At 40.4% G+C, this 70,325-nt stretch overlaps 5 protein-coding genes and 1 long non-coding RNA gene across 16 annotated transcripts in view; 4 read left to right on the top strand and 2 right to left on the bottom strand.

The window, feature by feature from the left end:
- LOC124861741 overlaps positions 1–7,120 on the bottom strand; it is a 67,251-nt gene extending 60,131 nt beyond the window's left edge. For 3 of the 4 annotated variants that reach the window (XR_007036731.1, XR_007036730.1, XR_007036733.1), the window contains exon 1: positions 6,988–7,120. This is a non-coding gene — a long non-coding RNA (uncharacterized LOC124861741). Of the gene's footprint in view, positions 1–6,957 lie in introns of all 4 variants that reach the window. The other variant, XR_007036732.1, reaches the window with a different exon arrangement.
- LOC124861739 (collagen alpha-1(XVIII) chain-like) overlaps positions 1–17,133 on the top strand; it is a 70,173-nt gene extending 53,040 nt beyond the window's left edge. For 3 of the 4 annotated variants that reach the window (XM_047355673.1, XM_047355670.1, XM_047355671.1), the window contains 20 exons: positions 358–444; positions 776–802; positions 889–948; positions 3,223–3,300; positions 3,463–3,498; positions 3,581–3,634; positions 3,751–3,822; positions 3,898–3,945; positions 4,032–4,062; positions 4,178–4,228; positions 4,314–4,348; positions 4,438–4,554; positions 6,991–7,138; positions 10,042–10,106; positions 11,631–11,759; positions 11,858–11,890; positions 11,965–12,231; positions 13,279–13,476; positions 13,558–13,667; positions 13,750–17,133. In XM_047355673.1, the coding sequence (XP_047211629.1) occupies positions 358–444; positions 776–802; positions 889–948; positions 3,223–3,300; positions 3,463–3,498; positions 3,581–3,634; positions 3,751–3,822; positions 3,898–3,945; positions 4,032–4,062; positions 4,178–4,228; positions 4,314–4,348; positions 4,438–4,554; positions 6,991–7,138; positions 10,042–10,106; positions 11,631–11,759; positions 11,858–11,890; positions 11,965–12,231; positions 13,279–13,476; positions 13,558–13,667; positions 13,750–13,966 (1,863 nt within the window). In that variant the 3' untranslated portion in view covers positions 13,967–17,133. The remainder of the gene's footprint in view (positions 1–357; positions 445–775; positions 803–888; positions 949–3,222; positions 3,301–3,462; positions 3,499–3,580; positions 3,635–3,750; positions 3,823–3,897; positions 3,946–4,031; positions 4,063–4,177; positions 4,229–4,313; positions 4,349–4,437; positions 4,555–6,990; positions 7,139–10,041; positions 10,107–11,630; positions 11,760–11,857; positions 11,891–11,964; positions 12,232–13,278; positions 13,477–13,557; positions 13,668–13,749) is intronic. The other variant, XM_047355672.1, reaches the window with a different exon arrangement.
- Positions 17,134–19,636: 2,503 nt separating this feature from the next.
- Positions 19,637–22,668, bottom strand: LOC124861267 (PI-PLC X domain-containing protein 1-like). Its single transcript, XM_047354840.1, has 7 exons — positions 22,428–22,668; positions 22,208–22,344; positions 21,907–22,032; positions 21,678–21,833; positions 21,477–21,589; positions 20,597–20,667; positions 19,637–20,368 (listed from the first exon to the last, which is right to left on the bottom strand). Exons 1-7 carry the CDS (start codon positions 22,531–22,533, stop codon positions 20,097–20,099), a joined length of 981 nt encoding a protein of 326 aa, XP_047210796.1. The 5' UTR covers positions 22,534–22,668; the 3' UTR covers positions 19,637–20,096.
- Positions 22,669–33,664: 10,996 nt separating this feature from the next.
- Positions 33,665–48,624, top strand: LOC124861690 (four and a half LIM domains protein 2-like). 2 transcript variants are annotated; one of them, XM_047355603.1, is made up of 6 exons: positions 33,665–33,807; positions 36,658–36,846; positions 38,850–39,024; positions 39,136–39,305; positions 46,465–46,651; positions 46,951–48,624. In XM_047355603.1, exons 2-6 carry the CDS (start codon positions 36,691–36,693, stop codon positions 47,100–47,102), a joined length of 840 nt encoding a protein of 279 aa, XP_047211559.1. In that variant the 5' UTR covers positions 33,665–33,807; positions 36,658–36,690; the 3' UTR covers positions 47,103–48,624. The 2 variants fall into 2 exon arrangements, with proteins under 2 accessions (XP_047211559.1, XP_047211560.1); XM_047355604.1 differs by having other exon boundaries at positions 33,763–33,807; positions 36,663–36,846.
- Positions 48,625–48,812: 188 nt separating this feature from the next.
- c24h7orf57 (chromosome 24 C7orf57 homolog) lies at positions 48,813–61,739 on the top strand. Its single transcript, XM_047355605.1, has 8 exons — positions 48,813–48,967; positions 50,422–50,485; positions 50,749–50,922; positions 54,234–54,321; positions 54,569–54,698; positions 57,248–57,312; positions 57,399–57,496; positions 59,952–61,739. Exons 2-8 carry the CDS (start codon positions 50,443–50,445, stop codon positions 60,008–60,010), a joined length of 657 nt encoding a protein of 218 aa, XP_047211561.1. The 5' UTR covers positions 48,813–48,967; positions 50,422–50,442; the 3' UTR covers positions 60,011–61,739.
- Positions 61,740–65,554: 3,815 nt separating this feature from the next.
- Positions 65,555–70,325, top strand: part of LOC124861726 (plakophilin-4-like) — a 51,570-nt gene continuing 46,799 nt past the window's right edge. For all 4 annotated transcript variants that reach the window (XR_007036728.1, XR_007036727.1, XM_047355654.1 and 1 more), the window contains exons 1-2: positions 65,555–65,980; positions 66,583–66,759. Coding sequence is in view for 2 of the 4 variants with exons in the window: in XM_047355654.1 (XP_047211610.1) it covers positions 66,634–66,759 (126 nt within the window). In the remaining 2 variants the exon portion in view is untranslated. The remainder of the gene's footprint in view (positions 65,981–66,582; positions 66,760–70,325) is intronic.

Raw genomic sequence — 70,325 nt, 5'->3', positions numbered from 1 at the left:
AAATATGCTAATTTTGTGAGATAGGAATTTTGGGTTTTCATGAGCTGTATGCCAAAATCATCCGTATTAAGACAATAAAAGACCTGAAATATTTCAGTTAGTGTGCAATGAATCTAAAATATATGAATGTTAAATTTTCATCATTACATTATAGAAAATAATGAACTATATCACAATATGCTAATTTTTTGAGAAGGACCTGTATAATGAGTTAATGATACTGTATAAAGTGAGTAGAGGTCAGCTGTTAATTGAACTGTTTTGGAATACAGTTGGTAAAAGAGTTGACCTAAGGGTCACCTAAAATTAATTATTTTTGCTGTTTTCTGACTAACTTTGTGTTTATTCCCAACTCAGGGTACTCCAGGTCGAGATGGTGGACCACCTGGACCACCTGGGCCTCCTGGATCACCAGGACAGATTGTATACCATCCATCAAGAGATGTGAGTCATAGCTCTAAATACTTATGTACACCTGAAAAAAACGTATTAACCCTTCAACACCAGCGAGTTGTCCTTTCCCTCACTGACCTAATCAAACCTTCTCACCTTCATCTCCACTGCACGGTTACTGCCTGCCTCACTGCTTGTCACTAACTGGCCTAACTTTGTTTTGCTGTAGTTTAACAAGGTTTATTAGAACAATTTGGGACAGGTGAGTTGCTACTTCCCCAGATCCCTTAACTAAACTAAAACTCACTGAGTTTTAACTTACTTCACCAAGCAGGAACAAGGTTATTCTTTGTTTAATGAGATGTTTCTCCTTCTTTTTTAGGGAGGATCAGGGCGAGCAGGATTCCCAGTATGCATCAATGCATTTACCAATCTCATTTTAATGAGACAAACATTTGATTTAAAGAGGTAATGCTGTTATGTATTTTGATCTAGGGACCTGAGGGACCAAAAGGAGACAAAGGGGATGCTGGTCCTCCAGGATATGCTCCTAAGGTAGGACAGTCCTAGTAGTGAGTTTTATGTAAAGACAAGTAATTTTTCAGAAATGCAACTCTGAAATAATTGTAAGGTGATCTGAAATCTGACATTCCTTTCCAGAGAAGGTTTTATTGTGTCTTAAAAGAGAAAGAGTAACTAGAATGGATGTTTATATCACCTCTACACTGGATGATGACCTTGCTACAATGCAAGAAACTTCATCAGGATGTGGAAGGCCTTTGAAGGGTCTCGGTGAGGTCTTATTTAGAGTGCAGTGGACTTCACAGTGAGTTTCCAGAAGTTTTCAAGTGTCCACAAATATTCTGCAGTGCAGTATTGAGGTTTATTATCATGGTGGCAGCCTATCGCAGTCCTGTGAGGAGTGTATCAATAACGTGTGCACTCCCTTTACACGGGAATAAGACCACTCTAAAGTCTAGAAAACCTTCATGGTTTATAACCAAAGAGCATCACAGTAAATTTGGAAAACCTAATTTCCCTGTGAAGCTAACCATGACACCACTTTGGTGTCAGTGCCGTCTTTATTTGGCACATATTACTTTGTGTTAAAGATCATCAGACTACATTACCCCCATGGTATCTCATGTGCAGTAGTTTTTTTTGTGTGCTTATATTACAATATGTGAAATCATCTCCTTAAGGGACATTTCTACTTCTACACCATCAGCTTCACCTTAATTGTAGAGGAAAAAAACATCATAGGAAACATCAATATCATCAGCTTAGTAGCACCAAAAAGCTGGAGATAGGCGTTTATGTACAAAGTGCTGCGTACCATTATTTGTGTTAAGCCCTCTGTGAGCATATTTTAGGTAGTGAGGTAAGAAGAAATCACACATAATCTAAAATCAGTGTGATTTTAAATGATCTGACTACACTCCTCCTTTTCCCCTTTTCCATTGCAAGAACTTTCAGCCAACACCTGGGACGTGCTTTTCCGACACAGTTTAACCCAAGTTATTCCAATTTCCCAGGTTCACACTTTCTCTGATAAATGGTCCTGGTCTGGGGGCTGGACTTTTAGATTAACCCAGGATTGTTGAAGGGCAGGGTTATGTGCTGAGCAACGATGATTGGTGGACCCTTTCTTGAAGCGTTCTGACCTGCTTGTTGTTTTCTACTTTATACGAGATTCATATTAAGGTATAATTTTCTGATTGGGAATGGACCAAAGGAAGAGAACATACGACAGAGAGACGATGAAGTCGAGGCTCTATTGAGTGTTTTTTACTGATGAAGACGTTCAGCGAGACGTTAAGTCAGCCCCATGGAATTATAGTGTGTACACAGATAAAGAACCTTATTACCGCCATCAGCTGGACTGGAGGGGTATTGCAGGTTTCTTAACTCCCCTAATACATCATTAGGCTAATTTAAATGAATTTTCTGTGGCCTTTCGGAGGAGTGGAAAGAAATTATCCAGGTAGAAAAACTCCCAGGTATTTAAATCCTGGGACTTTCGATGGAAATTGGGGCTCCTTTCTCAAAATACACAAAATCTTCATTGGTTTATGGATCCGAAACTTTGCAAGATAAAGAATCACATCGATAAGAAATGTTTTCGATAGTGCATACAGCCATTTTTAGCGCTTCTTCCCTCTTTTACTACATTTCCACTGGTCATCCAAAATACTGCCCCCTGTGTAATCTGAGATTACTGCAGCCACGTCAGAGCGGAGTATAAACGCCTGCAGCGCTTGTTCAGGTTCATGCGCCTCAGCTGAGACCTGTGCGACATCCCAATGTGCGACTATAACTGAGCCTTAACCAGTTGATTTACTGTTGTGGAAAGTGTTGATTGCTTAGCGACCAATGATCAGGCTCCATCACATGGAACATACATGTTCTCCCCATCTCCAGTAAATACTGCGCAACACTCAGCTGTCCGCAATTTACCTTTTTTGCGCTTTAGAGGAGAAAACAGGTACAAAGGATGTGACTGAGGTTCTTCCAAGAAAATCTAGCCACCTCCCTCCTCTAGTAATGTTAATAGGCAGATTAAACATGGAAAAAAGCTGCGGAAAATTAGGTAATAAAAGAATACCAGAATCATAATTGCCTATACCCATAAGAAGATTGATCAAATCTGACACGATCCAACCACTTCTAAATGGTTATGGAGAGTTTAGCATAGTCTTCATCCAGAAGGGGTCCTTGCTGTCAGATTGTTGCATTAAATTCAAATGTTTTTAGAAAAAATGATCAACAAAAATTGTTCCCTTGTGAGATCTTTTTTTTTTATCTGTTAATGTATGTTATATTATGCAGGGACAGAAAGGAGAGCCTGGTATCATCATGCGGCCTGATGGGAGACCTTTATATCTGGAAGGCCTGACAGGACAGCTGGTACTTTGTCCATATAATCATCAATGCCAAACCTCCTGTTCTTTAGGCTTTTTTATGTCTATAAAATGCCACGAACTGATCTATTGACTTGCGAATTAGCCATAAATACCTGGAAAAAAGAGTCAAAATGCATTAAAGTGACTGTGTGATTTTAATTCACAGGGTAAAAGGGGAATTCCTGGAGCAGAGGGACCTCCTGTATGTATTGATTTAATACTTTTTATCTGTTTGACAAGATACCAGAATTAAACTACTGCAACAAGTACAAATATTTCTTCAGGGTCCTCGGGGTCCCTTCGGACCAAAAGGAGAGATTGGCATGCCTGGAAGACCCGTATGTTTTTTCACTTTGTTTTAAAGAAAATTTTAACAAATCTTAAATGAAATAAGAAAAATACAAGGTAGGTAAAAAAAAAAAAAAAAGGCTGAAATGTGACTTTAATATTTTAGGGTCGACCGGGATTAAACGGGGTCAAAGGAGAGAAGGGAGACTCGGGCAGCGGGTCCGGATATGGTTACCCTGTAAGGTGCTTTGGAAAGCTTTGGTGTTGTCATCAGTGAGTCATCAGACATTAATTGTTGTTTGTTGCTTCTTAGGGCATCCCAGGTCCTCCGGGGCCTCCAGGACCTCCTGGACCTTCCGGAGTAAGTCGAGTCAAGACATCTGATTTACTTTCAGATCAAGGAACAATGGCTTAAATTTTCTCTGACTGTCTCTTCTTTTGTTTCAGGCGTATGAGGAGTACTCAAGGTCTCACGCAGGTGAGGTTCGACATTTTTCAGACTTTCTATTACACAGATCAGACTTTACCAAAGCATTTTCTTCATGAAGGAAATATGCTGCTGTTTATGTTGTTGTTACTCCTCTTTTGTGTAGTTAAAGGAGAGAAAGGTGATCCCGGCCCACCAGGAACACTTGAAATTCAAGGTAGCATTGCTTGATTGCTTGATGTGGAATAAAAGCCACAATGTTTACAGTGTGTAAACAAAGTGTTCATTAATCTTTTACTCAGGTCTGGGAAAAGGCTTTGACTTTTACACTTTAAAGGTAAAGTCACCCACTGAATGCATGTAATCCTAACTGCATTTAAGATTAAACCAGTTTCTTTTTTAATTAAAAATTGCTGTTTAATTCAGAATGAGTTGAAAGGTGAGATCGGCTTAAAAGGGGAGAAAGGAGAACCAGGAGGAGGATATTATGACCCCCGACATTCAGGAGGTGCAGTTGGCCCACCAGGAGCACCTGGACCTCGAGTAAGACGACCCCACAGTAACCACTAACTATCCTCATTAGAACAAAATATTGATTTTAACCTTAATATTAATAATGCATCTTTGTATCATTAGCAAACAACTCTTATTCCACCAGCTTTCAGTCATGTTTGAAATAAAACTAATTAAGATGAGGTACTGTGCCTTGAGGAACCTCATATGTAATCCTTCGTGTAGTGATACAGGATATATTTGCATTAACATCGGTACCAACTGACTTTAGTGATTTCTTTTTAACATATCGGACCCATAAGTAAAACTGGGCCAATATTTATAACCTGGAACCTTGGATTGTGGGCTGTTTAACTGTAGCAGAGAAGCAACGTGTGCATGTTTTTTTTCACTGTGTCGAAAGGGTTGGGAAATATAAATAAAAACGTAAATATCGGTTATTGGACATAACAACGTTATTATATTATATCCATATCAGCCCAAATTTTCATATCAATTTATCCCTACCTTAAAGAGTCACATTTTTAACCTCAGACGCTGATGAAATTTTTAGGAAGTCTAGAAATATTGCAGATGTTCTGGGTTTGGTGAAAATGTTTGTATTCACTTCACAGCGCCCTCTTCAGTTTCACATAGCTACATCTTTAGCTTACTTTAATGTGGAAGCATGACATTATGTGCAAACATTTATACTTCAAAAACATACAGAAAAATGTATTTTACAGCCATGGGGTGCAAAAAGTTAGAAGTCTACCATTTTGTGTTATTAGTGTAAACAAACTAGCATTTAACAAAAGAAAAACATGAACTCTAAATAAAAAACCCTTTATTGGATTTAAGAGCAACCATATACAGGTCCTTCTCAAAATATTAGCATATTGTGATAAAGTTCATTATTTTCTATAATGTAATGATGAAAATTTAACATTCATATATTTTAGATTCATTGCACACTAACTGAAATATTTCAGGTCTTTTATTGTCTTAATACGGATGATTGTGGCATACAGCTCATGAAAACCCAAAATTCCTATCTCACAAAATTAGCATATTTCCTCCGACCAATAAAAGAAAAGTGTTTTTAATATAAACAACGTCAACCTTCAAATAATCATGTACAGTTATGCACTCAATACTTGGTCGGGAATCCTTTTGCAGAAATGACTGCTTCAATGCAGCGTGGCATGGAGGCAATCAGCCTGTGGCACTGCTGAGGTCTTATGGAGGCCCAGGATGCTTCGATAGCGGCCTATAGCTCATCCAGAGTGTTGGGTCTTGAGTCTCTCAACGTTCTCTTCACAATATCCCACAGATTCTCTATGGGGTTCAGGTCAGGGGAGTTGGCAGGCCAATTGAGCACAGTGATACCATGGTCAGTGAACCATTTACCAGTGGTTTTGGCACTGTGAGCAGGTGCCAGGTCGTGCTGAAAAACGAAATCTTCATCTCCATAAAGTGCTCCAAAATCTCCTGATAGCTAGCTGCATTGACCCTGCCCTTGATAAAACACAGTGGACCAACACCAGCAGCTGACACGGCACCCCAGACCATCACTGACTGTGGGTACTTGACACTGGACTTCTGGCATTTTGGCATTTCCTTCTCCCCAGTCTTCCTCCAGACTCTGGCACCTTGATTTCCGAATGACATGCAGAATTTTCTTTCATCCGAAAAAAGTACTTTGGACCACTGAGCAACAGTCCAGTGCTGCTTCTCTGTAACCCAGGTCTGGGGAATGCGGCACCTGTAGCCCATTTCCTGCACACGCCTGTGCACGGTGGCTCTGGATGTTTCTACTCCAGACTCAGTCCACTGCTTCCGCAGGTCCCCCAAGGTCTGGAATCGGCCCTTCTCCACAATCTTCCTCAGGGTCCGGTCACCTCTTCTCGTTGTGCAGCGTTTTCTGCCACACTTTTTCCTTCCCACAGACTTCCCACTGAGGTGCCTTGATACAGCACTCTGGGAACAGCCTATTCGTTAAGAAATTTCTTTCTGTGTCTTACCCTCTTGCTTGAGGGTGTCAATAGTGGCCTTCTGGACAGCAGTCAGGTCGGCAGTCTTACCCATGATTGGGGTTTTGAGTGATGAACCAGGCTGGGAGTTTTAAAGGCCTCAGGAATCTTTTGCAGGTGTTTAGAGTTAACTCGTTGATTCAGATGATTAGGTTCATAGCTCGTTTAGAGACCCTTTTAATAATATGCTAATTTTGTGAGATAGGAATTTTGGGTTTTCATGAGCTGTATGCCAAAATCATCCATATTAAGACAATAAAAGACCTGAAATATTTCAGTTAGTGTGCAATGAATCTAAAATATATGAATGTTAAATTTTCATCATGACATTATGGAAAATAATGAACTTTATCACAATATGCTAATTTTTTGAGAAGGACCTGTATTTTTACTGTCTGGGTGAGCGGTCCCAGTCTCCTACTTTTACAATGATCAAAGTTCTCTCTCTGACCAGGGCCCAAAAGGAGAATCAATTGTTGGTCCACCGGGCCCTCAGGGACCTCCTGGAACACCAGGAAGAGGCTATGATGGTCAACCTGGACTGCCAGGGCCACCAGGACCTCCAGGGCCATCCTTGTCTGGACCCTATGGGGGAACACAGAGTAAGTCTCATTAAAAAACACTCCTAATATTAAAGATTATTCTCAATTATTATAATTTTTTTTAGCAGCTATAAATGTTTATTTATCGTGACAACAATAAACTGCACATGATAATGTTAACAAAGCCCAAAAAAGTAAAAGTAGGGCTGATATTGTTTCTTTTACTATTTATTCCACTGTTATTTGGTTAAAATTGCACTACTATTCAGTAGTGCAATGTCCTGAAAAAGGTCATTCAATAACTGGTCATTTGTTCTTTGTTGATATAATATTTCTGTTTGGCTTTTTTTTTTTTTATTGCAATAAACCTCACAAAATATCGTAATAAACTAAGTAAACATATCGCCCATCTTTTGTGCCCATAGTTATTTGTCTGGTGATTTAGCGTAACAGATGGAGAGTTTAGGACGAAGTGAGACAAATCTAATTAAAAACAGCAAAGGTGAAGGTAAACATAAGGTTACTTGTCTTACGCTAATAGCAATGCAAAAGAAGTCGATTTAAAATAACATTACACTAAGAAATTTACACTGAAACTCGTTTTTATTCACATTTTTACATCAGTTTGGTGTCAGAGATTAAAGCTGCAGCTAGGCGGGCTCTGGCTTCAAGCTAACTAACGATTAGCCATCAAATATCGCCAATTTTGCTGAACAGGTGTGACAATGTCCGTCAAACATTCAGAAACACGCCAAAGATTGATAAAAAACATCTACGTTGATACTGGCTTACCTGCTCAGCGGAAGGAAATACAAATATCTGGACAGCTGCGCTGTGAACAGGTTTACCTACTGTTATGGTGCGTTCACGCCAAACGCGATTTCTGCAAATTTTTCGCCTCATTTGTGTGCTTTTGCCCGCTTCATATTCCGCGTGAACTCCGCGTTGGCATTCGGCAACAAGCGGCAACGCTTCGTCGCGTCATCAAATAGGAGGAGCTTCCATCTGCTGCTTGCTGGTTTCAACTGAACATGGCGGACATGAATTTCACGGATAATCACGGTGTTTTACTTGTGGAGAGCCGAAAAACGCCGCCGACATCAATGTCCCTGGGTTCACCAGATTCTTCAGGGACGGGAATAGTTCGGAGAGTACCACCACTTATTCCAGGAGCTGCGTCTGGATGATGGTCGATTTCAGCGGTACTTCCGTCTATCCAGGACCCAGTTCGAAGATCTGCTGCCCCGCGTTGGGAGACGAATCGGCCTCCGGGACACCAACTACCAGCGACCGCAGTGAAGCCAGCCCGAAGCCGGACACCGGACACTCAAGCTCCGCGGAGCCAGCGGCATCCAGCACACGGCCGATCCAAGTCAGGCACCCAGATTTCGGCTAGCTGCTCTCTGTTGCTCCCTCTTCTGACACCCGGTGGTTCACTAGGGGCCGTCAATAAGTTTCCGAACCAAACAATCATGGAAAATCTGAGTGCCTGAATCAGATCAACCGTGAGCTAGATGCCGCTAACTCTGCGGAGCTTGAACATCCAACTTCAAACTAACTTCACCGCGGTTTACCGGTGCTGTATCCCCGCTGCTGAACGCCTGTCCATCTGTCTTCGGTGAGTAAATAAATCTCAGCTCAGTAAAAAAACAGCCGATTTTTAATGTCCACATCTCCTAAATATAAGATATTTGTGCCTAAACATAACCAGGCCAGGTCCTTTCTGTACTTGTCTCGGTAAAAGTAATTAGTTGAGTCATACAACTCTGGCTTGCCGCACACCGCCACTATGATCTGGTCCTCCATCATTGACAACTGCTTCTTCTCCGCTTTGGTCCTTCACCCTACGTCACAGCCACATCCAGTCCCTGATTGGTTGACGCAACGTGAATTTAGAAAATAGTTCAGATATTTCAACTCGTCCATCGCGCCGCTCCGCTCCCGCTTCGCGTGCCGCGCCCTTCGCACCGCACCGCGCCGCTCCGCTCCTGAACGCGCCTCTACATAGGGATAACATGTAAATTGGCCGCTCCTTTCGCAGAAATTGCGTTTGGTGTGAACGCACCTTTACGCTGTTTTGTCCGCCAGTTAATGATTGCTGAGGCCTAGCGCGCCCTCTACTGGCCTTATTCTGTAACAACCGAGAACTTCTTCTTCGTGTTCATTTGGCGGTTGGTAAACAATAAATTGATGCATTACCGCCACCAACTGGTATAAAGTGTGGACCAGAATGACGCTTAAGAATTAGAACATTTAATGTAAATGTTTGAGATAATTAAATATGGCCCGACAACTTTAACATCTTGAGTTATTTCTAAGCAAATCAATTACATTTAGTTTCAATTTGATTATATTTAGGTTTTGAATCAGATGCTTGCTTTTATTGTAGGAAAACAAAACATATTTAGTTTTTAGTCGTTACAAGTCTGCTGTACAAAGTTGGATGATGAGGCCTTTGGATTGACTTTTATGAGTTTGGATAGTTTTTATTTGTGTTTTTTTCACCAAAATCTTCAAAGAAACTAATCAATGTTAGTGAACTCTGACTAAACTATGAACGTGTTGGTATACTCTTTCTTTCCTGTTACACCTTTGCTGTCAGCGTTTTTGTACATCTCTAGTTTCATAATTGAAAACGCAACAGTAATAAAATGTTTGACTCGTATTTATTGGGAAGTTCTGTATTTGTACTCCAAAACATGAGACAGAAATCTGCATAGGAATCTGGAAAGTTAAATCTGGAAAAGTGGGGAATTTTAAAATGAAAAAAGGTGTCAGGACTTTGTGTTGTACAGTAAATCGCCTGCTGAGCAGCTTGCTTCTTTTTATTTTGTGGCCAAAGAAAAAAAAGAAAAACAAGAAGAAAAAGAAATAAGACAGAGAGAATATCAAAACAAAAGAAAAAAGCAACATTTGAATATTTTGTTGAAGGGCAATATGGCTGTTTCTGTTTTTTATTACAGCTATCAGTATTCCTGGACCCCCAGGACCTCCTGGAGCTCCAGGTGTTCCAGGACTCTCCTCAGGGGTGAGTTTTTGTACATGTACATTTTTCAGATTATTACATAAACTTTAATACCAAGTATTATGTGACATTAAAAATTATACATGACTAGGAAAGACAAAGATAACATCAAAAGTAAAAGCTACCTCAAATGATGTTTCATTTATAATAATGGATAAAGTTATCCAAACCAACCTGGCTATGTGTGAAAATGTCAAAGCATCATAATTAAGTCCACACTCTGATTGGGCCTCTCCAAAACCCTTATTTCCCATTCAAAGGTTTAGATGTTGGTGTGCTTTGGATCATTGTCATGCTGCACAACCCAAGTGTGCTTGAGCTTAGGTTCATGGATAGATGGACGGACATTCACCTTAAGGATTTTCTGTTAGAGATCAGAATTCATGGTTCCATCAATTACAGCAGGTTATCCAATGTTTAACTTTTGTCTTGACAGTCCACAGAATATTCTCACATAACTCTTAGGGATCATCAAGATGTTTTTTGTTAAATTTGTGACAGAGCTTTAAGATTTTTTCGGGGTCAGCAGTGATTTTAACCAGTGAATTTTCCTGTTGAGGAAATTTCTGCCCAGTTTCTCCTTCTTATTGTTGAATTATGAACTCTGACCTTAACTGAGGCCAGTGTGGCCTGCAAAGCTTTAGATGTTGTCCTGGGTTCTTTTGGATGAGTCATCAATGAGTTCTAGGAGTAATTTTTGAGAAGTCGGCCACTTCATAGAAACTGTTCCCTGCTGGAGCTGTAAACTGACTAATGTCAATAACTTTGTTTCTTAATTGCCCTCACTTTAGATTGCTCTGGATCTTTTTGCCTACTTCATGTTGTCAGACAGGTTTTATTTAACACAGACCCAGGTTGGTTCTGATAGCCTTTTTTCCCTTAATGAAGGAAAACGACTAAAGAAGGTAGTCATAAACTTTTTTTAAATAACTAACCAGAATTAACCAAACAAAGGTTTTAAAGGCCAAATGTTCTAACACATCAACGTTTTGTCAAATAACAGTTAATACTTCTATCAGTCAGTCAGTCAGTCATTTTCTACCGCTTATTCCATAGTGGGTTGCGGGGTTGTTTGTGTGTTGCCCTGCGATGGACTGGCGACTTGTCCAGGGTGTACCCCGCCTCTCTCCCATAGACTGCTGGAGATAGGCACCAGCTCCCCCGCAACCCACTTCTATCATTATAACAAATTTATTACGTTAATTTATTTTAAATCTGCCAAATGTTTCATAGGACAGTTGTTATTTTCTTTGTATGTTTATGCTGTTTTTGGTATCCGATTTACTTGTTAAAAATTGAATTTCATTTTTTACCTTTATTTTTACCAAAGTTTCAGTTGTTTTAGTAACATTGTTTAAATTTAACTTGTTTGCAACAGTTGGTGTAACAATTTAAGCAATGTTATGACAAGTTTTGATGGACCTGCAGCTGCTTTTGTTTCTCCTGTAGGATCAATTTATCATAGAGCATCCAACAAATCAATAAAATAGTATAAGAAGATGCTCAGTCATCTTTTTGCGTTTGTAGGTGACGGCGTTCAGATCTTATGAAATCATGGCGGCCGCAGCTAGAAGACAGCCTGAAGGGTCTCTGGTGTACGTGATCGACCAAACGGATCTCTATGTACGAGTCCGAGATGGAGTTCGACAAGTTCAGGTCATACTTGTTTCTGTGTAATGATCCAAAAATTACCACAAAGACATAGAAACTCTTCATGAATACTAATTTCTGTGTTTTAATGCTTTTGTTTTTAGCTTGGAAACTACATTCCTTTACCAATTGAATCTGTAAGTGTAGTTGCTTATTTTTTAAAAATACATAAGTCTTCCTATTCTAACCCATAAACATGCGTTATTTTCAGGGTGTGACAGTTGAGGAGTTGCCCCCCATCATCCAGGCCCCATCACAGCCTAAACCAGATTCTAATCCCCGATACCGTCCCGACACACAATACCAGACGGATCTTCTTTACCCACAGCCCTCAAATCCCAGATATCCGAGTTATACGGACCGCTTCAACCAGCCAGACGGTCGCTATTTAGACCCCCGCTACCCAGTCACCCGTCCTCGGAGACCCCCGCCTTCTGTTCCCCAGGTTCCCATCCACAGACACACCTCAGGACCAGCGGTAAGACAAGACATTCCTCACTCAGGAGAAATAAAATGTTTTTGTGGAAAAGGTTAATGAAATTGTGAAACATTAATCTGCATTTCCCCATAAACATTTATTGACACCACGTTAAAGACGACTAAAACCCTTTAAAGTAAATTGTTCTTTAATTACACAATTGCACACCTTAAATTCAACATTTATTTTGAGTAAACTTTGTCATTGGAGTAAAATCACTAGTAGCACAGTTATTGGCCTCACAAACAATTCTTATTCAGTGTGATTTAAGTAAGAAAGACGGGGTAAAATGTCTGACTCCAATAGGTCGGATTTTAAGGTGTGGAATTATTTGTTAAAAGTCAAGACCAGCAGCCATTAATTTATTACCTTCTTTGCAGAACAGCTCACGCTAAATCAGATTTCTCCCAGAGCGTCTAACCATCAGTTTTCAAGTCTTGCCACATATTCTTAGTTAGATATAGGTCTAGACTTTGACTGGGACATCCTAACATACTTGAATGTTTTGATCCCAACCTTACTGTTGCAGATCCAGAGTTTTTTTTTTTTTCCAGGACTGTCCTGTATTTAGCTCCATCCACCTTCCCATCCTATCTGACCAGCTTCCCTCTCCCTCCTGAAGAAAGGCATAATGCTGCCACCACCACTGTTTACCAAAAGGACGGTGTGTCCAGGGTACTGTTGAGTTTTGGGTTTTCACCCCAGAAGATTTTAAGCGCAATCCAAAAATTTTTGTTTTGGTCTCTTCTGAACAGAGCAAATTATTTTACATGTTTCCTGAGGCCCCTACAGCTTGTGGCAAACTGCAAACAAGACTTCATGTGATTTTCTTCAAGTATGGTTTTCTGCCTGCCACTCTTCCATAATGTTTGGATTTGTAGTGTGTACCACTAGAACCAAGACTCTCCCCTTCAGTGCTGTTTTCTAAAGAACCAAAAGCCAAAATCCTCAAAATTATTAGGACAAGGAAAAAACAGGACACAAATAGTCTCAACACCAGGTCAACCTATGTAAGTATTCATTGAGATCTTAAATTTGTTTCCACAGCTCCACATGATTGCGCTGAACAGCCCTCAGACGGGTGGTATGCGAGGCATCTCCGGCGCAGATTTCCTTTGCTTCAGCCAGGCCCAGACCATCGGGATGAAGGGAACTTTCCGAGCCTTCCTGTCCTCCAAACTGGAAGATCTCAATAGCATCGTTTACAGCTCTAACAGGGAAAACGTGCCAATAGTCAACCTGAAGGTGCTTAAACTAATCAGCTTTTATAAAACTAACATGGTCCTAATGATGTAAAAGCTAAAAGTGATGACTTTTTGTTTGCAGGATGAGGTTTTGTTTGACAGTTGGAACAACATTTTCGGCGATGGCAGAATTAAGGACAATGTTTCAATCTACTCCTTTGACGGCAAAGATGTTCTCAGAGACGACACATGGTGAGGCAACAGTTGACACAAATCTAAAGGACCAAATCTGAAAGTCAAGTGTCACCACAGCTACTTTGTTTCCCGTTTCCAGGCCAGAGAAGATGATATGGCACGGGTCAACTAGCAGGGGACAGCGGCACATCGACAATTACTGCGAGGCGTGGCGTGTCGGAGATCGGGCGGTGACGGGTATGGCGTCACCGCTGCAGAGCCAAAGCCTGTTGCAGCAGAGCTCCAGCAGCTGCTCCAGCTCCTACATCGTGCTGTGTGTTGAGAACAGCTACATCCACGACAGCAGGCGAAGATAATAGCACAAAAAGCTAGAATGCAGTCCAAACACACTTTCATTTGTCTTTACACCATTTGTCTTGCTTTGTATATATGTTTTTTATCAACAATTATCACTTTGCTTGTTTAGCCTGGATTTATGGTGCTAGAGAGAATCAGCCCACATGACAAGATAAAACTTTGGTGACCTACTAATTAGTAACTCAGCCTTTGGCAGCTGTAGTTGGTGTCTGCTTATATATTACCAGCAAGAAGCAGCTAAAAGATTTGCCTTCCTCCAGCTTGGATTTAAACAACTGAGACTGGCTTAACTGAAAGCTGTTAGTCAGTCAGACCACCAGTGAGATCCCCTGTCTAACGTTGGAGGCATATCATTGTTTTATCGCTTATGTTTAACTATATATATTATTTTGTTTCTGGGTTTAGCAACTGCTTTCCTACTCTCAGATTAAGGTGGACAATGAAATAATTTGACTTCATTGTGGTTAATTCATCCACAGACCATAGCTCTACCAAACCCATCCAATGTCTTCCACCTATCAATTTTTAGGTAAAATGGGTAGCTGAGATATCCCTCTTCCAAATAACTTTCTACCGCTTATTTTGGGGGACCTCAGGGCGTCCCGAGGCTAGAAGGAATGTATAGTTCCTGAAGTGGGTTCTGTGTCTGTCCTAAGGCGTCTTCTCAGTGACAAATGCCCCGAAAACCTCCAAAGGGAGGCGCATCCAAACCACCTCAATTGACTCCTTCACTGTGGAGGAGCAGCCGTTCTACTCCAAGCTTCTCCCTGGATGTCTGATCTACTCACCCTATCTCTTAAGGCTGAGCTTAGCCACCCTCAGAGGAAGCTTTTTCAGTCGCTTGTATCCGGGATCTCATGATCATAAGTGAGGGTCAGAATGTACACAGAGTCCTTTGCTTTTTGGCTTAGCTCTTTCTTCACCGTGACAAACCTGATCCATCTATCCATCTTCCTGCTACCATCACTCATGAATAAGATACTAGGATACTTAAACTCCTCCACTTAAGATACAGACTGACGCCAACCCAGGGGGAGCAATCTAACTTTTTCCTGGTTTAGAAACATGGCTTTACAGTTAAAGAAGGTGATTGCCATCCCGGCTGCCTCACACTGGAATGCATGCTGAAGAATCCCATAGTCTACAGACCAAAACCAAAGATTAGTCCCTGAGGTTCCCAAAACAGCCACCCTTCTCTCCACAACTAGGCCTTGAGATCCAGTCCATTAAAACCACATACAGGATCAGTGACAAGGACTAGCCATGGAAGAGACCACCTTGCACTGGAAAGTAGCTCAATTTGGTGCCAAGAATGCGAACACAGCTCTTGCCCCCAGTCTTCAAGAACTGAATCACCCCTTTAAAGCATCTTTGGGCCCCCCACAAAATACCTTGGAGTACAAGGCTGTAAGCCTTCTCCACATCCACAAAATCAATTTGGACTGGACAGCTAAACTCCCATAAAGGTACATATCCGATTCACTGTTCCACATCCAGGATTAAAGCCACAGTGCTCTTCCTAAATCCAAGGTTTAACAGTTCATCCAGAGCTGTGGTTCCGGAGCCTTCTGAAGTGGCAGTGGTGTTGTTTTGGTCCTCCATGCGTCTGAGAGAGTGTGTCAACTATAACAGCAACACAATGCCCAGAGCCTCCAGTATTTTGGGACAAATGTTGTCCACTACTGGCATCCTGAAATCAGGGAGTTTTTTAACTACCATGGCGACCTCTGTCATAATGATGGACTCGCCTTCTCCCGAGTCATTAAGTTCTGCCTCCTTTGTAGAAAACGTCGCTTCAGAAAATCCTCAAAGTACTTCTTCCACCCCTCAAAAAATTCCTCTGTCCAGGTCTGGAGCTGACTTAGAAAGGGAATATTTCTGCAAGAATTCAGAAAAGATTCTCAACTAAAAAACCTGTTGGAGGGATGTACCAGTGGAACCAGTCTCAACAATAAGTTTTCTGTCTTTGTTACAGTTCAAAGACCTAAAAGTTGTTGGGATAAGTTACTTTTACAGTGTCCTCCACACTAATTGTCACCCAATATGATGATGTGCAAAGACAATCAAGATGCCAGGCACTTGTAACATGGTACCCAGGGTCTTTGGAAGAGAAACAGCCCCAAAGCATCACAGACTCTTCACCATACTTAGCATCCTCAAGGACCCACCTAAACTTGGGTTCTTGTTCAGTTTTGTTATCGTAGTTTGGTTGTTTACATTTTCTGCCTTATGAGGACTCTGCTTCACCTGGAAGCTAAAGGGCAAAACATAGTTGCGTGTACTTGACTCCGCGTACATTGGCACGGACGACTGCCAAAGATATCTGTGCAAAGCTCGATTTTTATGACCGCGTACACGGTGACACATGACCGCCGGCTGGTTGGCGGGAAAAAGCCTCCACATTGAACTGTTTTATATGTGAAACTGCTCCTAGCAGCCGGTCGCGAGTATATGCAGCGTCACGGCCACTATTTGGCTCCCACTGATAGGTCTATTTCTCTTCTTTGTCCCTAGTCTGGTTTAATGACCTTTAACATCACCTTCTTTTCTTTTTGTTTTTCCAAAGCTATACAGCAAATTAGTTCTGCCTTCCCGTCCGATGATGCCATGGCAGAAAGTGTTGGAAATGTCGGCATTTGTCACCAGAAATACAGGAAATTGGTACTCTACTATGAAGCTGTGGACAGTGAGTCCGCTCAGCTCACAGTATGCCAGACTATGTTCTGCCCTTACGTTCACTTGTCTATTCCATGTTGTAGAGTGGCTAAGAAAAATTGGGTGCTGGCAGCTCTCAAATTAAATATTTTTTCTGTATTTTACCTGGAACTGATGAAGCTACTGGGATAAAACTACATATGAGGCTTTTAACACATTTTTAAGAGTGATCCCAAATAATGTAGAGGGTGCTTTTTGTACAGTATTTCAAACTGACTGGGCAAATGAAAGATATGAGGTGAAATGAAAAGGATTTGTCTCTGTGAAATGTATGTTTTTCACTTCTTTACATTGACTGCGGCCCACAGGACGAGTATTATCCATTTATCACTTTGCTAAAAGCAGATATTTTATGGGAAGAAACTTGTGCCATCAGAAACTGAATTTGAATTGCTCAGATTGAATCTGTATTTGTGTAATTTGAAATTAAATGCATTGGTTTGAAAATGAATTTCACTAAACTGAATATAATGCTTTAAAACTTAATGTGTTTGCTTTGAAAATTGCTTTGCTTTGTATTGAAAATTCTGTTTGATTACATTCACTTTCAGGTCTGAAATTCAATTTCAGTTTCAAAATTCAGTTTTTTATGTCCCACATCCGGGTTCTTGAAGCCACAGATTAATCAAACACAGATTTACTGATTCACGGAAGTCATTCACTATTGCTGAGTCCAAATGAAGGTATGCATTCTTTTGAAAGACGCATTTGTAGACCGATAATGTCCTGGATGAGGCGACAAATGCTGACCAATCTCCAAGGTTCCAACAAATGCGTCCTTCTTTTCCCCAGATTTGAAGGATGGGTTCGGTGTGTCCTCCATGGCCCACCCTATCCCATGATTCATTGCGGGTGGAAGTAGATTGTTCAAACGGAAGTAGCAAAGAGGAGAGGTAAAAGTTGTGAATAAAATTATATTGCGTATTCTGTAAAACAACTGAACTTTTACAATGTTTTTAGACGAGAATGTAGTTGTGTAAACCTAAAATATCTGGTCAGTTTATTAAGATATCGCTTAATTACACAAATGCGCCGACGTGTTTGTCCGCTGCCCCAGCAGCCGCTCGCCTTGCCAGTTGTCAGCTGACCGGGTGGTTGAGGTGAGCTAAACCCAGAGAGAACAGCTGACTCCCGGCACGTTTTCATAATCCTGCTGGGTTTTCCCCAATGGGTGGACGTTAAACAGATATAATTCAGTCAGATGAAATCTAATATTAATGTTTGGTTTATTTATAATAATAATAATAGTAAAAATTATTATGCTCTGCAAATAAACTGATTTAAACTTTGTTCCTAAAGTTAAAATGTTGGTGTTTAAGTTGTTGAAAGCTTTACAAATAAATTAAAGAAATGGTAATTGTCATCAATGTATTTTATCTAGTGTTAGATTTTTATATCTATGAACACAAAAATATTTTCAACATTTTAAATGGCTGAATAATAAACAAGATAATAAAACATTTTAAAACAAAACAGCATTATAAGCCATCAGCTATATGTAAAAGGTTAAATAAAAAGTTATTTACAGTAGAGACAGCGTTACTAACCTTCAGACTCCATTTGTTCGGCTTCACAGCTCTGCCTTCACGCTAACACGGTTGCTAGGCAATAGACGTTACACTGAGGTGAGGGCAAAAGAAACGTAGACCGACGTAACACCGGCGGCACACTATGCTAATCTGGCATGTTTAGCTAATAGCTACAGGTAGCATAAGTGTTGCTGTTTGACCATCATTTGTTTACATGACGCTTCTTATAGATGCTCATTTGACTTGGTGATTGACATCCGCTAAGCTCATGTATGCTGCTCCAGCTCAACATGCCGTAAAGGAAGTTTAACCTGAGGTGAAACGTAAATCGATGAATCTGTGTTTGATTAATCTGTGGCTATCCTCAAGGACCTGGATGTGTGACTCAAAAAACTGAATTTTGGAACTGAAATTGAATTACAGACCTGAAAGTGAAAGTAATCAAACTGAATTTTTGATACAACGAAATACATTTTAAAAGCAAATGAATTCAGTTTCAAACCATAAAATTCAGTTAAGTGAAATTCCTTTTCAAACCAATGCATTTAATTCCCAATTACACAAATACATATTCAGTCAGAGTAATTCAAATTCAGTTTCTGGTGGCACAAGTTTCCCATAATACTTTCAAAATGTATTTTTTAGCAATAACAAAGGGATATATATTTTTTTAATAAGCTGCTTTTTTTTTTTACTCTGTAACACGTGATGTGAGTGCTTTCACCTACAAGAATGTGATAAAGTTTGAGAGCAAGTAAATGAAACTTCTGAACAGATACATAAGGATGCAGCCACTAACCTTCGGTTATCATAACTTCAACTGGAGATTGTTTTCTGTGTCATCCTGGAATGAGACATCTGGTTGAATAAAATGTGTGGAAAACCTAATGGTGCATGTCTTTAATTTGGGAGGTGTAACTCCTTCTAAAAAAAAAAGTATCTGTATCTGGAGTGTTGTAAGGTTTATAGTTTCCTCATGCTGTCGCAACTTCTTCAGTCATCAGCCACCTGCCTCAATTGTTCATCTGTGGGAACATTTTTACCCATGGACACAGTTTAAAACATAAGATAACCCATTTTAGTTTATATAAAATAGGTTTCTAGTCTTTAGATTCTCAGGAAAGCAAATAATTCAAATATTTTGTTTTTCCTACATGTCAGCAGACTGGTATTTGGAACAACAAAGACACGATTTAGTAGATATTTAGCATGCCATCTTGTCTTCTAGATTCAGTTATAATAATGTAGATAAATAATCTTATTCTCAGGTGTGTCTACTGACATTATGGTGGACGATAGGACTAATAAGATAATGATGAGAAGATGGTGACAGATATGAAAAACAATCAAAGCCATTTATCTTTTTTGTAGAACCTATCTGTATTTTAGCAAAACAAAATAAAAAAGACCCCCCCAAACAAATGCTTAAAGCCTAAACAATTTTATTGAGTTCATTCTGTAAATCTGTAAAAGTGTTTGTATAAAAACATTTGATTTAACAGAATAAAACTACGATTTAAAAAGCACACACACATATTACACATATAAATATATATCCAAACCATATTTGTTGCTTCCAAATGTGTGGCAGTTATGATGGCTGAAAAATAATTACTGTGAAACAGGAAAACATTAAGATAAAATATTAGTTAATAAGCATGAAATAATATATGCAGTGTGCAGCAATAATCTGATGTAACACATGTGGAATGAAATAAAGGAATGGTAACAGTGGGTTGGTTTACCAGACAAAAACCTTGCAGAGGTAATAGTGGTTATCAAAGCCATTTGTGATTTGGATTGGAAACAATAGTGGTAACATGTTCAAAATGTTTTTTTCTTTTAAACTGAGCACTAACGTTCCAAACTAACCCAGTACAACCAGTTAAAGTGGTTCATCCTGGTGGTTACTGGAAACTGCTGCTTTCAGCAGTTTGAAGTTCAGGCCAATCACGATCCAACAGAACCGACTGAGGCCTACAAAATCGCAGCACACAATGTTGACTCCGCCCCCTTCTGGGCCTGGACGCTGCTCTGCTGTCCAGTGGAGCAGCAGCGAAAGCGCCCTCGTTGTCATCTTCCTCAGATTTTGAAAGGGATGGAGGAGGATGTAGAAAGCATCTTCGGTCAGGTTCAGACCGCTGACGTAAAAACCATCTGGAAAACCAAAACACTTTAACTTCCCATGGTAACAGCAAACTTAACAAAGTTAAGTGTTTAACTTTGTTAAACACTGAAATCATACTAAAGCTGTCTACTGCAGGTAAGATACTGACTACCGATAAACACCTCATGCTACTCTGCATACAGTAAAACTACCAGAAATACTCCTTTAAAAGGCTGAAGTGTAACTCAACCCTTTTTCCAGGGTTGAAGCTGAAGTACCTGGTCTTCCATGATGTTTCTGCTCCTCCAGATAAGCAATCACTTTCTTTGGGTCAGGGCTGTTAGCGTACCTGCAAACAGAGCGCCCCCATTAGGCCAGACAGTTACAATGTTTAAACAGTGCACATCTAGCCTCAGTTTGAACAATACTACCAGTTAAATACCTCACACCTCGGGCGACCGAAAAGGCACAGAGACGAACAATAACTGAGATTTCTTTTGTATTTCTACATTTAAAATACATGATTTTCTTTTTTCTTTACATTTGTTTTTAGAATTTTACACATCAGAACATAAACTGTATCATTTTTAACAGGTTATACATTTATTTAAATCTAACTTCAAGTCTTTAAAAATACAACACAAATTCCAAACCATCATATTAAAATACCCAACTTGCTGCATCAGCAATAGCCTTTATGAGCATCTGATTATATTATTAAATAGGGAAGCAGGTTCAGAAAAATACACAAAAAGACATATTTGCAAATTTTAGGAAGGATAGTTTCAGGTGTGGCTTAACAAAATGCCTCAGGGGAAATAAATTCAACAATGACCTTCACAGGTCAGAAATATAGTCAGAAATATACAAAGACACATAATTATCCCTTTAGCATAAAATAGCAAGTTGCCACAAGGCCAGGATGGAAAGACAACAGCAATAACATTGGAGATGAACTGTTGCCTGTCAGTCTGGACAGGGTTATGAGATAATTTACAAACTATCTTCTTCATCTTTGCTTAATAAATAAAGACAATGTGTTTTTGAGGTTAGATTTCAATCAGTTCTAAGTTAAAAGCCTACCATAAAAAAAACGATTTGCTGTGGTTTTACCATCAGTGAAACAAATACGGAGTGACTGCTGAGATGTGAATTCACCAGTATGGTATCATAGGCCACAGCTCAGGGTGCTGCCACTCCATCTGCTGGTTATCATAGGAGACAATCACCTGCTGACCCCGAGACCAACAGGAACGCAGTGTGGGAACGTCCTGAGCACACAGTATATGCACAATGATGTATAAACAAAGTTCACCACTGATAAAGTGTGTGTCTTCAGGAGCTGCTTTGATTATTAACCTTCGAGAAACAGAGCTTCTTGCTGAAGAGAGACATGATGAACTCCACGAGCTGGATGTGATCTTCATCAGTCAGAGATTCAAAGTGTGAGCAGGAGATGATGATGATCTCTTTGGGATGAGCATCCAGCCACAACGCCAGTTCCTCCAGAGCCTCCTGCACACACAGTAATGATACATGAACCCAGAATAAAGAACCCACCAGCTTGTGTTCTGTCTGCTTTACACACCTTGACGGTCATTAGCGTGTAGATTCCGTGTGCGAAGAACAATCTGCTGCCCCCTGCTGGCTTCCGGGCTATCCGCAGGTCCAAGAAGCGAATGCCGAGCTCACACTGATCCCGGAGGACAGATTGCTGCAACAGAACCCAAAACAGTGGGAAACATGTTGCAAGAACAAATATTATTAAATTAAACAACGATGACATCAAGTAATTTAATTCTACTGATGTCTCAACTATTACTGAGTTTTCTTTAACCCTCCTTAGCTCTTTTGGACCAAACGCTTTTATTTACATTAGGCCCCTGTACCTGTGAGGTGGACCAGCGGTAAATGCAGGGCCGGGTCCAGCAGGGGAACAGTCGGTCGGTCAGTCTGAGGAGGAAGGACTCCGATCCGAGCACCGGAGAGGACACATCCAGGCAGAAAGACATGCTGTCATGGCTCCCTGTTACACGTACGCGGTTTATATTAACATGAAAAACAACGTGTGAATCTTTCCTGAGCGGTTCTTTCTGGTTCTGGTGTTACCGGGAATGGCTAGGTTCCACAGCGGGACGTCCAGTAGTTCCTCCGGAAGACGGGACATCCAGTCCGAGTTTCCTCCTCCGACCTCCTCCCGCTGGTTATCCCCCATCTCCAACACTCAGCTACACTTATCTCATTTTATTAAAAAATTGTAAGACTACTGCTTAATCCTGCTTTAACTACGTAAAAACCAACCGGTTTACAAGCACTTCCTGGTTCATGCTTCTTCGTGGCTTTATATAAAAGTAGAAGTGAACACAACGCATTACTGCCACCATTTGATTGGGAATGATATTGCAGCACTTTGCTGGCTAAAATTAATAATAAGCGAGCTGGAGGAGGAAGAGACCCCTCACCTTCACAGTACTCTGGTAACTTTCATGATTCTTCTCTAAATGTACCCTGGAGGGTTTTCTACAATTTTCACAATGTTACGTTTGGATAATCTTTATGGATTGTTCCCTAAGGTTTCCCTCAAGTACAACTCTTATAATGTGACATTTCAAAAACCATTAAACTATTCTCTAAAGGTTATCTAAGACATTGAGATTGTAATCGTTGAAGGAACCTTCAGGAAACATTCCCTTAAGGGTAAACAAAAGTGTTTTTTTTAAACTATGAAACCTTTGGAAAACGTTAGCCTGGTTTATCAAAGTTCTTCAGAAAAAACCCAACTGTGTTTAAACATCTAGCTATTGATTTGAGGCAAAGTTGAAATGTTGAACTTGGATGTGGTCATCCTTCATTGCCCCATCCCCTTTGCCAGCCCACCATTACCAGGAGCAGTAACACAACCCCACGGCATCATGAAAATTGGTACAGTAAATTTAGGTTTGGCATCTTATCACCGTAAGACATTTAGCTTGTCAGTATGGACCGCTGCAAATCTTAGTTAAGCTTGGAGGTGTTGGTTCTGAAGCAGTGGCTTTCTTCTTGACTGGTACTTTCTCAAGCCATAGAGAATTTAAACAGGTTTGACCCTGAACAGCATCTTCAGTCTTTTTCCACACCTTGACAAACCAGCGACACAATCCAAAAAGTTTTAACTGTGTATAATTGTTTAAATCAATTATCGTAGAATCTGCAGTTGTTTGGTGAGGAAGAGTAGTCGTTTTGCATTCAGAAGGTTGTGGGTTCGATTCTAGCTCACTCCCTCCTATGTCAACGTGCCCCTGGGCAAGGCACTTAACCTCAAGTTGCCTACCGATCTGCGTATCGGTGTATGAATGTGTGAGCATTAGTGAGTGCGATTGGGTGAATGTGGCTCTAGTGTAAAGCGCTTTCAGCGGTCTGTATGACTGGAAAAGCGCTATACAGGTCCTTCTCAAAATATTAGCATATTGTGATAAAGTTCATTATTTTCCATAATGTCTTGATGAAAATTTAACATTCATATATTTTAGATTCATTGCACACTAACTGAAATATTTCAGGTCTTTTATTGTCTTAATACGGATGATTTTGGCATACAGCTCATGAAAACCCAAAATTCCTATCTCACAAAATTAGCATATTTCATCCGACCAATAAAAGAAGTGTTTTTAATACAAAAAACGTCAACCTTCAAATAATCATGTACAGTTATGCACTCAATACTTGGTCGGGAATCCTTTTGCAGAAATGACTGCTTCAATGCGGCGTGGCATGGAGGCAATCAGCCTGTGGCACTGCTGAGGTCTTATGGAGGCCCAGGATGCTTCGATAGCGGCTTTTAGCTCATCCAGAGTGTTGGGTCTTGAGTCTCTCAACGTTCTCTTCACAATATCCCACAGATTCTCTATGGGTTTCAGGTCAGGAGAGTTAGCAGGCCAATTGAGCACAGTGATACCATGGTCAGTTAACCATTTACCAGTGGTTTTGGCACTGTAAGCAGGTGCCAGGTTGTGCTGAAAAATGAAATCTTCATCTCCATAAAGCTTTTCAGCAGATGGAAGCATGAAGTGCTCCAAAATCTCCTGATAGCTAGCTGCATTGACCCTGCCCTTGATAAAACACAGTGGACCAACACCAGCAGCTGACACGGCACCCCAGACCATCACTGACTGTACTTGACACTGAACTTCTGGCATTTTGGCATTTCCTTCTCCCCAGTCTTCCTCCAGACTCTGGCACCTTGATTTCCGAATGACATGCAGAATTTGCTTTCATCTGAAAAAAGTACTTTAGACCACTGAGCAACAGTCCAGTGCTGCTTCTCTGTAGCCCAGGTCAGGCGCTTCTGCCGCTGTTTCTGGTTCAAAAGTGGCTTGACCTGGGGAATGCGGCACCTGTAGCCCATTTCCTGCACACGCCTGTGCACGGTGGTTCTGGATGTTTCTACTCCAGACTCAGTCCACTGCTTCCGCAGGTCCCCCAAGGTCTGGAATCGGCCCTTCTCCACAATCGTCCTCAGGGTCCGGTCACCTCTTCTCGTTGTGCAGCGTTTTCTGCCACACTTTTTCCTTCCCACAGACTTCCCACTGAGGTGCCTTGATACAGCACTCTGGGAACAGCCTATTCATTCAGAAATTTCTTTCTGTGTCTTACCCTCTTGCTTGAGGGTGTCAATAGTGGCCTTCTGGACAGCAGTCAGGTCGGCAGTCTTACCCATGATTGGGGTTTTGAGTGATGAACCAGGCTGGGAGTTTTAAAGGCCTCAGGAATCTTTTGCAGGTGTTTAGAGTTAACTTGTTGATTCAGATGATTAGGTTCATAGCTCGTTTAGAGACCCTTTTAATGATATGCTAATTTTGTGAGATAGGAATTTTGGGTTTTCATGAGCTGTATGCCAAAATCATCCGTATTAAGACAATAAAAGACCTGAAATATTTCAGTTAGTGTGCAATGAATCTAAAATATATGAATGTTAAATTTTCATCATGACATTATGGAAAATAATGAACTTTATCACAATATGCTAATATTTTGAGAAGGACCTGTATAAGTTCAGTCCATTTACCATTTGGGAAAGGCTCCAGAAGACTTTCCAAACGTGTGTAAATCTCCAGCTCTCTATTTTGTAGTTGTGTGCCGTAACCACCGGGGGGCAGGAACTGAATTCTTGACATTTTGAAAGGTAATAATGCTTGAGTCAAAGCAGGAGGATTTGATCTTGACCACTAAAGAAGGAGACCTAAGCTCCAAGAAACCTTCATGACTAACAAGGAAGAGTAAAAGGCACATGACCCCTGTTTATCCTAGGATTTGATTATATTATTATGTTTACAGTTTGTGTTTTTGTGCAAGACTCTTTAAAACAATCTTTAAAACCCCTATTTTGAGTTACTTTGGTTCACATTTATGTTCATTCTAAAATAAAATTATAATAAAGCAAAGATAATTATTTAAGTATTTAGTTTTGACCAAATATTTTCTCCTCCTTTTCTTTTTTATGCTAAAATGTTTACATTTGGGTCTATTTAGGTTTTTAGACATTGTCCTGACAAGTCACAGCAAAAATATAAACTCAGAGACTAACAACAACCTTTAGTAATATATAAAATCTGACAGAACAAACAAAAAAGTGGACAATAAGCAAGACATACACCATACTTTAACAATAAACATAAAAAACATTACATTATAAAAAAAATAACATTTATAAAATTATATAAATGAGACTTCACCCAACTACCAACACATAGAAAGACAAGTGGAAAGACAGCTGTTAAAATAAACATACAAATAAGCAAACACATTAACCAGATGCACAACAGCAATAATGTTTGCAAAATAAAACATAATATTTAGTTTTTGACCCATTTAGTTTTTATCATATGATGAACAGTCAGCCCCTTTTTCATTAAACTAGTTCATATCAGAAATGCAGCTACCAATAAAGGTGATTATAGTCACAGTGCTGACTTGAAAACCAAATGAACAGCAAATGGTCTTTAACTAGACTCCTCTGAGCGTGAATGGGCCACAAGAGGCTAATCAGATCAAACCACAGTTTGGTTTTCAGCGCATAAAACCTCCCTAAATTCCCCTGTTTGACTCTTAGGAAGCAGATGGTGTAACTGAATATGTAACTGCTTCACCTGTTTTTTTTTCCCAGCGGTGTTTACTCTGTGAAGTAATCCAAATAGGAAAATTGTAATATTGCATTGGGTAGATTTGAAAAATCTTAATGTAAAACCTGGAACTTTATTGGATTCGTCTTTCACTGTTAATACGCAAAAATATTACATCATATAATAATATTTTAGACGTTTTGGGTTATAAATCAAGCATAGATTAACTTTCTTTTTACCATGTTCATTTAGAATTTGGAGCCTTCTTTTGTAATAATCTTTGCAATAACAGAGTGAGTTTTTTTTTTAAGAGTATCTGTAAGCCTAACTTTTAAAGTCCACGCTAGAACCTCTCACTGTTTGTACCTTTTAGTTGTTAAATCTAGAAAAACTCAATTGAGCAAAGCGTTATTTCTTATTTCTCAGTTTTAGAAGGTCTTATCATGGACGACACGTTAGCTACAAATATTCAGGATCTATTTGGGACTAGAATGAGTAAATATGAGAAGAAAGAAACCACTGATAGAGATTCCCGAATACTGTGTCTCACATTGAAGTAGATCAAGTTTAAGCCCACTGGTATTTATGCCATCTCAGCATCTGATTCACAAAGCAAATAGCTCTAATCATGTGCTAGTGCAAACAAGTCCATAACACTCAGCAAGTCTGCACCAGGTTGCTTTGTTTCCTGTTCCTTTTCCTGTGTCATATTTACCACCAGCTTGCTGGGGATTCTAAACATTTTATGTTAACTGCGTGTCACAAACAGCGCTGATTTGTCAGAATGAACTTCCTCTTTTGCCCTTGACATTAATTTACATAAAACTACTTTTAGCTGAAACCAGATTTTTACATCCGCTGTATTAGCAGACATTTAAAACATTTAAAAGAATATTATGTATAGATACTGAAGCAACATCTCAAGACTTCAGCCAAGAATTCAAATCTTGGACACAAATGGGTCTTCCAAAAGGACAATCACCCTCAACATATCACTAAATTTGTTATAAATTGGCTTAAGGAAAGCAAAGTCAATGTTTTGGAGTAACCCTCTCAAAGTCCTGATCTCAGTCCCATAGTGAACAGAATGCCTACAAACCTGACCCAGTTACACCAGTTTTGTTAGGAGGAATGGACCAAAATTCCAGCAAACTATTGAGAGGACCTTGTGGAAGAAAACCCCAAATGTTTACAGCTCTAACTTTGAAGAAAGTAAAAAGTTTTGCCCATTGTTCTTTGCAAAGTTGAACCTTTGCCCTAGTTATCTCTAACCAGCTTCTTCGTGTGATGGTAATGGTCATTTAGTAGACACTCAAACAGCTTAAATATTTTCTGTGTCAGTGTGTAGGCTAGGGATTTCATAATTTCATTGGTTTCCGAATTGTCCACACAAAAGAAAATACATGTATGTGATTTTCCATCAGGAAAACTTTACGGTTTTAGAGCCTCAAAGTGCCTCACTGAAGTGTATTTAAAGTGTATTTAAATACTGATAAGTGTCAAAACCTTAATTATTCTACAGCTTTTCAGCTTTAATTGATAGTTTTCACCAAAGGTTAAAGGTTAGCACAATAGAAACTCATCACATGGCAGATTCTTAGTTTTTTGCTTTGAAGATAAGGATAGAGAAAGAAATTATAACATTTTGTTTCTACATTTTGTTCTATATTTAATTTTGTTCAAGAAAAAAATGTTCAACCAAGCAGATCACTGGATATGTTTGTAATGGAGGAAAATTAAGCCATCAAATGAAAACATGTAAAGCAAGCTAAGTTAAAAATTGTATTGTATTATCAGCTGGAAGCATTGGGAAAGTGTCTTTTACATCCTAATTCTGATGTTAAAAATGCTAAAGTTAACTACGATATATTTTAATGCTGACGTTAATTACCTTGATAGTGCTAGCATTAATTCGCAAATTAATCTAAGTTTAACTGGCATGCTAACACGTCATGCCAGCGTATATATGCATGCCAAGATAACATAATTAGCATGGGGTTGCTAATGTTAGCATGCTAATATTTTGTTTTTCGCTCTTAAACAAAAATTGCTTTGACATCATAAGTGCAATTGAGAAATTATTTAGAGAATTTGAACTTACTTGTGGTTAAGAGTAAATACTAATGAAAACATTATTAATCAGATTTAAGCTATTGTAAACATGGATCACACAATATACTATCATACTCGAACAACTAAACAAATCAGTTATTTTTTAATAAATGTCCCAGTTTTAAGCTTTTCATGTTCACAATTTTTCGAGTTTGATGTAGATTAAAATGCTATTCATGCTTGTGTAAAAACGTTTAATTGTAAGTTTGATTTACATCTATATTACTGTTATGCAGAAATGAGGATCTCGGCCAAAAACAGCTAAATTACTCTGTCTATAACCTCAAATGTTGCTGTGTTTCCATCTGTATCCTACTGATGTTTGTCACATGTAACTAGAAAAATTCACAAAAGTTAAATCAGGTTTTCCGCAGGGAAACTCGTTGATATAAATATTTTAAAGTGGTTCTTTAAAAGCACCAGAAAGATATATACAATCAACCAAGGAGTGACAACAAACCCAATAAACCAATATTCTCAACTGAAAGAGCTTTGTTCATCTATAACCATCTTTACATTTAAAATACGTAAACCTTGTGACTTGTGATGCTGGAGATCAGTTTGTCCTCACCGCATCAGAGGTTGCAGTATATTTACCCAAACACTGGTAATCAGGTTTTTAAATAACAGTTGACCTCCAGGACAGTAGGCCCTTTCACATGTCTTAAATCTTGTTCTGCTATTATTGTCTTTATTATTTAGCCTTCTTTAGTTTTGGAACCTGTCTTGTGATGTGTCATTACTTAATAAGTGTCATCTGCCTTGTCAGCCAAGCTATATCAAACTACATTCCTCACATTGTTTAAATTGAATGATCTAAGGCTAAATGACATTAAGGGAGTGAATAACAGGCACTTAAATGGGCCATTTTGCAAAAACACAGTATTGAATTTATGACCCGAAACCAAAATCTAGCTGAATAAATGTGTTGTAACTGTATATTAGGTTAAATGTAGACAGATATGAAGGAATGTGAAAATATTGGCACATGCCTGGTCAGTGTGTCAAAAAAACCTGAACAGTTATTTATCCTGGAAACTCTGCAATGCTACAAAATCACCTTTATTAGATTTTAGAAAAAAGTAAGCATTCTTACCACAGAGCAGCTTCTCATAGGGCCAAAGAGCCAATCTGAGTTAACAATCAGCCCTTTGAGGCTTTGCATCATCTTGTGATTGGAGGTTGAGAGGTTTGAGGTAGAATATTCACAGTGTCCAGTCATAGGTTTATGTATTCAATTACATTAACAATGCACACAATGTCTATGTAGTTATCATTTCAAAGTAAAAATTACATTGTGGGTGAGAAGTGTACATCCACTCATCATGTAATCATTCTAGGGTTTTGATGATTTATTCTAGTTTTTCTTTTTCCAGGATGGAATGATTATACAACATAAAACTAAAAGGATTTCTAAAAACCAGGAATTGGGTGCACACATTATACAGGTCCTTCTCAAAATATTAGTATATTGTGATAAAGTTCATTATTTTCCATAATGTCATGATGAAAATTTAACATTCATATATTTTAGATTCATTGCACACTAACTGAAATATTTCAGGTCTTTTATTGTCTTAATACGGATGATTTTGGCATACAGCTCATGAAAACCCAAAATTCCTATCTCACAAAATTAGCATATTTCATCCGACCAATAAAAGAAGTGTTTTTAATACAAAAAAACGTCAACCTTCAAATAATCATGTACAGTTATGCACTCAATACTTGGTCGGGAATCCTTTTGCAGAAATGACTGCTTCAATGCGGCGTGGCATGGAGGCAATCAGCCTGTGGCACTGCTGAGGTCTTATGGAGGCCCAGGATGCTTCGATAGCGGCCTTTAGCTCATCCAGAGTGTTGGGTCTTGAGTCTCTCAACGTTCTCTTCACAATATCCCACAGATTCTCTATGGGGTTCAGGTCAGGAGAGTTGGCAGGCCAATTGAGCACAGTGATACCATGGTCAGTAAACCATTTACCAGTGGTTTTGGCACTGTGAGCAGGTGCCAGGTCGTGCTGAAAAATTTAATCTTCATCTCCATAAAGCTTTTCAGCAGATGGAAGCATGAAGTGCTCCAAAATCTCCTGATAGCTAGCTGCATTGACCCTGCCCTTGATAAAACACAGTGGACCAACACCAGCAGCTGACACGGCACCCCAGACCATCACTGACTGTGGGTACTTGACACTGGACTTCTGGCATTTTGGCATTTCCTTCTCCCCAGTCTTCCTCCAGACTCTGGCACCTTGATTTCCGAATGACATGCAGAATTTGCTTTCATCCGAAAAAAGTACTTTGGACCACTGAGCAACAGTCCAGTGCTGCTTCTCTGTAGCCCAGGTCAGGCGCTTCTGCCGCTGTTTCTGGTTCAAAAGTGGCTTGACCTGGGGAACGCGGCACCTGTAGCCCATTTCCTGCACACGCCTGTGCACGGTGGCTCTGGATGTTTCTACTCCAGACTCAGTCCACTGCTTCTGCAGGTCCCCCAAGGTCTGGAATCGGCCCTTCTCCACAATCTTCCTCAGGGTCCGGTCACCTCTTCTCGTTGTGCAGCGTTTTCTGCCACACTTTTTCCTTCCCACAGACTTCCCACTGAGGTGCCTTGATACAGCACTCTGGGAACAGCCTATTTATTCAGAAATTTCTTTCTGTGTCTTACCCTCTTGCTTGAGGGTGTCAATAGTGGAGCTGTATGCCAAAATCATCTGTATTAAGACAATAAAAGACCTGAAATATTTCAGTTAGTGTGCAATGAATCCAAAATATATGAATGTTAAATTTTCATCATGAAATTATGGAAAATAATGAACTTTATCACAATATGCTAATATTTTGAGAAGGACCTGTAATTTGTTGTGGATTTTCTATAATCCATACAGGCACAAATATATAGAACACTTAACTGTGTAGGATTTGTAGGTAGTCCTTCATTATTCCATCCACTTTATGCAATGCACCAGTACCACTGACAACAAAACACATACCATGATGTTGCCACCACCATTGTACATTGTGCTTTGGTCTGAAAGCCTAACCTTGGCTCAAATTCAGTCAAGCATTAAGACGATGATTTGGCTTTAAGGACTTCTTCCTTAGTTTGAACCCTCTCAGTCCATGTGATATAAAATGGTTTCAGCTTAGTTGACAATGTTGATTTGGCAGTTACCAGTTCATAACAAATTTCCTTTTATCAGAATCAGAATCAGCTTTATTGCCAAGTTCGTACATACAAACAAGGTACACTTTGCTCTGTTTTTAGTTTTTATTTTGCGCTATAAGATATTTTATGCATATATCTTTATGTCCTTAAATATACGTATATACAAAGGTGCATTTGCAACGTCTGTATGCAGTTGTTTGGTACTCTATTGAATGTTCAACAGAGAAACAGCCTGGGGGAAGAAACTGTCTCTGTGGCGGCTGGTTTTAGTAAACAGTGCTCTGTAGCGGCGGCCTGAAGGTAAAACTCTAAACAGTTTATGTGCAGGGTGTGTGGGGTCTGCAGAGATTTTAGCAGCTCTTTTCTTGACCCTAGACCTGTATAAGTCCTGGATGGAGGGAAGGTCAGCCCTGATTATTCTCTCTGCAGTCCTGATTATTCGTTGCAGTCTGGACCTGTCCTGTTTTGTGGATGAGCCAAACCACACTGAGATGGATGAAGACAGGACAGATTGAATGATGGCAGTGTAGAAGATGACCAGCAGCTCCTGTGGAAGGTTGAACTTCTTGAGTTGGCTCAGGAAGAACAGTCTCAGCTGGGCCTTCTTTCGAACAGTGTCTATGTGTGAAGACCATCTCAGGTCCTCAGAGATGGTGGTTCCTAGGAACCTGAAGTGGTCCACGGTCGATACAGTGTTGTTGAGGATGGTGAGGGGGGTGTATTGGGGTGGTGTTCTCCGAAAGTCCACCACCATTTCCACAGTCTTGAGCGGGTTGAGTTCAAGATAGTTCTGACAACACCAGTGTACCAGCCGATCCACCTGCTGTCTGTATGCAGACTCATCACCGTCCTGGATCAGTCAAATGACAGTGGTGTCGTCTGCAAACTTATCAGGTCCTCCAGCTTTCTTTGTTTTCATGCGCTGAAAGAGCCTAATTACATCTTCCTCAGAGATCTTTAGTGCAGGCAGAGGATCTGAAGGTAGGGGGTTGGTTGTTTTACGGGAAGAATTTGTTCCTGAATGTGTTTGAGGAGATGATTTGAGGTGTGAACGGCTTCCTGTCATGTCTGCAGTAGAAGCCATTCAGATGATTAGCCAGGCGAGGATTCTGTTCAGGAAGGGTGGGGGCGCTCCTATATGCAGTCAGGTTTCTCAGACCAGTCCATACAGCCGAAGTGTCACCAGTAGAAAGGCTGTTCTTAAGCTTCTCACTGTAGCTTCTCTTAGCTGCTTTGATCTCCTTTGTTAGTCTGTTCCTGGCCTGCCTGTACCGCACCCAATCTCCACTGCTGTGAGCTTCTTCCTTTTCCCTGCGCAGGTTCCTGAGGTGTGGAGTAAACCATGGCTTGTTATTCCCAAAGGTGCAGAAGGTCCTGGTCTGCACACACATGTCCTCACAGAAACTGATGTATGATGTCACCTCATCAGTTAGTTGGTTTAGGTCAGTGGCTGAGGTTTCAAAAACAGTCCAGTCTGTGCATTCAAAGCAGGCCTGTAGCATCTGCTTTGATTCCTCAGTCCACTTCTTAACAGTGTGAACCGCTGAGCAAGAACGTTTGGTTTAGACAATTACCGGTAATCTTGGTTAATCTTGTCTAACAGGACAATGACAGCAAACACACATCAGAAATAGTTTAGGGACAGATAAAGCATACTAACAGTATGTTTCTGGAATGGGCTTCACAAATCCAAACCTAAACCTTACTGAAAATGTGTGTACTATGTGCCATTCTGTACCAATTTAACTCTATCTACTCTGCCAAGAAGCACGTTTAGATAAAACCAGAACTTAAAAAAAACGAGCTTTCAAATGTGTTTTTACAATAGTCCACGCAGCAGTGTAATTAACAGTGTGTGCAGGTAGTGTTAAAATTCTAGCATTTTACAGCATTATTTGTTTTATTTTCTATTGAACATTTCATCAGTTTGCTGTGATTTTATAGCAGCCTAAATAGAACTAGCCTGCCTGCCTACTCTGGTCAGGCCATCCGTCTCCACCCTCCTGCCCCATCACAGGGTCCCATTTTGGTCTAATTTAATAAGGCTCATGAAGTACTCTGTACAGCAGACACCTCGGGTCTCAGACTGCAGGCAGGCAGCTCTTCTGATGTTCAGGTAAGACCTTCATGTTTTACTCCCTCTTTTTCTCTGCGAGTTTTGCATCAAAACTAGGAGAAAATCCTAACTAATTCTACAGAGTTAAAGTTTATTGATTAGAGGACTATAATCCTGGTTTCGCTTGAAGTTTATTAGATTACTGTCGCTACCAAAAGAAAGTAAAGATACAGTCTTTGGAAGTATGACAATGGACAAGTAGCGAAGATGGGGTCATAGCAGATGGAGGTGGTTTCATTGCAGAATCTAGGTACAAAGACAAAAAAATGACTGCTTGGTTTCTGTAGGAAGTAGAGATATTTTCTAGAGATAATTAAAACTGGTAGATAATTGAACTGGTTTCATTGAGGTAATAAGGGTCATATAGAGTAGAGAGAACTCTAAAAGGGAGTATAAAATGAATGGACAGTTTCACAGAGAGCTTTTTAAAGATGATGAAAAAGTCTTTTTAGGTTATTTTCATGAAACATAGAAAGTAAAGAGGTTTTGAGCATTTTAGACTTTCTAGATTGAAGGATAGAAATAATACCAGAAATATAAAACGGAATTGATTTGTAAGAACTGATGTATGTTTCTTGACAAATAGAGCAGTAGTTACCAAAGGTGGGATCAGGACCAACTGGAAGGCCTGGAGTTTATGTCCAGACATCAAATTAATTTTAAAAGTGATTGCTAATTACAAATAAAGTCATTGCTTTATGAATGTATTTAAAGTGTTTTATACTTGCAATGCTTCAACCAGGGATTGTTAGGATCTCAACTCTGCTGCTGTTTCGTTGTGGGTTGGAAGCTAAAATGATTGAGAAATACTGGTGTAGTGGGTGCAAATATTTGCACAATTACTTGAACTCAGTTTGACCTTCTTGAAAGAGTAGAGTGTCTCCTGGGAAAATTACAGATAATCTAGGTGGTAGAAAGGGTGGACTGAGGTTGTGGATACTGCCTCTTTTTTCAACTAAGACAACACATTCAATTATTCCCAAACAGCTGGATGTCATCCTAATGACACATATAAGTTCAGAGGTCTGTTTATTGGATGCATGAGATGTTTTGGCTTTCCGTTTCATAAAACTAAAGAGGAGACAACCTAATTCAGACTACCTCTGGACATCAAGCCTGCAAACTTCATTTTGGAGTACAAATTAGATTTAAAGTCATGTCATTTCCATTCATAAGGTGGAATTTACTTCAATGTTTTTGGCCTTCCTCTGCCTAATTTGTCGAATGCAGTACTTAATTAAACAGTTGTCAATGCTTAAATGCTTTGAGCACTGGGTCCGGTGCAGGTTGATCATGGGACAGCTGGATATTATTTATCAGAAATCAGGGGAGCTGAAGGGAAATAAATGTTTAACTAAACCAGTAGTTATTCAGGAAATGGTATATAAATTGAATATTTGTGAAGCAGTTGGTAACAGACAACAAGCAGACTGCAAATAATTTTAATGAGTTTTTGTATAGTCTGTAGAAGTAAATACAAAGGATGTCGTGTAGAAAATTGTGTACCAGTGATTCTTCACTCGCCAATTTATTTTATTGCAACAAAAGAATGAGAGAGAATTAATTTCTATAATAGATAAACTTGAATACAGCCACTCAGAAGATCTTTTTTACTTAAACACTATTTTTCTAAAAAAACAAAACAAAGATATTTTCTCAGTACAACTCACTCATCTGATTAACATGTCCTTGAGCAGTAATTACAGGCCATCAAGTATTCAACCTGTATTTTCTAAAGTTCTGAAGAAAGTGGTAGCTCACCACTTAAGGAACAAGTTATTACAACTTGTTACATCCACTACAGTTTGTTTTTTGTCCTCGTTATTCAACAGAATCTGCCACTTGTTTTATTTTGAACAGGTCAGGTCCTCACTACATCAGGGCAAAGTGGTTGGAGCAACAGTTTTAGAACTGAAAAGGGCATTTGATACAGTAATAATAAAAATAAAAAAAATTTCTGTTAAAACCTTACAGTGGTTTCAGTCATATCTTGTGTTATCATCGGTGGTGAGAAATCATCTCTTCTTAGAGTCAAAACTGGTGTACCACAGGGCTCAGTTCTTGGTCCTCTACTGTTCAGCCTGTACATAAACAATTCGCCTGAAGCCGGTCTTGATGCAGGCTTTCAAATGTATGCTGAAACTCTGTTGTAAAAGAGGCTGGAAAGAACATCACATCTGTCTCTGTACAAATGTCATGTTTTCTAGATTCTATCGCAGCATGGTTTGAAAAGTCATGTATTATCTTAAATGTTAAAAAAACAGTTTCTTTTTTTTTTTCTTCCAGAGCCCTGGAACTTCAGTACTTCTTATTTAAATTTGAAAATGAATGGTAAACACATTAAGCAGGTTTAAACATGTTAAAATGGTTAGCAGAGTTGCAAAAGCAAACCTGCATTCATTTAGACAAATGAGAGCTTTTCTTTCATTTCAGGCTGCATTCTATGATTCTCTCATATTTAAGAAAGAATCTGTGTGACATCCTGGTCCCAAGCAACATCAACGCCATCAGGTCTTCAAGAATGATATATAACAAAAGAATAAAAGTTTTCGACAGAAAATCTGTTGGATGTTATCATAGACATGTTCTTAAAAAATTGAATATTCTCAGCATTCACTTAGACTTAATGCTTGTCCCCATGCAAATAAACAATGAAGAAAAGAAGAAGAATATTGTAATTAATTGATATGACAACCACATGATCTTGAGGCCATACAGTTGTCGTTTTTTAAATTTCCTCTGGATAACCAGAAACTCAACCTGACCTCTATATTCTGCATCATAAATTATTCTGTAAAGTTATGTAATTACTGTGGCCGTCTTTTTAGCTAATTTAGTTTTATTTTGCAGAGAAGGAGACTCCACAAGGAGATCTGAGTCAACATGTCTGAGCGTTATGACTGCAGAGAGTGCAAGGACTCCTTGTATGGGCAGAAGTACATCTTGAAGAAGGAACATCCTTACTGTATCAAGTGCTATGAGGGTCTTTTCTCCAGCAATTGTGAAATGTGCAAGAAGCTCATTAGCTGCACCAGCAAGGTGATGCATCCATGTTTTTTGTTTTATCTCCAATCTAAGTGCAAGTCCTTGTTGCTGGTCAACTTTGGTTATTCTTTGACTTGGTCTTGTATCAACTTAAATTAAGGTTTCATCATAATCCCTACTAACCTTAAATAGGTTAGCATCATTTTAATCTTGTAGGAATTTATACATGGAGTAATAGAATTATAGGTCTTTCATATAGCCTTGACACAATACAAATGCTCGAAGCATATGTATGTTTCATTGCTATACAATTACAACCATTAGCTAAAAAATATAATAAATAAGAAAGAATGTCCTCAGTACACATTCACTATAATTATCATCTGCCCAACTGGTTGCCATAAGGCAAAAGTTAATAATTAAATCAAAAATAATCCCAGAAATTAAAAATTGAGGGTTCATGTAGGAGTAAATGTGTATTATTTGTTTTACTTTCTGTAAATGACTGCTAGCTAACGCTAGCTTGTTTGTAAACAGCAATAAGGTCAGATTTGGTATTAGTTTTATTTCTTTCAAGTTTTATAACTGAAAATAAAACAAAGAAGGTGACACTAAAATATCCTTTAATGTAGCTCTGCTGCAATGCTAATGCTAGCCCGTAGATAAAGAAAGAAGACAAGTGGAGATTTTGGTTCAGCTGTGTTATTTTTTATTTCAGTGTTACTCTACAACAGACATAAAGTTAACAACATTTATTTTATCTCAATAATCCCCTGAAGTTGAAATTGCTTCTTTTATATCTTCCTATAGCAGCAAGCTGTGTTGCATTGTAAACATTTGCATATACATAAGCTACCAAGGAAACAAGCATGCAATATTTAATTTCTATCTTTCATAACAGTGCCATAGCACATCATACAGTGGTCTTTCTAGTTAACTTTCTAGGTTGCTCATCCATAACAACCTAAAGATACTAGCGTTAAAAGCACAGGCAGCCTAGGATCTCCCAGGGTAATGCTGACTTTTGAAAAATATAGATCTGTTTTTACAGCTACAATTTTCCAATAAGCTGTGACAGGGACAACAAAACACTCAAACAAAAAATGGGCCAAGCATTTTAGAAATTAGATAAATTAAACAGCATCAGATAAGATGATAAGTTTTAAAACAAACTTCTGGGACACTTTCATCTCTAACTAGTTATGCCAAAGTGGTTTAATCAGCGGTTTAAGAACAACTTTTTCTTTTACATAATTGAAAAAAGTTTATAGCCTCAGTTTCATATTGTCATCAACTGATTGAGTGACAGAGAAATTTATTTGCAACTTCAAAGGTTGAATATGGCATACTTCTTTGGCGTACAATGAGAGATAAATTAAAACTTAAAATTTAGTTTTGAAACTATCAAAAATCTACTTAGAAAAAGGCACTAAAATGTAAAGATATTAGTGATGCACTATATATCTGCATCAACACTGGTATCGGCCGATGCTAGTCATTTTCTAACATGTTGGTATTGGTCCGACAAGTAAAACTGATCCGATGTTAATAATCGATGTTTATTTCCATCTTGTTGCTGTTTGTGGTTCTGGTGGAGAAGGGGAAGGGGTTGGGCATGTAGTATTTGTTTGGTCATGTGACAGTGATAGTGATGCAGGATTGTAGGGTGCTTATCTAAAGCAGAGAAGCAATGTCAGCGCTGGGGTTGTTTTTTATGGTGTTGAAAGGATAGGGAGATATATAGAATATATACAATGTCTGTAAACATTGGTAATCGGCCATAATGGCAATAATAATACTATCAAATATTGGTATGGGCCCAAATTGTTATATTGGTGCATCTCTAAATATTATCAAACCAAACAAACTGTGACATAAAGATGCTAAATGTTATATTGAAAGGTAGCAGGTTCTCTAGACCAAATATTATTCTCAATCCATTCCAACAAATAAAGAATTTGGTTAAACCTTCTTTCATTCTTTTGAAATTAGTATTTAAATTTGCAGCTGATGGGATATTTAGGTGAAATAAAAAATTCTAAACTGCTTTTTTGAAGGATCTGTCCTTCAAGGACTGTCACTGGCATAGTGAGTGCTTCCTCTGCAACAAGTGCAGCCGATCCCTGGTCGACAGGCCATTTGCCACCAAGAATGACCTCCTGATGTGCACCGACTGCTATTGTGTTGAGTATTCCTCCAAGTGCAATGCATGCCTGAAGACCATCATGCCAGGTTGAAAACTTTTTCTTTTACTATTTTGTAAATAGTTAAAACAGAAAGTACATGTTTTGCATGAAAGATGACTAATGTAAAATCAAAGAACTTTCAATATTCCAATTCCAGGCACTAAGAAGATGGAGCATAAGGGCACCAGCTGGCATGAGCAATGTTTCATCTGCAAATCCTGCCAGCAGCCCATTGGCACCAAGAGCTTTGTCAAGAAGGATGGCAACAACTACTGTCTGGCCTGCTATGAGAAACAGTTTGCCCTGCAGTGTGTCCACTGCAAGAAGGTAAACAGTCAAACCATGTTCCATCGTTTCAACACCCATAACTGCCTCTTTCTGCTACAATGGTCATATGTCCTTCAAATACACAGCCATATTATATTATTTCTGTGCTCAAATGAGCTGAATATTGGTATGACTGCTAATTATACTGCTATAAAGACTCATATGATAAATAATAAATACGAGCAAGAAACAGATGGCCAAGCAGGCAGGAGTAGGAGGCGTCTTTTTATCGTGAAAGCTGGCACGGGCAGCAGTCATCAACAAACAGCCAAAATGACTGCAAACTATAATATCACACCCATTTATAGAGTGCCAAAGCAGATAAGGGTTTAAAAACTTGCTGCGTCACCTTCATATGAATTGCAAATAGTTACTTGATTTACCTATATTGTTTAGAGAAGATAAATTCCCAAACAATTTTCCTTATTTGACTTTTTGAACACAGACGATATTCTGATAAAGATGTAATAAGATATTTTAGTAACCTGAAAACACTTAAAATCTACTAATTCAGAGTAGGTATTCTGAAAATATCTGTTTCGGTTAAAATTTGGAACTCAGTAAATATGTAACATAATACCTGTCAGGATCTGGAGTCATCTGCTGTCTGCTGCTAACACCTTTCCAACACTAGGTACCGCCAGTAGGAGAGTCCTGAGGCGACGGGTGTTGCGCATCTATTCATCAGCGGGGAAGCATAAAGAGGATGGTTGCCAACACTTCGTCGCCTGAGTGTTTTGCCTCCGTGGTGCGATTTCTGCCTGACCTGTCCCAGTCCTCTGTTGTGGTACTGGCTGCTTCCTGGAATTGGACTGAACCTGGCAAGCAGGGCTTCTTTCCTGACACTTATCCTCTCCCTGGCGGTTTCCCCGGATTCTCCATGACGGGAGATTAGATTCGCCGCTTCTGTTGTGCTTGATCAAGTTTGCAATAAACTTCTTTATTTAACAAGTTCTCTGAGTGTCTCTGCATGTGGGTTAAGTCGGCTGTAAAAATCATGACAGAACACTCAGGCCAGCCTAACCCAGCGGAGACCCTTCAGAGAACTTTAGCTGAACATAGTCAGCAGATTCATGCGCACGGTTCCACTCTCCAAACCCTCCTAGACCGGCAGCTGCAACAAACCAGCAGCTAGAGCATTTGGCATCGTCGTTTCGAGGTGAGTGTAGTCCCGAGTCCGCCGCACCCATTGGGGGCGCTGCAGAGCCCCTGGAGGCCCAACATCAGCCACCTTTCTGAGATGTTACTTCTCCTCACCCTGAGAAGTTCTACGGAAATGTGGGCGGATGCTGCGGATTTTTACTCCAGTGTAAATTGGTGTTTAACCGGTCACCCCGAGCGTTTTCTCACGATGAGGGTAAGATCTCATATGTCTTGGGCTTGTTAACCGGGAGAGCGCTCCGGTGGGCGGAGGCATGATTTTCCAACTGCACTAGTTTCGGTGTGTCTTATGAAGTTTTCATTAGGGAGTTTAAACAGACTTTTGATGTAGCTTCAGATCAGTCCTGTACTGCCCGCAGGTTGTGGGCACTAAAGCAGCAGAATCATCCTTTAGCTGATTTTTCTATTGATTTCCGTACATTGGCTGCATCCTCAGGCTGGAACGCAAGCGCGTTAAAGGCGGAGTTTTTCAGGTCTCTGGACGAGCCCATTAAGGACGAGTTAGTCCTCTTAGATGAACCAGAGGGGTTAGATAAGTACATTGATTTGGCTGTCCGCATTGATTCTCGCTTACAGGAGAGGAGGAAGGATCGCTCCGAGAGAGCAGTGTGGCGGTCTGCCCCGTTTCCATCGTCCCCGTTACCATTGTCGTTAGAGCCTCAAGTCAGCCACCCCGAGACCGAGCCCATGCAGGTAGGGAGAGCCAGTCTCTCGCCTGGAGAGCAACGACGACGCCGGGAGGCTAACCAATGTTTTTATTGTGGTGCCTCCGGCCATTTCATTTTCGCTTGGCCTATCCGGCCAAAAGGGCGAGTACGCCGGCTGTGATGGGGCAACCGACGGACCAATCCTCCAGTAGTAAAACCCCTCGATTCACGTTACAGGCTACCTTATTTTTGAACCATCACGCTGAGGTTTTATCTGCCCTAGTTGACTCTGGCTGTGATTTGAACTTGATTGACTATGATTTTGTTTCCAAGAAACAAATTGCCACAGAGAAGTTGGCCGAGCCCCGTCGGGTTTTAGCCTTGGATGGGTTATCACTACATGAGATCACCCATCAGACACAGCCACTTGAGCTTATTTTGTCCGGTAATCACCGAGAACAGGTGTCTTTTTATGTTTTTCCCATTGCTCAGAATACGTTAGTACTCGGTTTCCCCTGGCTCCAGCATCATAACCCCCATATTAATTGGGTGGATTTGGATGGAGGCTTGGTCTGAGGGTTGTCTCAGTTCATGTTTACAGTCAGCCGTCTGCCCTACAACCCCTGGTGAGGAAGGTGAAGAGGAGGAACTCCCAGATTTAATCAGGGTCCCCTCCGAGTATCACGACCTCAAAATGGTTTTTAGCAAATCTCGGGCTCTGTCTCTGCCGCCTCATCGACCATATGACTGCGCCATTAACTTCCTCCCAGGTGCTCCTTTGCCCTCCAGCCGGCTCTATAGCATCTCTGGGCCGGAGAGAAGGGTGATGGAGAAATATATTGCGGAGTCTTTAGCTGCTGGAATTATCCGTCCTTCTTCATCTCCTTTAGGGGCAGGTTTCTTTTTTGTGGGGGAAAAGGATGGAGGTGTACGCCCCTGTATAGATTACAGGGGTTTGAACGCAATTACAGTAAAGAATAAAAATCCTCTTCCTTTGTTAGCTTCTGCGTTTGAGCCTATACATGACGCTGTTGTTTTCTCAAAGTTGGACCTCAGAAATGCCTACCACTTAGTCAGAATCCGCCAGGGAGATGAGTGGAATATGGCATTCAAGACTCCCCATGGACATTTAGAATATCTAGTTATGCCTTTCGGCCTAAGTAATGCCCCAGCAGTTTTTCAGGCACTTGTCAACGACGTGTTGAGAGATTTTTTGAATATTTTTGTATTTGTATACCTGGACGACATTTTGATTTTTTCCAGAAGTCTCAAGGAACACTGCCGCCATGTTAGACAGGTCCTACAGCGCCTCCTCGAGAACAGACTGTATGTTAAAGTGGAGAAGTGCAACTTCCATCAGTCGACCGTCAGCTTCCTGGGGTTCATGTTGGAGGAGGGACAGGTTCCTGCTAACCCAGGGAAGGTTCGAGCAGTGATGGACTGGCCAGTACCTGACTCCTGGAGGAAGTTGCAGCAGTTCTTGGGGTTCGCCAACTTCTGCCGAAGGTTTATTAGAAATTACAGCCAGGTGGCGGCCCCATTAACTGCGCTAACTTCCACCAAGACGACCTTCAGCTGGGGATCGGAGGTCGAGACCGCCTTCACCCGGCTGAAAAGGCTGTTCTCCCAGACGCCGGTTCTGATCCATCCTGACTCTACAAGGCAGTTTACACTGGAAGTATACGCCTCGGATACCGGGGTGGGAGCGGTTCTCTCCCAGCTTTCAGACCGGGATGGAAAGCTTCACCCCTGCGCCTTTGCGCCTTTTTCTCCCGTCGGCTGACCCCAGCTGAACGGAACTATCAGGTTGGAGACAGGGAGCTACTGGCCATTAAGTTGGCCCTAGAGGAGTGGAGGCATTGGCTGGAGGGCGCCGAACACCCCGTGCTGGTCTGGACAGACCATAAAAATTTGTCGTACATCCAGTCAGCTAAGCGTCTTAATGCACGTCAATCACGTTGGTCACTTTTCTTTTCCTGATTTAATATGTCTATTTCTTTTAGGCCAGGATCCAAGAACCTCAAACCTGACGCTCTGTCCCGCCAATTCGGACCTGAAAATTCAGAAAAAAAAGGCAGAGTCAATCCTGCCGCCAAGCTGTACAGTGGGCTCGTTAACCTGGGAGATAGAGGATCTGGTGCGGCGAGCCCTTCCTGATGATCCTGGGCCAGGAACTGGACCCCCTGAAAGGACCTACGTTCCAGCTTCAGTGCGATCCAGATTGATCGGCTGGTTCCATTCAGCCAAGTTCTCCGCCCACCCTGGTGTCATTAGGACCATCGCCGCAATTTCCAGACGTTATTGGTGGCCGTCCCTTCACAGAGACATTAGGGAGTATGTGAATGCCTGCACCACATGCGCTAGAAGCAAGTCCTCAAATCGACCTTCCGCAGGTTTGCTCCAGCCTCTCAGCATCCCCGGCCGACCCTGGTCCCATGTGGCCTTGGACTTCGTCACGGGCCTACCAAGTTCTCAAGGGATGACCGTAATTATGACCATTATTGACCGGTTCTCCAAGGCCTGCCACCTGGTTCCTCTCAGAAAGCTGCCGTCGGCCCTCCAAACAGCTAGATTGATGGTCAAACATGTTTTCCGCCTGCATGGCATCCCCAGTTGCCTGTTGTTCGACAGGGGTCCTCAGTTTACTTCCCGTGTCCAGAGACATTTCTGTGACGCCTTGGGGGCGAAGGTGGCGCTAACTTCTGGTCATCACCCCCAGTCTAATGGCCAGGTGGAGCGCCTCAACCAGGAGCTGGAGGCGGCCCTGCGGTGCGTAATGTCCACCTGTCCCACTGAATGGAGCGACCACTTGGGGTGGATTGAATACGCTCACAACTCCCACGTCTCTTCAGCCACCGGCTATTCCCCTTTCGAAGCCTCCTTGGGATACCAGCCCCCGTTGTTCCCGTCGGAGGAGAAGGACATCACTGTTCCTACCGTACGACACCACATCCTGAGATTTATGGAATGCCGCCAGCCGGGGGCTTCACCGGACAGCAGCCCAAAACAAGCACGCCCAAAACAAGCACACCGTCGACATCTGCCCGCTCCTAGTTACATCCCTGGTCAGAAGGTTTGGTTCACCGCACGGGACATCCCACTTAAGTCCCTGTCCAGAACGCTTTCTCCCAGGTTCATCGGGCCCTACGTGGTTGATTCTCTTGTTGGTCCTGCCTCTGTTCGCCTCCGTCGGCCTCCCAGTCTCCGTGTTCACCCTGTTTTTCACGTTTCTCAATTGAAGTCTGTCCAGACCAGCCCGCTCTGCCCTCCGGGCTTGCCCCCTCCACCCGCCCAGGACTTTCTGGGCCACCCTGTTCGCCGCATTGTGGCCTCTCGATGACGGGGACGTGGATGTCAGTACCTCGTCAACTGGGAGGGGTACGGTCCGGAAGACCGCTCCTTGGTTCCGGGTTCCTTCATCATCGATCCCTCCCTGATCCGGGATTTCCGGGCCTCCCAAACCGCGTCTTCTGGGCCGCCAGGAGGCAGCCATTGAGGGGGAGGTGGTGTCAGGATCTGGAGTCATCTGCTGTCTGCTGCTAACACCTTTCCAACACTAGGTGCCGCCAGTAGGAGAGTCCTGAGGCGACAGGTGTTGCGCATCTATTCATCAGCTGGGAAGCATAAAGAGGATGGTTGCCAACACTTCGTCACCTGAGTGTTTTGCCTCCGTGGTGCGATTTCTGCCTGACCTGTCCCAGTCCTCCGTTGTGGTACTGGCTACTTCCTGGAATTGGACTGAACCTGGCAAGCGGGGCTTCTTTCCTGACACTTATCCTCTCCCTGGCGGTTTCCATGACGGGAGATTAGATTCGCCGCTTCTGTTGTGCTTGACCAAGTTTGCAATAAACTTATTTATTTAACAAGTTCTCTGAGTGTCTCTGCATGTAGGTTAAGTCGGCTGTAAAAATCATGAGAATACCTTTTTATTATAAATTATGGATTAATATTGTTAATAAAAGGTTGCTAGAAGCATAAAAACAGTCATAGGCTAAATTGTTGATTAATTTTGTAAATTTTGATTTGTTTTTTTTTGTATAAAACCTCTCTGTGTTATTTATAATTTATGTTAAGTTTTATTTATTTGGCTTAAATGTTGTAAACATTTACAAAGAGTAGCCGTACAAACAAGACCGCTTGTCACATTGCCAATTTATCATGTACAGTATGCCTAGTGCTTAAGTTATGTCTAGTATTTAAAAATTAATTTCGTTAAATCCAGAAGCCATTGTCTGCTTTGCAAAATTTAAGCTAATTAGTTTTACGTGTGGCCCTGCGATGGATTGGCGACCTGTCCAGGGTGTACCCAGCCTCCCGCCTGTAGACTGCTGGAGATAGGAACCAGCTTCCCCACAACCCACTATGGAAGAAGCGGTAGAAAATGACTGACTGACTGACTAGTTTTATGATACTTAACTTTTGGCTTAATCCCAATTCGGCAAATAAGATTTCTAATAATTAACCTTGATTGTTAATACCAGTTAAGTATTATCTTTATGATAGTTGCCTTTTGGTTTTGGTTGTGCTTTAATGACTAATAGACTTTAGTTTTTTAATAGTTAGCCTTTAGCTTTAATGCTTATTAGACTTTATCTTTAATTCCATTTAGGGTATTTAGCTTTATGATATTTTAGCTTTTAGCTTTAACCCCAACTAGGCTTATTAGCTTTTTGAATGTCAATGTTAGATTATTTATCTTCTTGATAGTTAACCTTTACTTTTAGTTTCAGTTAGACTTTACCTTTATGACAATTGCCCATTCCCTTTAATGATAATTAGCCTTTAGCTTTTAACCTAGTCGTGCTAATTATCTTTTTGATAGTTAGCCTTCATATTTTATTTCAGTTATCCTTTAACTTTAATGCGAGTTAGACTTTAGCTTTTAAGATATTTAGCCTTTAGCTTAAATGTCACTTAACCTTCAGTTTAAATCCCAGATTCTAGTCTAGTTTGATATTTAGATTTTCGCCTTAATGCGAATTAGACTTTAGCTTTTTAGAGTGCCTTCAGGTTTGTGCTCCTTTACATTTAGCTTTCTTGATAGTTAGTCCATACATTTACTTATTACATTTTATTACATAAAATGTAAATGACTGTCTCAAGGTTTTTATTGTACAGTGACTTCATAGCAAAAATTCTACCACCGTTAAAGCTGACTACATCATGTTTTTATTTTCACAAAAAATAAACATATTACAACCACTATTCCTGAATTAAATGTGTTTTAATGGAAAACATTGTAATAGCTAAGGTACTTTTGTCATACAATCAAAAATTGTGATGGCTAAACCAGTGTTTTTTGAAATCTTCATGTTATTTGTTTGTTTGTTTTACTTCTTTCCATTTTTTAGCCCATAACGACTGGAGGGGTGAGCTACCATGACCAGCCTTGGCATAAGGAATGCTTTGTTTGTACTGGATGCAAAATGCAGCTTGCCGGCCAGAGATTCACCTCTCGTGATGACCTTACCTACTGCCTTGAATGCTTCTGCAACCTGTTTGCGAAGAAATGTGCCTACTGCACCAGCCCAATAAGTGGTAAAATGCACAAATCTTCAGATTTTATTTCACTCTTTGAAAAAAACTATTTAAGCCACTGAGGTGGCACTGGTTAGTTTTAGCACACATTTTAGTCATTAAAGCAACTTGAAAAGATTTACCAAACCTCCTTTAAACGTATAGTTGGTTGATTTTTACAACTTAAGCAACACCTTCAATCTAAGGTCAATATTCTCAAGATATGCTTCCCTCTACATCTGGTGGTTCCAATGACCCTCAATTACAGAGTTATTTAATTAGGAAAATCATGGGACTCCACTCTGCTGTTTTTATCCCAGGTCTCGGGGGCAGCAAGTACATCTCGTTTGAAGATCGTCAGTGGCACAACGACTGCTTCAACTGCCAAAAGTGCAGTGTGTCTCTGGTTGGGCGAGGCTTCCTGACGTTCAAAGATGACATCCTTTGTCCTGACTGTGGTAAAGACCTCTGAGGGATCTCCAACACCATGGAATGAAAAGAAGAGTCAGTCCAGTTTCACTGCCGATCAGGGCAATTCAGCAACATGTTCAAACTAAGGCGATTGTGTCCTAATATTTTAGTTTTTACAACATTAACCTGCATGCTGTTTTTTTTTGGTTTTCAATGTTGAATGGGAAAACATTTTTCAGCAAATGTTTGTATTAAAGATGTCTGTGACAAATATAGAACCAAATAAATCTTGCTTCAAGTGTAATTGTTTGTGGCCAAATTTCTGCTATGTTTAACCATTTTGTCTTATTGATTTTCCTACTAATGCTTTTTTCTCCTAATAATTTCTGATTAATTTAAAATTTAAAACTGCAAGAAAATATATGTTTTATCACAAGCTATTCCTGGATTTCTGTAAAATCAGAAGTCCTGTTGTCAGTTATTTGTATACCAAAGAAAGCATTGTTTTTTATGTTTCGCTTGGTGTACATTCAATGTTCTTTTCATTTTTTTTCATGATCAGTTTCAGTTTGGTTCAGTTTCTTTGTGCGCTAGCAGATCTTGGTATTTTTAGCATTATGAAATGTTTTAATTATCATGTCACCTATTTTAAATGCTAAAATGTATTTCAATGTGTTTTGTATTCCATGTTTCCTGCTGGCTTATAATTTTAGCTGAATAAGAATATTTTACATTTAATAAAACCATTAAGTTGTCATAGTAAAATTACATCCCAGCTAATTTCTTTGTGCATTAGTTTGAAAAGCTAAAAGAAGTAATTCTAGTCAGCTAAAACCAAAATGATGCCCTTCCTTATGTGTTTTTTTTTAATGATTGGTTATTTTGATCAATGGTACCACCACCCAGTAGTAGATGTGTATGTTGGTTCTGGTAATTAAATGTGTTCTTTGCCATCCTTAATGTCAATCCCTAACGGCTGACACTCAAATACAGCTTTGAGATGATAACTGTTATCTTATTCTTCTGATGGTTTTATTGGCAGGTGTTTGATACGGGCAATGTGGCTCTCCACCCTGGGACCCATCCTGTCATGAGTGGCACGAGGACAGAAAAAATAAAAATCTTACTTGTGCCCTTAAAAACTTTTCTATTACTTGTTTACATGTTTAGTCAATCGGGAGTAGCCGTCCCAGTGTTGTGCATTGTAAGAGGATTGTAAGAAAATATGGTTATACGCTGCGGGTGGGAAATATGCCAATTCAGACTCGCAGCTTTAGATTTGATGTTAAGATAAAGGACTGTGTTGTTGTTTTTAAGGAATCTGGACAAAATCTGAAATAATTAGACTAATTAAACTTGAAAACGATTTTTTTCATAACCTTAGATTGATTGAAGCATGAAACCAGAACTAATAAACAAATAAATTCTGGAGTGAATTACTCAACTGTAACTATAGATTATGTAAACCACATTTGAAGAATTTTGGTGTAAGGTGGTGTTGTATAGGGGGCACCCACAGTGTGCCTCTCTCTCAAGAACCCCCACTGGATGGTTTTTGTTGTATTAAATCAGTCTCACACTAAGTACTATTCATCTTTTTGTGAACATCTGGCTACCCATTTGAAAACTTTCTAGAAACGTCCCTGATTTTAGCAGGACAAAGATCAGTATCCACGTAACCAACGGAGGTTGCGTAAGACAGAGGGCTCACTCTTATCACATCATGCATCAACGTTAAATGGATTAAAAATCCGACAGAGTAGGGCGTTGTTTCATGCACACGATCTTTGATTTGCGAACAGGAAGCGAGCAGCAGGTACCACAGGAAGCTGTTAGCTCTGTGTGAAGAAGAAAAAAGAAGCTAGCGGCTTTCAAACTGCTGGAACCCAATTCATCAAATACAAGAAAATACACAGCACAGCCAGAGTAAGAAATGTTTACATGTTCTTATTTATTTATTTATTGTTATTGGCACCTTTTTAAAAAAGCGGGGCCGTGGTAGTGTAAAAAAATGAAAATATCGGTGGAAGCTTGGCGGGCAGCTCAGTTAGCAACGCTTTGTTAGCCTCTTATCTGAGTAATTTATTCCTCACATTAGCGCCGAAAATATGAGCTGGGTAATAAATATTACGTTACGGTTTAAATAAACGTATAATGTACATTTTTATCAGTTTTTAATAAAGCTATAGAAATAACCGCGTTAGTAACTGAGCAAGGCTTGGCCCACTCTTCGCTCTTTTACACTCACTATAGCCAGATTTTACATTTTAATTCCATGCATATATTTATCCATCCATTCAGCTATTTGCATTTATTTGTTCTTTATCCATCTAGAATGCATCTGTTCATCTACCCCTCCATGGCTATGTTCATCCATGCATCCGTTGCACGCATCTGTTCACGCCTTTAAATCCATGGATCTGATCGTCTTATTTATTCACGCATCTGTTGAACTATTCATGCATCCATCTATTTATTTGTATGCATCTGTTCAGTCATGCATTTGTATCCATCTGCATGGATATGTTTGTGCATCCATACATGTATCTGTGTAATCTGTTCATTCATTTATGAGTTTATTCGTTCATCCACCCACAGTCTGTTCATCCATCTATCTGTTGATTCATCCATCGATCTGTTGATCAGGAAGAAACCCAGATCTCACCTTTCGTGTAATATTCCTAATCTTTTCATCCAATATAATTGTGTCTCTTTGACGTTTCTTCCAAGTGAAGACAGCTACTTTTTCTCAGTTTAAACCATCATAGTTTAATTTATGTGAGGACCGAAACAATTAATTGGATTAATAGTGATTTAATCGTGGATTATTGAAATAATTGTCAACTATTTTAGTAATCAAATAATCGTTAACTGGAGTATATAGACTCTAAAACATCGTTTACTGAAAGAACAACCCACTCAGAGCAGCAATTAGGCCAAAATTTTACAAAAAAATATATACATTTTGCATTTAAGATAAAAAACCTTCTTAGTCTGTAAATACACTGGTTCAAATTCTGCAAAATATATCCTATTAACATTTTTATATCGATTATTAATTGATTAGTCGAAAAAAAGTTGACGGATTAATCAATTAGCAAATGAATCATTAGTTGCAGCCTAATTTCTATAAATCAGGAACTTAAGTGTTTTCCAACATAAAAAATATTCTAATATTCTCACCAAAAGGTAAAAATAAGCATTGGATTTTCTTGTGGAGTCACTGTTTGGCTTCTGTTTTGAACATTTTCTGTAGCTGCTTATTAATTTAATTGAAAATTGTTTGTAGATTTCTTCCTCCAAAACCATTTAGCTTTGTTTTTGACTGTCCTAACGTAAGACAGTTCACAGATTTAACATGTTTGTCCTTTAATTCACAGTCTCTTTCATCTTCAGCTAAAATGAGCGCAGCTGTACCCAACCATCGAAGGACCAAACCTGGAGGTAAAACTCTGAGATTCATAAAGGCCACTAGTGCCTCAAAAAACATTTGTTAGTATTTGTGGAATATTTTTCCCTAAGTTTGCTTATTTCTGTTGTTTGCGGTTAGGTGTCTAATAATAGTGTGAATACAATCAAACAAAACCCTTTTTATTATAATAAGAGCACTAGAAAAATAAAGAAATGCATTTTAACTACTGTTGCATTTAAATATCAGAAGAGCACTACACGGCATTTAAATAAAGGTCATTCTTGGTTCTTTGGAGGCATAAAGCCCGGGGCTGCCAACAGCGGTGTTACTGGACCAACCTCCCAGATTCCTGGTCTCTGCCAAAGTGCCACCGATAGCGCAGAGGTGGAGAGGAGCACCGGGCGACGAGTGGGAATATTTGAGACCGACTCAGAGTACGTCAAGTTGGCGAAGCAGGGAGGACATAAAGGTAAACTGATGAATCTCAGTTTTTATTTGATAGATCAGTTCAAGAGTAATTCAAACTTTCGTGCTGCTTTCGTTTCACTGCCAAAATGCAAGTTGATCAAATAGATTGACTCGGCCGGAGCAAGATGGACCGGAATGAAACAGAAAATTGGGAGTTGTTCCATAATTTGACGGAGAATGACGTTCGGAGTAGTCACGGAGAATGTGGAACCGTTCTCATTAATTAACTTAACAGAGTTGCTCCGTCGGTTGGAACGGAACAGAGGAAGAACGGACGATGTGGAATTCTTTCGCCACCCTCTACGAACATAGACATCACTTCGTAGACGCCCTATCGAATGCTGAACGGTGTTCCGACGTCGCCGCCATTTTTGTGGAGTCAAGTCGGAGAGTCAAAATGCCTCTTGAGTGTGCAACATGGAATTGTTCAAACCGTTTAGGTGTCCAAACCAAATCATGGAGAGTTGCGCTTTTTTTGTTGGAGTTCTCATAAAAATTCTGACTTTATTGTCGTAATAAAAAAAAATAAAAAATTCTCTTAACCTGGCCGTAATTCTCCGTCGTACCTACGAACATAAGTGTGTGTGAATAAATAAGGTGAGACATTATCGTAAATCTTTGTTAAAATGTGTTTTACAAAATGAACTCCCTATATTTGTATTAGTTCACATTGCAGCCGTGCCTCCACCAATATGGCGGCACAGGGTTACGTCTCAGCAGCGGGCCAGCCCAGTCAAAGAGGCGTTGATGTACAACTGTAGCAGCTTCACAGGCAGGAAGGAGCCGGCGGTGTTGGTTTTCCAAATTAAGTACATTTAAAGTAAAAAAAAAACACCTGTATTCTAAAGGTGTGGCGGCTTTTATTTTGCCGTGGCATATACATACAGGTCCTTCTCAAAATATTAGCATATTGTGATAAAGTTCATTATTTTCCATAATGTAATGATGAAAATTTAACATTCATATATTTTAGATTCATTGCACACTATCTGAAATATTTCAGGTCTTTTATTGTCTTAATACGGATGATTTTGGCATACAGCTCATGAAAACCCAAAATTCCTATCTCACAAAATTAGCATATCATTAAAAGGGTCTCTAAACGAGCTATGAACCTAATCATCTGAATCAACGAGTTAACTCTAAACACCTGCAAAAGATTCCTGAGGCCTTTAAAACTCCCAGCCTGGTTCATCACTCAAAACCCCAATCAGGGTAAGACTGCCGACCTGACTGCTGTCCAGAAGGCCACTATTGACACCCTCAAGCAAGAGGGTAAGACACAGAAAGAAATTTCTGAACGAATAGGCTGTTCCCAGAGTGCTGTATCAAGACACCTCAGTGGGAAGTTTGTGGGAAGGAAAAAGTGTGGCAGAAAACGCTGCACAATGAGAAGAGGTGACCGGACCCTGAGGAAGATTGTGGAGAAGGGCCAATTCCAGACCTTGGGGAACCTGTGGAAGCAGTGGACTGAGTCTGGAGTAGAAACATCCAGAGCCACCGTGCACAGGCGTGTGCAGGAAATGGGCTACAGGTGCCGCATTCCCCAGGTCAAGCCACTTTTGAACCAGAAACAGCGGCAGAAGCGCCTGACCTGGGCTACAGAGAAGCAGCACTGGACTGTTGCTCAGTGGTCCAAAGTACATTTTTCGGATGAAAGCAAATTCTGCATGTCATTCGGAAATCAAGGTGCCAGAGTCTGGAGGAAGACTGGGGAGAAGGAAATGCCAAAATGCCAGAAGTCCAGTGTCAAGTACCCACAGTCAGTGATGGTCTGGGGTGCCGTGTCAGCAGCTGGTGTTGGTCCACTGTGTTTTATCAAGGGCAGGGTCAATGCAGCTAGCTATCAGGAGATTTTGGAGAACTTCATGCTTCCATCTGCTGAAAAGCTTTATGGAGATGAAGATTTCATTTTTCAGCACGACCTGGCACCTGCTCACAGTGCCAAAACCACTGGTAAATGGTTTACTGACCATGGTATCACTGTGCTCAATTGGCCTGCCAACTCTCCTGACCTGAACCCCATAGAGAATCTGTGGGATATTGTGAAGAGAACGTTGAGAGACTCAAGACCCAACACTCTGGATGAGCTAAAGGCCGCTATCGAAGCATCCTGGGCCTCCATAAGACCTCAGCAGTGCCACAGGCTGATTGCCTCCATGCCACGCCGCATTGAAGCAGTCATTTCTGCAAAAGGATTCCCGACCAAGTATTGAGTGCATAACTGTACATGATTATTTGAAGGTTGACGTTTTTTGTATTAAAAACACTTTTCTTTTATTGGTCGGATGAAATATGCTAATTTTGTGAGATAGGAATTTTGGGTTTTCATGAGCTGTATGCCAAAATCATCCGTATTAAGACAATAAAAGACCTGAAATATTTCAGTTAGTGTGCAATGAATCTAAAATATATGAATGTTAAATTTTCATCATGACATTATGGAAAATAATGAACTTTATCACAATATGCTAATATTTTGAGAAGGACCTGTATATTTATATATGTATCGATGCCCTGTAACATTGCAGAATTAAATCACTGTTTCAGGGTGGTTTTTAGGAACGTTTGAAATCCACAGACTCTGGGTGATTATTAAACTGATCAGGTGTTGAAAATCCTGCATAAATGGAAGATGACAGATTGATTGATCACTGGCTATTATCATAGTCCAATTATCATTTTTGTGTTATTTAAAAATTAAACATTCATTTAAAATCAATAGGTTTTACTTTAGCTTTAATATCAAATTAAATGGTGACGCACACACAAGAACAAAGTATTACATGGTAGCAGCAGCATAATGCTGAGGGGATGCTTTTGTTCAACTTTTGCAAGGCAGATGTTGTACATGTTGTTTTGGGCTGATGTTTCTGTCTGGAGCAGAACATCTGAAGGTAATATTTCATCTGAAAGTTAGAGCATGAACTGTTCCATATTGGGTTCGGCTTTCTTCCAAGTTTAAACAGATTCACCTTTGTGATTCCAATTGAGAAATCTCTCACTACCAAGCTGTATGTTTGCTTCCCTGTTCAGGAAAGTTCATATTTTAGAGGCCTTTTGTCTTCATGATGAAGAAGGACTTCTAATCCTTGATAATATTGCAGAAAATGGTGCCGGAGTGATGAATGAATGCAAAGGAACATGGTGAACTCTCATTTGGGCTGTTCTTTTAGTAATAACAGTGAGGCTGGTGAGCTGATTTAGGTGGAAGTTAAATCCCTCATGGTGTTTTTAGAGGGGAGATAAGAGTTAATAATTACTGCCTGCAGAGCTTTAGCTTCATTAAGAATGTTTCACTTCCTACTGCAGGCCTGTTGAGTCACGATGCTGATGCTGATGACACACCGAAGACGGCCTACAACCCGCCCAACTGGTTCGCAGATGATGAGTCAAAGAGGTAAGACCACCAGCAAGACGTCAGACACCATAAAGATGCACATGTTGATAGGCCTGATTTAGGGAAAATATTTTTTTAGGATCAGTCCAGAGGAGAATAAGTAGCAGAAAGACATGGATTTGACATCCAAGATGAAGTGTTCCTAAATGCTCCATGATCGTACTGTCTGTTACCGAAGTGTTGCGGCTACAGGAGAAATGTTCCCAGAACTTTCACATAGAATGTCACCGTGGTTTTGTGCTTTCAGCGGAAGTAATGCATCGTCCCCTGACAGCCAGATGAAGGCGGGCAGGCAGCTTCTGGCTGCTCCGTTTGGCACTGATAACAATTCCGCCTGGGAAAGAGAGACTGATAGGTTTTCCCATGGTAAAGAGAAGGTGAATGGACCCATCTAGTCACTCCCCAACATTCATGCCATGCAGATGCCACCCCATCTTTTCTTATTATCATTATTTCAGTTATTATCATAATCTTTCCTTCATGTTCCAACTTCGTTTTTCCATTCTCACATTTGAAAATTGATTTTCTGGAACTACTTTGTTGAGTTTTAGTTTTTTGGGAATACCGAGGGGAAATAATTACTCCGTGATTGGTGTTATCTCTAATATTCAGTTTTGTTCTTTCTAATGTGGGTAAAGGGGATTACAGTGACATGCAAAAGTATTCATACCCCCTTAAACTCCTTCACAATTCCTCACATTGTAACCACAAGTTTCTGTGTATTTATTGGGCTTTATGTGACATACCAACAGCAAAGCAGTGAGTAATTGTGAAATGAAAGAAAAGTGACACGTGGTTCTGAGAAAAAAAACCAAAAAAGTGTTGTGTGGAATTGAATGGCTTCCAGTTTTCCTCTAATACTGATGGAAAAAATCCTATTCAATTCAATTCAAAGATACTTTATTGATCCCTGAGGGTAAATTAGAATTCCAGTACAACCCATCCAAACAGACATCATGACACAAGACAAGGGAGACAGGTCACCGAGGCTTTGCTGCCCACTCACAGGCGCTGCCCTTGTTAGATGAGAAAAGAGGCCACATTAGGTAAGTAGAGAAAAAAAATCATATTTCACACTTTATCCTTAGCAGGATACAGTTTGAGATTGGAAAAAACCTCAGCACAAAGAAGCAACAAGTTTACAAAACAACATCATGCCGGGAACGGTGAAGGTGGTGTGAGGGGGTGCATATGTTTATCTTGAGCATGTGTGTGTGTGCAAGTAAGTCCATGAAGCACTGTCACAGAGGCCATTGTCCTTGATGGTTCGTTGGAAGGTTCATCAACCGGCCACAAAGTTCTGAGCAGGTCCACAGGTGTCCTCAGGGAAGGGAGGGAGCAGAGCGTCATGTTTACATAACTTCCAGGAGAAGTTGAAGATAGCCAGCCATCAAGGCCGTGCAGGGGAGCCAGATTCAGAAAAACAATAATTATTTGGGTTAGGCTGACTTTTAATTTTCCATCAGCCTTGAGAGTCTCGCTGGTGTTTCTCAAAGGCGAATCCAAATAGACAAATTCCAGGTCCTTTCTGCCAGATCCAAGCGAACAACTTTCTCCAAGATTTATCCCATTTCACCCCTGAGTCCAGAAACCGCAACCTGCCAGCGATCCTGTGTAAGGATCACATCCAGTCTGTGATTCAGCTCATGTAACATCTCAGTCTGAGTGTTGATCGCTCTGAAGATCCCATCATACATGCCAGGCAGCCTCACAATGGCCAGAACAGCTGCTGACATTCTCCGAATTTCTCGATACTTCAGGTAACCGCTAACTCCAAAAAGCAGAAATCCTGATATCAAACATCCAATTATATACACATCTTCCACATCCTCGACTGACATTATCGACAGACACACAATCCTCCACTTCTGCCAGGAGTCCATCGTGTATCCGGAGAAAAATGTCCCGTCCGGGCAAGTGGGCTCTCCTGACCCCTGTCTTCTCGTCGAGAAAAATTTGATCAATTGCATTGAGAGACCAGCTGACCAAATCCATAATTTGGAAGAATTTGGAAGATATGCAAAAAGAGGCTCCAAAAAGACAAGACACAGAGCTGAAGCATGCGACCAACTGGATGCAGAGGAAATAATTCACCTGTGTGTACTTTAATCTCAGGATAAACCCAGATTTTCTCTGAAGGCTTGTTAGAGAACATTAGAGAACAACCAGATTCATGAAGACCAAGGAACACGGCAGACAGGTCAGGGAGAGCGTTGTGGAGACGTTTGAAGCAGGGTTAGGTTCTACAACAATATCCCAAGCAATGAACAGCAAATGGAAAGACAGACAGGCAAGTAGCCAAGAGGCCCATGGTATCTATGGAGGAGCTGCAGAGTTCCTCAGCTTAGGTGAAAAAATGTGTTGACAAGAGTTCAGTGACACTCTGCTAGAACATTGGAAGTAAAAGCAGCATTTTGGGAATGATGTGTTTGAGTATGTTTGATTTCCAGTTTCCAGGATGTCTAAAGGGCTTGATGTTTGTTAAACCCCCAGGTCTGGTCTGTCACATATAATCCCAATAAAACGCATGCAGCTTGCTGGTTGTAACTTGACAACATGTGAGAAGGTTCTAGGAGTGTGAATACTTTTGCGGGGGACTGAGCTTCCAGGCTACAAACATCTGATCAAGTTGACAATATCATTGCATTTGTAAATGAGCATCACTTCAAAATGTTTTCTTTGGATTTGTTTCTGGTCGGTTTTATTTATGCTACTATTTTCTTTTTATTTATTTTTTTGCTTTGCATGGCAGATTTTGTTCCTTACATTTTCTTCCTTATTTCATCCTTTGCTTCCCTGATAAGTTCTCCAGCTGTTCATTTCTCCATGTCTTTGGTTACTTGGTGAATCCATGCAGCTCTGCAGCCATCAGTCATGTTGTTGCTGTTTATATAACCTTTAATCTGGTTAATTTTCCAATCTGCAGATGTCTCCAGATGATGCAGTTCAGCAGATGGAGGGTCTGTCCATGACCAACAAGTATAAAAGAATGTAAGATCTCATCTCCTTTTCACCTTTATTTACATAAATTAGATTTATTTTTGACTGATTTTGCACTGTGACCCTCTCCTCATCAGATCCTACGATAAGAAAGCTCCTCCGGTCAGTATGTCCAAGCTGCTCAGTCACGGCTACATGGAGAAGAAGAAGTCTGGCAATGATGACGATGCTTCAAGTAAAAACATTTTTATATGCTTTTTGAATACTGCAGGATATCTGATAGTTTGACATATACAGGTCCTTCTCAAAATATTAGCATATTGTGATAAAGTTCATTATTTTCCATAATGTCATGATGAAAATTTAACATTCATATATTTTAGATTCATTGCACACTAACTGAAATATTTCAGGTCTTTTATTGTCTTAATACAGATGATTTTGGCATACAGCTCATGAAAACCCAAAATTCCTATCTCACAAAATTAGCATATCATTAAAAGGGTCTCTAAACGAGCTATGAACCTAATCATCTGAATCAACGAGTTAACTCTAAACACCTGCAAAAGATTCCTGAGGCCTTTAAAACTCCCAGCCTGGTTCATCACTCAAAACCCCAATCATGGGTAAGACTGCCGACCTGACTGCTGTCCAGAAGGCCACTATTGACACCCTCAAGCAAGAGGGTAAGACAGAGAAAGACATTTCTGAACGAATAGGCTGTTCCCAGAGTGCTGTATCAAGGCACCTCAGTGGGAAGTCTGTGGGAAGGAAAAAGTGTGGCAGAAAACGCTGCACAACGAGAAGAGGTGACCGGACCCTGAGGAAGATTGTGGAGAAGGGCCGATTCCAGACCTTGGGGGACCTGCGGAAGCAGTGGACTGAGTCTGGAGTAGAAACATCCAGAGCCACCGTGCACAGGCGTGTGCAGGAAATGGGCTACAGGTGCCGCATTCCCCAGACCTGGGCTACAGAGAAGCAGCACTGGACTGTTGCTCAGTGGTCCAAAGTACTTTTTTCGGATGAAAGCAAATTCTGCATGTCATTCGGAAATCAAGGTGCCAGAGTCTGGAGGAAGACTGGGGAGAAGGAAATGCCAAAATGCCAGAAGTCCAGTGTCAAGTACCCACAGTCAGTGATGGTCTGGGGCGCCGTGTCAGCTGCTGGTGTTGGTCCACTGTGTTTTATCAAGGGCAGGGTCAATGCAGCTAGCTATCAGGAGATTTTGGAGCACTTCATGCTTCCATCTGCTGAAAAGCTTTATGGAGATGAAGATTTCATTTTTCAGCACGACCTGGCACCTGCTCACAGTGCCAAAACCACTGGTAAATGGTTTACTGACCATGGTATCACTGTGCTCAATTGGCCTGCCAACTCTCCTGACCTGAACCCCATAGAGAATCTGTGGGATATTGTGAAGAGAACGTTGAGAGACTCAAGACCCAACACTCTGGATGAGCTAAAGGCCGCTATCGAAGCATCCTGGGCCTCCATAAGACCTCAGCAGTGCCACAGGCTGATTGCCTCCATGCCACGCCGCATTGAAGCAGTCATTTCTGCAAAAGGATTCCCGACCAAGTATTGAGTGCATAACTGTACATGATTATTTGAAGGTTGACGTTTTTTGTATTAAAAACACTTTTCTTTTATTGGTCGGATGAAATATGCTAATTTTGTGAGATAGGAATTTTGGGTTTTCATGAGCTGTATGCCAAAATCATCCGTATTAAGACAATAAAAGACCTGAAATATTTCAGTTAGTGTGCAATGAATCTAAAATATATGAATGTTAAATTTTCATCATGACATTATGGGAAATAATGAACTTTATCACAATATGCTAATATTTTTAGAAGGACCTGTATAATATGATTTCTGGTGGAAGGAATCTCTAATAGGAAAGTTTAACCTTTCAGGCATTTTACTTTGGTTTCTATAAGGTTCGACCATTAAAATGACATTATTTTGCCACGATAAAATGACAAAAACACACAAAATCTCTTTATCCTAATGTGAGATATTAAACTTTTTATCATAACAAAACAAACATGGGGTCCTTATCTCAAAATAATAAGATAATGAAATTGTCATTAACAAGTTTGAGTTCTTTTTTCGACATTATGACCTAATGACCCAGTTATAACAACATTATCCTTCAGGTCCATTTATCCATTTCAGATAATGAAATTTGTATCACAAAAACCAGCCCCCTCTTTATCTCAGAGCGAAATGATGAAACTGTTACCATGACAAACAAAGTCAGGGTTTCTATCTCGGTATAAGAGAATGAAATTGTGACCAAAACAAGCTCAATATCTTAGCATAAGAAAAACATTTTGTAGTTGGTGGGTTTTGAGTCTGAAAACAGACAGAAGCATTGGTGGTTAAATGGGTTTGTGTGACGTTCTGTTGCTTTTAATGCTAAAAGCAGGAACGGTTGGGACACGTGTGGAATCATGACCTGAAAAATGTATACAAATGTCTGTAATTTTCCTGATTGTCAGATGTTCCTAAGATTAAGTTCTAGGGAATAAAGGTTCACGTCAAAATGTCAGAGTTGTTAAAAAAAATAAAGCCTTTGAACGCCTGAATACATTTTCTGATTTGAAGAAGTTGATAAAGCTGCTGAAGTTATGCATGTCACATTTGAGAAGGGTTTATACTCATTTTCTTCTGTTTTTGTTCTCCAGGTGTGACCTCAGAACACACCACCACCGTCATGACGGAGGATGTGGATGATCTGGAGTAGTTCACTTGGGTTCTGCTTTGCAGGAAAAATGGGGCTGTTCATTAAGGTTATTTTTTCCCCCAATAAGGGTGTGAATACATCTCTCCACCCTCTTCTGTTTTACTCATGTTTATTGTAAATCCACTGACTGTTAGGTTTTTGTACTGATGTTTCTGCAACAGTGCTGTTTCAATTATTTATTGATTTAATTTGTATAGAAAGAAGAAAGAGAAACACATGTTTCTGAGTAGATTAGTCGGTGTTGGTGAGATTTTTACTTTTATTTCTGTGCTCGATTTGAAAGCAGGGCTGGAATCTATCAGCGGCCGGTTCATTTGCAGTTTTTACTTTTGAGCCCTGTTGCTGCTTGCGTCCCGCCCTGGACGTATGAAGATCGGCTTGGTGAAGTTTAAATGTCTGTGCTGATGACTCGTGGTTCCAGTGACGTGAAGTATTATTTGCTCCCGCTGTCCTGAGCTCGGTGTGTGTTTCTTCGGCTGAGGCGGCGAGTACGATCACTTGTTGAGACAGGAACCCTGCAGCTGCGATCACATGACAAAGTGAGAACTGACGGCCAGAGTCGCTGTGGATTGTTTGGGTAAAAAGGAGCCCAGTGTTTATTATTTCCTTTGATCCTACTAATAATTCTGTTTTTAAACTTTTAAATTTGAGAAATGTAAGGCCTCACTGCTGTGTTTAACTGCCAAAATAATAAGAATAAATCAGACAAAGGTGCCAAGCATGTTTCGCTGTGAAATCACTACATTCACCTTCAGCCAAGATTAAAACATGTTCGTTTTCAGTCTGTAGATGTTCTGTAGGATTTTAGCTTTTTGCGTTTCATGTCTTCGCATTCACTGAAAATCTCTAAATCTACAGTAAAATCGTCTTCAAAGTTTTAAAATTACGGTGCGGTTTCAACAAACGCTGACACCTTGCTTCTCTTTGACACAAATCTTTAAAAGCAACAGATCAAATCCATTAGAAATATTCCTGGATGGTGGAAGCTGTTTTAAAGTGTGGGCAAAGTGCCACTGGAGACAATAGAGATCAACTGTTCCTCCTCTTTTTGTCCCATTACTTTGACTGCCAGGACATCAGGAGGTAATGGTGTCACTTTATGAACGCCTTCGCCTTGAGTCATCTAATAGCAGGAAATTTAAGGCACGACTGAGCTGTGAGTGTAAAATCCTAATCCCACAAGGATATTCGTCAAGAGAGATATTCCTTAAAAATGAATGGATCGCTGTGATGTGTTGAAATAAACCCAACTAATTACCTACTCACAGAACCAGAAACCCCTACAAGAAATCTGCAACTCAGCTGTTTTGTTGTTGAAATGTATTTTATCTATGTGGTATGAGAAATGGTGACACTGGATTTTACTTTGCAGTACGAGGAGCTGAGAATGTATTATGTTCTGATCTTTCCTTTGAGGTACGGGTTTATTATTTATGAACTGTTAAATATTCAGGTAAACAGTGTTCTGTCGTGTTTCTGAGTTCACGAAGCAGCCGTAGGAACCTTTAGTGGCTTAACTTTTCCAAACGCTCGGTTCTTTTTGCTTTTTCTTGTTAAATCATAAAGCTGTGGTTTGAAAATTACAAATATGCCGAATGAGACCGAGAATGCAGCGTTTTAAGTGAGGAGCCCCCCTCCATCTCAATTGTCAGTGTGTAACTCTGCTTATGTTGAAGACTGCTCTCACAGTATTAATTGTCACTTCAATAAATGAGCATGTGCATGTTCATGTGTGGTGGTGTTTTTCCCTTTTTTCAATACAAACCTCCATCAGGCTCAGATTCCACACTGACAGGATTTATTAAATTAAGATGAAGCTGAAATGGAAAACTAAGCATGCCCTAGAACTACTAAAAAAGATAAAAATAAGTAAAACACTGGAAAAAAAACTAAATTAATGAAGACAATGTACTCCCTTTCTGCTTCAGTGGGATATAGGGATTATCTGTATTACATTGTAAGATCTAAAGCAGGGTTCTCTAACTCCATTCCTCTATTTGAGGTGGGTTAGACCAGTCCATGAGAACCTGAGTTTGAGACCTCTGCTCTGCAGCATACAGGTGTACAGGTCCTTCTCAAAATATTAGCATATTGTGATAAAGTTCATTATTTTCCATAATGTAATGATGAAAATTTAACATTCATATATTTTAGATTCATTGCACACTAACTGAAATATTTCAGGTCTTTTATTGTCTTAATACGGATGATTTTGGCATACAGCTCATGAAAACCCAAAATTCCTATCTCACAAAATTAGCATATCATTAAAAGGGTCTCTAAACGAGCTATGAACCTAATCATCTGAATCAACGAGTTAACTCTAAACACCTGCATAAGATTCCTGAGGCCTTTAAAACTCCCAGCCTGGTTCATCACTCAAAACCCCAATCATGGGTAAGACTGCCGACCTGACTGCTGTCCAGAAGGCCACTATTGACACCCTCAAGCAAGAGGGTAAGACACAGAAAGAAATTTCTGAACAAATAGGCTGTTCCCAGAGTGCTGTATCAAGGCACCTCAGTGGGAAGTCTGTGGGAAGGAAAAAGTGTGGCAGAAAACGCTGCACAACGAGAAGAGGTGACCGGACCCTGAGGAAGATTGTGGAGAAGGGCCGATTCCAGACCTTAGGGGACCTGCGGAAGCAGTGGACTGAGTCTGGAGTAGAAACATCCAGAGCCACCGTGCACAGGCGTGTGCAGGAAATGGGCTACAGGTGCCGCATTCCCCAGGTCAAGCCACTTTTGAACCAGAAACAGCAGCAGAAGCGCCTGACCTGGGCTACAGAGAAGCAGCACTGGACTGTTGCTCAGTGGTCCAAAGTACTTTTTTCGGATGAAAGCAAATTCTGCATGTCATTCGGAAATCAAGGTGCCAGAGTCTGGAGGAAGACTGGGGAGAAGGAAATGCCAAAATGCCAGAAGTCCAGTGTCAAGTACCCACAGTCAGTGATGGTCTGGGGTGCCGTGTCAGCTGCTGGTGTTGGTCCACTGTGTTTTATCAAGGGCAGGGTCAATGCAGCTAGCTATCAGGAGATTTTGGAGCACTTCATGCTTCCATCTGCTGAAAAGCTTTATGGAGATGAAGATTTCATTTTTCAGCACGACCTGGCACCTGCTCACAGTGCCAAAACCACTGGTAAATGGTTTACTGACCATGGTATCACTGTGCTCAATTGGCCTGCCAACTCTCCTGACCTGAACCCCATAGAGAATCTGTGGGATATTGTGAAGAGAACGTTGAGAGACTCAAGACCCAACACTCTGGATGAGCTAAAGGCCGCTATCGAAGCATCCTGGGCCTCCATAAGACCTCAGCAGTGCCACAGGCTGATTGCCTCCATGCCACGCCGCATTGAAGCAGTCATTTCTGCCAAAGGATTCCCGACCAAGTATTGAGTGCATAACTGTACATGATTATTTGAAGGTTGACGTTTTTTGTATTAAAAACACTTTTCTTTTATTGGTCGGATGAAATATGCTAATTTTGTGAGATAGGAATTTTGGGTTTTCATGAGCTGTATGCCAAAATCATCCGTATTAAGACAATAAAAGACCTGAAATATTTCAGTTAGTGTGCAATGAATCTAAAATATATGAATGTTAAATTTTCATCATGACATTATAGAAAATAATGAACTTTATCACAATATGCTAATATTTTGAGAAGGACCTGTATGTAGCACAGTGCCAGGGAGGAAAGATACTAGCAATGATAGTAGCTTAGGAGCGATTGTTCCTTGTCAAGAAAGGATTGTCAGGCCATTTCTAAACTATCTGAAGAAAGATTATTCACAAATTGAAAATATTTACATATGTAGGTGACAAAAAACCAAGAGCTCCATCTCAGACTTCAGAATCAGCTACAATTGGCCAAGATTGAGTGCACAAAGAAAGAGTTTGATTTTAGTTTCACACACACAGCATACAGACATTAAGTAAAAATATACAAACTTTAGAGGAGATAAATTGATGAATGAGGCAGCTATGGTACCTGCTGCAATCAGAAGCTAGAGAGGAGAACCAGAGGACTTGTAGATGACCATTTGGGGTTAGGCTGCTAAAATCACACACAATACAGCTAATATTTCATTTGCATCTTCCTTCTATGTATGCAGTTCTTAGATTATTGAACTGTTTAGAGTTTGTATTGACATATATATATATATATATAATGCTTTAAAAAATACATTTGGAAAAACTATAATCAGTCCTCCCACTTAAACTATTTAATTTTGCCCTAGAGGGATAATAAGGTTAATCTTATCTATATTCAGAATTGTATGATTGTTATAGACATTTATGAGATCATTTATTCGACTTTTTCTTGGTCTTTCCACCATCTTGCCTGCTTAAGACACTCTTAAACTCCATAAAAGTCCTCCTCATTACTATTAACATTTGCTCACTTTAGGAGCTCGCTGAAGACCTAAGACACTTCGTGAATAACTTTTATCTTACCGAAGGAAAATCCTGAGAAAAATATTCGAAAAACTTCTGTGATTTTTCTTAGAATGACGTCACTAGGAGCTACTTTTAGTCTTAGGATTCTTTGTGGATACGGACCCAGATTATTGTTCTGAGAAGTGTAACATTGAAACTGAGTTATTATGACTGTAACTGGAATTATGTTTTAGTGATTACATTTAAAATATGTAATGTTAAATATGTAATTCTATCAAGGTTGTTTTAATGTTGGAAAATGCATCCATCAATCCATCCATCTGTCAGTCACAATGTCCCTTTTATTAATCAATTCATACTCCATCCAATTATCCATCACTCATCCATCCATCTTTCCTTCTACTACTCCATCCATTAGCCAATCCATGATAAATCCACTTTTTGCCCATCCGTTGTATGCTCATCAATTCATCTATCCACACCATCCATTTTCTATCTGTCCATCCAAATACATCCATCCAGCTCTTCATTTATGTATCCACTTGTTCATCCATCCATCTGTTTATTATTCCATACATCTATCCCTCAACCCTTGATATATCCATACATCAATCATTAAATGTATGCATGTCCATTTTCTGTCTGTCATTCCATCCATGGTCCTTATGTCCATACACCCATCTTTTTGTCCATACATCAGTCGCTCTGTCCAACCATTCATCTATTCATGGTGCATCCATCCATCCATCCATCTATCTTTCCACGCATGCATCCATTCTGTCTGTGGGTTTTCCAGACTCTAGATTTAAAGCCTTATCACTGGGGAAGTATCTAAAATTTTAGTGAATAAAGATGTAGAAAAACAATAAAATACACATTTGAGGCTAGACTAACGTGAAAGTTTGACAAGAAAAACGTGGAGGAACCATTTTGATTGCTTTTCGAAATAAAATAAATATTTATTTTTAATGTTGTAATAAATTGTAATCGTGACAATGATAAGAGTCCAATATCATGCACCTGATAACCTGAGCAGTTAACTGGGAATCCCATAATCGTCTCTCTGACCAGCACTGGTTTGTGTGGAGAGGTAACACGGTAAAACACACACACACACACACACACACACACACACACACACACACACACTGAGCGCTGCAGGCTGCATCCTTCCTCTCCAGCGGAGAGCTTTGCAAGGAGCTGCCGCGCTGCTGCACGACTCCTGCCGCCGCGGCTCCTCATCGATCCTTCGATCGGAAATAATCCATAGCCGCATGGTGACGTCACGCCGCTGATGGTCGGCGCTCGTAGCTGGGTGCAGCCTGGACGCCAGGAATGCACGCCTGCGTTTAACCCTCCGCTCCGAGCACACGGGATTAAGGAATCGATTGGACGAAACAAAGGCAAAAAGAAATTTGAATTGCATGATAAACGCGAGGACGTGCACGCGGCTGCTTGTTTGTTTGTGACGTCGGGGAATGGAGTAGCTGTCACGGCCGCTTTGTAGGAGGAGGATGGATGCGGACTGAGCCAGCTGTGGCCTGCTTCTAACAGCAACATCTGGCCGGTGAGTTGCGCTCAACTGCGGGCGGGGAGCTCTGCTGGCTCGGCTTGAGCGCAGCCGTGCTACCCGGTCTCTGGTAATCTGAGTCGGTGTGACCTCGTCCTTGGCAGCCGGATGGTGAATGAGTGATGGAGGTTTGAGGATGACAGGCAGGCACGTTTAGATGCATGCACCCCATGCATCGTGCATGCACACATGTAAACACATATAGGTAGCAGTAGTTTGTGTGGAGACAAGCCACAGTAAAACACACAGAAGAAAGATGCAGCCTGCAGCGATCAGTGTGTGTGTGTGTGTGTGTGTGTGTGTGTGTGTGTGTGTAACTGCATGCATAAGAGATGGGTTAAATCCTACTGGAAGACTTGATGAAAAAACACAATAATCATTGGCCCCTTTGTGACTCCTGAGGGATTTCGAAAAAGCACAATCACACCCTGAGCCTCTAGGGGGGAGATTATTGGAGGAATACCACACAGTCTGGGATATTGCTATAACCCAGAGGGTGAATCCCTGCAATTAAAACCCAACGTGTTTCCTCCAAGTAATGTTACTGTGATTTTCTGTGCATTAACTCACATCCTGATTGTCTTGTGGTTGTCCTGCAGGGTCAGAGAGGTCACGTGCAGCAGCCAGCCAGATCTGTGGACGTGGAAGATATGGAGGAAGGCGACGCAGAAGGGGAAGGGCCCATGGTGGTCAAAGAAGGGCCAAGCCGTCAAGGCCTCCAGTCGGAGTCCAGCACCACAACCACCACCAACCTCTTGGCTTCTGTTAAAGAGCAGGTAGGTTGCTGCAGTCACACTCTCTGAGGCTTCATTCTCATTCATTTCTTCCTTCCTTTTGAATTCAAACGCTTGCCTTATTTAAGAAACCTGCTCTCTTTGAGAGATTTTTTCAGTCTTCCTCTATTAACGTGTGCCCTTGTGGCATGACTTTGCCTATATTTTTCACTTTTGGATGATAATTTGTCAGAGTTTGGGGTTATCTGCAATCCTTTCCATTTTTATAAAAGAGTTTGCATCCTATCTAGGCCATTTTTGATTATTTTGAGCCTGATGGGATTTGTTTTAGATTCAGACCACTGGTTTAAGTTTCCTGTTTTAGAGAGTCATGATCTGGCTTCTCATTGTTTTAACTCTATGGTTATTGGAGAAATGGAAAAATAGAAAGTAAGCCCTGTTTCAACTCAGCGCCCGAATCATAAGACTTTTTAAACAATCCCTTTAGACAGATGAGACCAAAACAAAACTGCCATAATGCACAACGCCATGTTTGGAGAAAACCAAACATCTCATACCAACTGTCAAACACAGTGGTGAAGTGGTGGTGATGTGGGCTAGTTTTGCAGCCACAGAACCTGGACAACTTGCAGACACTGAGCAAACCATGAGCTTCTCTGTATGCCTAGGTATTCTATAGTTGAATGTGAAGACATCTGTCCAACAGCTGGAGCTTTGACCAAACTGGGTCATCAGTGGGACATTGATCCTAACTGCTGCTCTGACTGAAAAACAATAGTCAAAGTGTCACAATGGCCCAGTCAAAGTCCAGGCCTCTACCTGGTTGATTGAACCTCTGTAGTGCTTTCATGTGAGTTATGTCTCCCTGAGGTCATGTTTGTATCACCTTTTGGTCATTTCGTTGCTCAGCTTGGTTGCTCAGCCTTTTTTGTCATCTTTTTGCACCTTTATGTGGTGATTTTATGCTCCTTAATGCATTGTTTTATTTCTCTGAGCTCATTTTGCTTCTCATAATACTATATTGTTGTCTGTTGGTACACCTCTGACAATTTGACATTTTCAGATCGTTTTGTGTCTCTTCTTGGATGTTTAGCTGCTCCCTGAAGTATTTTCTTGTCAGTTTATTTTGTTCTTTCTTGTCCTGGTGCTTTGGAAGTCCAGGCAAGTTTTAGGCAGTTTTTAGCTGTGCTTGTAACCCGAGTCAACCAAATTTACACAGTAAATCCAGGGTATTATCTCCAGATGAGGACGAAATGTAAGTGAATCGCAGTGCTGAGTCACACAAATCTGCACCTACATTTCTATTAAAAGCTTCATTAATAATTTTCACTGCTGCACTTACTTAATTCAGTACCTAGAAAAAGATGTCATGGTGCAAAAAAAAACAACATTTGGCATGAAATGAAAAGCTAAGAAATGATGCAAATTGCACCTGGTCAGATGATATTTGTTGTTTCTCAGTAGAAATGTGAAGGAACCGACAGTGAAGTCATCCAAATGTGTTTTTGAACCTTTTCCGTGCTTCTGTTCCCTTCATTCTCTTCCTCGCCTTTCTTTACACTTTGTTTTGCTTTCAAGTCAGTGAAAAAGCAGTTTTTTGGGGGGTAGTATTATTTTTTGTTATGTTTTTTATTATTTGCTGCTGATGCTCCCTGAAATACATCAGATCTGCAGGAAAACAACAATGCAAACCTGTGAGGACAGCCTCGGTCTGCCTCCCTGTCCCTGCTGTTATGTTTTATGCTGATTTATATCTTGTCAGCATGGGAGTCTTTCTGTTCTCCTCCTCTTAATTATACCTGGACAGTAGCCATGTTCTCCGCTCACTCCCTGGCCGTGCAGCTCTGAATCAGGCGCACTGCTATTTAAAGGCTTATGATGTCTAAGAAAGGAGATTCAGATCCAGTGTTTAATCTGCAGTTTTTTGAAGGGCTTCAGATAGGCTGCACCTACATATCAGGAAGAGACTATTTGGCTGCCTTAGTGTCATACTAAGTGCATCCAGAGCAAAGATTTTCTGCACTTGCTTCGCTATGCGGGTAGGAAGTTGCAGTTGAAACAGTTTAAATATTCAGTTTCAGATCTAGAGATTCTGCAGGAAATAAAAACTTTATTCAGCTCTTTTCAAAATTCCAAAATTTTCTTGACGGTACATTACAGAAGACATTTTCAGGCATACAGTAGTTGCAGACATGTCACTGGGTCTGTTAGCCATGTGAAATATGATCCAGTGACACTAATACACATGCATAAGGGTTGAATCAAGGTCACTTCTGTCAGCTCTGATTGAACTCCAGTCAAAAATTATATACCTAGAGCTGGCAGATTCCATGACGTACTACAAAAATGTCCTATTTTCTTGGGTTAATGATGTTTGTGTTTCAAACTGTTTGCCAGTAACCTTACTGACCTAATCGCTCATGGTTTGTGGTGTTTTCCCAAAGAAGTTTGAAGCCAAGCTTGAAGAAAAACAGGCAACAACGCTAAAGAAAAAGCTGCAAGCAATGGAGTATCTGACTTTGAGTCAAGAAACTGCAGATTTTAACTCCCAGTGACAACTAAATACGATGTATTTCATGTTCATGTAGCAGCTGTAGATCTAATCCCAGTTTTACCATTTGACCCTAACATTTGGTTCTACTCTTCTTATACATGAGCCACCTTATTGGGATCTTAATCAGGTAATAATGAAGATGTGAACCATCATGTTTCAGTTTTGATTATTTTTGGACCTCTCTAGACCTGCGTATTAAAATGGTTTTGCTGTTTAGTTGCATTACATCCAAAAAGAAATTACATTCATTGAAATAACCAAAACATACTGAAAAGCATGGTAGGACCACCTTGAGCAGCAATAACTCTCGGTACTTGTTAACTGTCCAGGTTTTAGAAAAGCGCTAAATGAATGAGCAAAATATGTATAACTTCGAAGGTCTTCTATATATTTTACGCAAAAGGTAGCATTCAGGGTAAAAAGAAGTGGTTCCAGTATAATTCCTAGGGGCACCCCTACTTACTTTTAATGACACTTGTTTCTGCACAGCTCTCTTGACATTACACTCTAGCATTTTGGTCTGGTTGAGGTCTGCACTTTGACTAGGCCATTGCAACACTGTGATTCTTTTCTTTTTCTGTAGATTTGCAGCTATGTTTGGGATCATTGCCCCGTTGTTGACCCCAGTTTGGACCGAACTCCAGCTGTTGGATAGATGGACTCACATTTGAGAATGCAAAGGATGTGGAGTTTGGTTTTCTCCACAAGGCATGACCTTGGCATTGTGTTAACACACACCTGATATTGCTGTTGTCTTTCAGCCCTGGCATCAAACAAATCTAATTTCTCCAAATTTGAAGCACATATTGTAACACTATTATGATGCTAAATTTTTAGTGGTCAAAAAAACAAACTGTTTTGAAACAACCATGAGAAGAAAGACGCTCCAAGAGCTTTGAAATCTGCTCTGCAGAACTAAAATGTTTTACATACAGCTATTCTAGGAAAATGGCAGACTTAACTAATGAGTGAGCTCTGAAATCGGTGCTGTCAGATTTCATCTCTAGCTTTTAGTAAGGGAAGAAAATAACCAAAGTTATGGTCTTTGTTGGAT

Source organism: Girardinichthys multiradiatus, chromosome 24, assembly GCF_021462225.1.
Source record: "Girardinichthys multiradiatus isolate DD_20200921_A chromosome 24, DD_fGirMul_XY1, whole genome shotgun sequence".
Lineage (NCBI taxonomy): Eukaryota > Metazoa > Chordata > Actinopteri > Cyprinodontiformes > Goodeidae > Girardinichthys > Girardinichthys multiradiatus.
The sequence above is the reverse complement of the archived record's forward strand: the minus strand, read 5'-3'. Positions and strand labels throughout refer to the sequence as shown.

What these genes read in the sequence shown, in the direction of transcription:
- LOC124861267 (XM_047354840.1), bottom strand. Translation starts at nt 22,533, where the DNA reads ATGGGGGATAACCAGCGGGAGGAGGTCGGAGGAGGAAACTCGGACTGG. An exon ending in GTGGAACCTAGCCATTCCCG is followed by an intron (nt 22,345 to 22,427) that starts GTAACACCAGAA and finishes TACGTGTAACAG; the next exon opens with GGAGCCATGACAGCATGTCT. An exon ending in AGAAGCTCTGTTTCTCGAAG is followed by an intron (nt 21,590 to 21,677) that starts GTTAATAATCAA and finishes CTGTGTGCTCAG; the next exon opens with GACGTTCCCACACTGCGTTC.
- c24h7orf57 (XM_047355605.1), top strand. Translation starts at nt 50,443, where the DNA reads ATGAGCGCAGCTGTACCCAACCATCGAAGGACCAAACCTGGAG. An exon ending in GAAGCAGGGAGGACATAAAG is followed by an intron (nt 50,923 to 54,233) that starts GTAAACTGATGA and finishes TTCCTACTGCAG; the next exon opens with GCCTGTTGAGTCACGATGCT. An exon ending in GCAGATGATGAGTCAAAGAG is followed by an intron (nt 54,322 to 54,568) that starts GTAAGACCACCA and finishes TTGTGCTTTCAG; the next exon opens with CGGAAGTAATGCATCGTCCC.
- LOC124861690 (XM_047355603.1), top strand. Translation starts at nt 36,691, where the DNA reads ATGTCTGAGCGTTATGACTGCAGAGAGTGCAAGGACTCCTTGTATGGG. An exon ending in CCTGAAGACCATCATGCCAG is followed by an intron (nt 39,025 to 39,135) that starts GTTGAAAACTTT and finishes TTCCAATTCCAG; the next exon opens with GCACTAAGAAGATGGAGCAT. An exon ending in CTGCACCAGCCCAATAAGTG is followed by an intron (nt 46,652 to 46,950) that starts GTAAAATGCACA and finishes TTTTTATCCCAG; the next exon opens with GTCTCGGGGGCAGCAAGTAC.